Genomic DNA, 72089 nt, shown 5'->3' with positions numbered 1-72089 from the left:
TACATAGGAGACTCAGCTTTCCTGGGCCTCTCCATCCTCATTGGCTGAGACACAGCAGTGGGAGCCATTGTCAATCACAGCTTGTGAGGAGGGAGCGGGGGGTTCGGCTGAGTCCGGCTCTGCTGTGTCTGATGTAGCGCTCTCTAGGTAGCTAGGTTGTTATTTCTGTAAGACAGAGGCTGGGTAGCAGCCTGGGATGAGTCAGCCTGGGAGTGAGGTAGTGAGTTCACCTCAGGACAGGCTGGGAGGTACTACAGGTCAGGGCTTCTGGAGCCCTCCCACCATTCCAGAAACTTATAGAATTTTCTGGAAGAGGGGTGGAGGAGGCCTAGGTCTGCATGTTTAGGGGAACTTGGCTAATCCCCTGGCAGAAGGCCAGGCAAAGTGACCATGGACAACCCTTAAATGTGGCAGAGTTTGTGCAGCAGTAGTGTGTTTGATGGATGGAGAGGAAGGTGGGAGTGTGAATCCTAGGAGGGGGCCCCAGGGAGGGGAGCCTACCTACAGGCTGTTTGCTGGACAAAAGTATCTCCACTCCACCATCTCCAAGGGAGGACAACCTGTCAGCTGGGAAGCAGCCAGCCCAGGGTAAGGCCTGAAAGCAGCTTTAACTCATCAAACTGACAGGACAGTGTGAGTACTTTTACACCCCCTGGGCTAGATAAAGGGAGAGAGTGGTCAGGTGCAAGACCCAACTAGTTAGTCAGTTTATTTATTTATTGCAAGTACTTATATAGCACAATCAATGTACGCAGCGCTTTACATACAGTCATGGCCGAAATTGTTGGCACCCTTGATATTTCTCCAGGAAATCATGTATTTCTCACGAAACGTATTGCATTAACACATGTTTTGCTATACACATGTTTATTCCCTTTGTGTGTATTGGGACAAAACAAAAAAAGGGAGGAAAGAAAGCAAATTCGACATAATGTCACACAAACCTCCAAAAATGGGCTGGACAAAAGTATTGGCACCCTTTCACAACTGCGGATAAATAAGAATGTTACAAGCATGTGATGCTCCTGTAAACTCACCTGGGGCAAGTAACAGGTGTGGGCAATATAGAAATCACACCTGAAAGCAGATAAAAAGGAGAGACGTTCACTTAACCTTTGCATTGTGTGTCTGTCTGTGCCACACTAAGCATGGACAACAGAAAGAGGAGACGAGAACTGTCTGAGGACCTGAGAACCAAAATTGTGGCAAAATATCAACAATCTCAAGGTTACAAGTCCATCTCCAGAGAACTAGATTTGCCTTTGTCCACAGTGCGCAACATTATCAAGAAGTTTGCAACCCATGGCACTGTAGCTAATCTCCCTGGTCGTGGACGGATGAGGAAAATTGATGAAAGATTGCAACGCAGAATAGTCCGGATGGTGGATAAGCAGCCCCAAACATGTTCCAAAGACATTCAAGCTGTCCTGCAGGCTCAGGGAGCATCAGTGTCAGCGCGAACTATCCGTCGACATTTAAATGAAATGAAACGCTATGGCAGGAGACCCAGGAGGACCCCACTGCTGACACAGAGACATAAAAAAGCAAGACTACAGTTTGCCAAAATGTACTTGAGTAAGCCAAAAGCCTTCTGGGAAAACGTCTTGTGGACAGATGAGACCAAGATAGAGCTTTTCGGTAAAGCACATCATTCTACTGTTTACCGAAAACGGAATGAGGCCTACAAAGAACAAAACACAGTACCTACGGTAAAATATGGTGGAGGTTCAATGATGTTTTGGGGTTGTTTTGCTGCCTCTGGCACTGGGTGCCTTGACTGTGTGCAAGGCATCATGAAATCTGAGGATTACCAAAGGATTTTGGGTCGCACTGTAGGGCCCAGTGTCAGAAAGCTGGGTTTGCGTCCAAGATCCTGGGTCTTCCAGCAGGACAATGACCCCAAACATACGTCAAAAAGCACTCAGAAATGGATGGCAAAGAAGCGCTGGAGAGTTCTGAAGTGGCCAGCAATGAGCCCAGATCTAAATCCCATTGAACACCTGTGGAGAGATCTTAAAATTGCTGTTGGGAAAAGGTGTCCTTCCAATAAGAGAGACCTGGAGCTGTTTGCAAAGGAAGAGTGGTCCAAAATTCCGGGTGAGAGGTGTCAGAAGCTTATTGATGGTTATAGGAAGCGACTGATTTCAGTTATGTTTTCCAAAGGGTGTGCAACCAAATATTAAGTTAAGGGTGCCAATACTTTTGTCCAGCCCATTTTTGGGGTTTTGTGTGACATTATGTCATATTTGCTTTTCTGCCTCTGTTTTATATTTGTTCCAATACATACAAAGGGAATAAACATGTGTATAGCAAAACATGTGTTAATGCAATACCTTTTTTGTGTGAAATACTTGATTTTCAGGAAAAATATCAAGGGTGCCAACAATTTCGGCCATGACTGTATATATATATATTGTACACTCACATCAGTCTCTAACCCTCAAGGAGTGTACAATCTAAAATCCCTGAGATTCATACATACACATACTAAGGCCAATTTAGACAGGAGCCAATTACCCTACCAGCATGTCTTTGGAGTGTGGCAGGAAACTGGAGTACCCAGAGGAAACACACGCAGGCACAGGGAGAACATGCAAACTCCAGGCAGGTGGTGCCGTGGTTGGGATTTGAACCAATGACCCTAGTACTGCCAGGCAGAAGTTCTAACCATTTACCCACTGTGCTACTAGATCTTGGAATCTTGCCCAGGGATACCCTCAGTGGAGCTGGGTCAAGAGGGGGACTCATCCTTTGGTCTGAGGAGGTACACCAAGGGGACTTCAGTGCTCCTTAACAGAGACAGTGCTATTTTTGGATGCACAGCTTTTGTACAGTGTACACGTTGTTAAGACATTTGTCCTCAAGTTTGCAGTTCCTTGGGCATCCAATATACCCCTAGACCCCATCCAAGTTGCTAAGTCCTTAATTAAAACAATTAAAAACAAGCTCAAAGACTGAATTACTAACTCTGTGCATGTGAAGATTATTATTTTATTATTATTATACAGTATTTATAAAGCGCCAATAGTTCACTCAGCGCTGTACATTACAAAGGGGGACAGAACATGTGACAGAACAATACCAATACAATGCAAAACATGACGGGATTGAGGGCCCTGCTCTTTCGAGCTTACAATCTAGGAGGGAGGGGATAGGGGCACAGGAGGAGATAGCTGTGGGGGATGGAGTGGTAGGAAGAGTGGAGGAGGTCGGCAAGTTAGCAGGGGGTGGGATAGGCTTCCCTGAAGAGATGGGTTTTCAGGGTGCGCCTAAAGGAGAGGAGAGTAGGTGATAATCTGATGGGTTAGGGCAGGGAGTTCCAGAGGATGGGTGACACCCTGGAGGCGGGCATGGGAGGAGGAGACCAGGGAACTAGAGAGAAGGAGGTCTTTTGAGGAGCGGAGTGTGCGTGCTGGGCGGTACTTTGATATTAGGTCAGTGATGTAGTTTGGGGCAGTATGGTGGACGGCTTTGTACGTCAGTGTTAGGATTTTGAATTTGATCCGTTGCGCAATCGGAAGCCAGTGGAGGGATTGGCAGAGGGGGGTGGCGGAAACGGAGCGGTTGGAAAGATGAATGAGTCTGGCAGCCGTTGTCGGGGATCGCCGCAGCACTGGGCTCGGCGCAGGTGCAGTGCACTGCCCTGTGCAGGGACGCGGGCACTGGGACCTGGCCGAGCGCGGCAATCGAGTTCGCACATGCGCGGTAGAGACCGCGGGCGCGCGCTTGGCACCAATGACAGCGCAGGGCGGGATATTTAAATGGCCCTGAGCTGTCATTCAGTGCCTTCTGGTCTTCTAGTATCCTGTATCCTGTGAACCTGTGTATAAGTGAGTTGCTGACCCGGATTGTGCCCTGACCTTGCTGTTTTCCCCTGTCCTGACCCTTGCTTGCCTGACCTCTCTCCTGGATGCACCCTATTGGACCTGACCTGCTGTTGTTGACCTGGCATGTGACCCGACTACTCTCCGCCCGCTGCCTTGTACCGCACCGTCCCCATAGTTACCGACCCGGCCTGCCTGACCTCACACTCGCTCAGCCATCCATCCATCCCGTCGGAATCTCCCAGCCTTCTCACATTAGGCTCTTCCTCTGCGGGAGCCCCTGGCGGATACCCCTCTCAGTGGTGAGTGTGCCCAGTAACTGCAACCTGGTCTCAGAGCGCTACAAGTCCATCCCCACCATCAGGGGCCCTGGTGAACAAGTGCTCTGGGACTTAGATATGCTGGAAGCACCTCACCGGTGGGTTGCTGGAGGTACAGCTGGGTGGTCCCTTACAGCCGTATTCAGGATCGACTGAAACGGGGATAACCAGCGGAGAGGCAGGCCAGTGAGAAGGGAGTTGCAGTAGTCGAGTCGTGATATGATGAGGGAGTGGATGAGCTGTGTAATGGTTTTTGGGGTTAGGAATGCGGGAAAAATGCATGTTGCCTGACCGTGCAAAGCTTACGGGACCCAAAACTCAGCAGCCCCTGAGGATGTAGTGCTACACTCATGAACGCAGAGAGTAGGACTGGGGAGCGAGCTTGTACCAGAGCCCCTATAGCAAACAGCTTGCTGTGGTGGCACTTCTCAGGTGGGGAAAGCCAGAAGTGCCGACAGGGAACCCAGGAAGAGGAGGATCAGAGCTGCTCTGTGCAAAACCACTGAGTAGAGCATGTAAGTATTTTATTAAATACAGTCAGGTCCATAAATATTGGGACATCGACACAATTCTAACATTTTTGGCTCTATACACCACCACAATGGATTTGAAATGAAACAAACAAGATGTGCTATAACTGCAGACTGTCAGCTTTAATTTGAGGGTATTTACATTCAAATCAGGTGAACGGTGTAGGAATTACAACAGTTTGCATATGTGCCTCCCACTTATTAAGGGACCAAAAGTAATGGGACAATTGGCTTCTCAGCCGTTCCATGGCCAGGTGTGTGTTATTTCCTCATTATCCCAATTACAATGAGCAGATAAAAGGTCCAGAGTTCATTTCAAGTGTGCTATTTGCATTTGGAATCTGTTGCTGTCAACTCTCAAGATGAGATCCAAAGAGCTGTCACTATCAGTGAAGCAAGCCATCATTACGCTGAAAAAACAAAACAAACCCATCAGAGAGATAGCAAAAACATTAGGCGTGGCCAAAACAACTGTTTGGAACATTCTTAAAAAGAAGGAACGCACCGGTGAGCTCAGCGACACCAAAAGACCCGGAAGACCACAGAAAACAACTGTGGTGGAAGACCGAAGAATTCTTTCCCTGGTGAAGAAAACACCCTTCACAACAGTTGGCCAGATCAAGAACACTCTCCAGGAGGTAGGTGTATGTGTGTCAAAGTCAATAATCAAGAGAAGACTTCACCAGAGTGAATACAGAAGGTTCACCACAAGATGTAAACCATTGGTGAGCCTCAAAAACAGGAAGGCCAGATTAGAGTTTGCCAAACGACATCTAAAAAAGCCTTCAAAGTTCTGGAACAACATCCTATGGACAGATGAGACCAAGATCAACTTGTACCAGAGTGATGGGAAGAGAGAGTATGGAGAAGGAAAGGAACTGCTCATGATCCTAAGCATACCACCTCATCAGTGAAGCATGGTGGTGGTAGTGTCATGGCGTGGGCATGTATGGCTGCCAATGGAACTGGTTCTCTTGTATTTATTGATGATGTGACTGCTGACAAAAGCAGCAGGATGAATTCTGAAGTGTTTCGGGCAATATTATCTGCTCATATTCAGCCAAATGCTTCAGAACTCATTGGACGCCGCTTCACAGTGCAGATGGACAATGACCCAAAGCATACTGCAAAAGCAACCAAAGAGTTTTTTAAGGGAAAGAAGTGGAATGTTATGCAATGGCCAAGTCAATCACCTGACCTGAATCCGATTGAGCATGCATTTCACTTGCTGAAGACAAAACTGAAGGGAAAATGCCCCAAGAACAAGCAGGAACTGAAGACAGTTGCAGTAGAGGCCTGGCAGAACATCACCAGGGATGAAACCCAGCGTCTGGTGATGTCTATGCTTTCCACACTTCAGGCTGTAATTGACTGCAAAGGATTTGCAACCAAGTATTAAACAGTGAAAGTTTGATTTATGATTATTATTCTGTCCCATTACTTTTGGTTCCTTAACAAGTGGGAGGCACATATGCAAACTGTTGTAATTCCTACACCGTTCACCTTATTTGGATGTAAATACCCTCAAATTAAAGCTGACAGTCTGCAGTTAAAGCTCATCTTGTTCGTTTCATTTCAAATCCATTGTGGTGGTGTATAGAGCCAAAAATGTTAGAATTGTGTCGATGTCCCAATATTTATGGACCTGACTGTATATACAGTCAGGTCCATAAATATTGCGACATCGACACAATTCTAACATTTTTGGCTCTATACATTACCACAATGGATTTGAAATGAAAATAACAAGATGTGCTTTAACTGCAGACTGTCAGCTTAAATTTGAGGGTATTTACATCCAAATCAGGTGAACGGTGTAGGAATTACAACAGTTTGCATATGTGCCTCCCACTTGTTAAGGGACCAAAAGTAATGGGACAATTGGCTTCTCAGCTGTTCCATGGCCAGGTGTGTGTTATTCCCTCATTATCCCAGTTATAATGAGCAGATACAAGGTCCAGAGTTCATTTCAAGTGTGCTATTTGCATTTGGAATCTGTTGCTGTCAACTCTCAAGATGAGATCCAAAGAGCTGTCACTATCAGTGAAGCAAGCCATCATTAGGCTGAAAAAACAAAACAAACCCATCCGAGAGATAGCAAAAACATTAGGTGTAGCCAAAACAACTGTTTGGAACATTCTTAAAAAGAAGGAACGCACCGGTGAGCTCAGCAACACCAAAAGACCCGGAAGACCACGGAAAACAACTGTGGTGGATTACCGAAGAATTCTTTCCCTGGTGAAGAAAACATCCTTCACAACAGTTGGCCAGATCAAGAACACTCTCCAGGAGGTAGGTGTATGTGTGTCAAAGTCAACAATCAAGAGAAGACTTCACCAGAGTGAATACAGAGGGTTCACCACAAGATGTAAACCATTGGTGAGCCTCAAAAACAGGAAGGCCAGATTAGAGTTTACCAAACGACATCTAAAAAAGCCTTCACAGTTCTGGAACAACATCCTATGGACAGATGAGACCAAGATCAACTTGTACCAGAGTGATGGGAAGAGAAGAGTATGGAGAAGGAAAGGAACTGCTCATGATCCTAAGCATACCAACTCATCAGTGAAGCATGGTGGTGGTAGTGTCATGGCGTGGGCATGTATGGCTGCCAATGGAATTGGTTCTCTTGTATTTATTGATGATGTGACTGCTGACAAAAGCGGCAGGATGAATTCTGAAGTGTTTCGGGCAATATTATCTGCTCATATTCAGCCAAATGCTTCAGAACTCATTGGACGCCGCTTCACAGTGCAGATGGACAATGACCCAAAGCATACTGCAAAAGCAACCAAAGAGTTTTTTAAGGGAAAGAAGTGGAATGTTATGCAATGGCCAAGTCAATCACCTGCCATGAATCCGATTGAGCATGCATTTCACTTGCTGAAGACAAAACTGAAGGGCAAATGCCCCAAGAACAAGCAGGAACTGAAGACGGTTGCAGTAGAGGCCTGGCAGAGCATCACCAGGGATGAAACCCAGCGTCTGGTGATGTCTATGCGTTCCAGACTTTAAGCTGTAATTGACTGCAAAGGATTTGCAACCAAGTATTAAAAAGTGAAAGTTTGATTTATGATTATTATTCTGTCCCATTACTTTGGTCCCTTAACAAGTGGGAGGCACATATGCAAACTGTTGTAATTCCTACACCGTTCACCTGATTTGGATGTAAATACCCTCAAATTAAAGCTGACAGTCTGCAGTTAAAGCACATCTTGTTCGTTTCATTTCAAATCCATTGTGGTGGTGTATAGAGCCAAAAATGTTAGAATTGTGTCGATGTCCCAATATTTATGGACCTGACTGTATGTACAAAAAAAACAAGCCTTTAGTTTCACTTTAAAGTATGTCTATATTGAAGGGAGGTAGTAGGACTAGGGACCAGTTCTGTGGACAGAAGTTGTCAGGTAAGAGTGGTATCAGTACATGTCATCAATTACAAATATTGTAGCTGCTGACTTTAAGTAAGTCCCTGGCTTATTAACCCTGGCTGGTTCTTCACCAGTCTTTGGGCCCCAGGCACCTCCATGCTAACTGTGGGAAGCCGGGTGTGACTCTGCAGCTTTGCAGGCAGCTCCCCACTACACATGCTTGTGCCATGCTATGCCCTAGAGATGGTCCTGCAGCCTTTTGGGACCTGTGACGTATTCCAAAAGGTTGCATGCAGAGAGGGTGGGAAGCTGAAGTGGGAAGTGTTAAAACCAAGTCCCCACAGCCCCTAAAAAAAGGAAAGTGTCTGAAAGGTGAGGAGGGCAGGAGGAGGCATAAAAGTGGAACTTCTTTTTAGGAGTTAAGTTCTGCTTTAACTTTTAACTTTCATTTTTCAGCCAACTATCCTGAATGCAGCAGCTCACTAGTCTTTTTCAGTATCTCAGATCTCAGGGCCTCAGTGTAAATTTTAAGCCCTTGTAACCCTTCCACCACCACAACAAGCAAGTGCTGAAAGAGAAGGCCTACTAGTAAGTAAAAAAAAAAATCTAAAACACAAGATTTGTAGTAGCAACACTAATGACTAGAGATGAGCGAAGAAATGAAAAATTCGATTCGACTGATTCGGCGAATTCGTGGACAATATTCGATTCGAGTCGAATAAATTCGCTGTGAATTTAACTTAAAAAAGGGTGTTTCTAGGCTTCAGAGAGACTTAATATTAGTGCAGAACACTGTACCTTTAATTTAAATGCCCTTGGAGTCTGCTGGGGAAGAGAAATAATACTGTCAGTCAGTATGACATGCAGATGAGTGCCGTCGATCTTAGAATCACCGCACACTTCACTCATTTGGGCAGTCACGGGGCCAAAACCAGAGTGTGGAGCCACAGTGTGGCGGTGGAGGCAGCAGCAATGGGAGGCCATACAGCACCCTATGACAAAAATGGAAACCACCAGCAGTGTGAGGAGACCTGAAAGTGGCACATGGCAGAGTGTGGCGATAGAGACAGCAGCAATGGGAGGCCGTACAGGGACCCATGACACACTCTGGACCTGGCAGCAGCATGAGGAGGCGGTACAGGGGCCCATGACAGATTACGGGCCTGGCAGCAGCATGAGGAGTCGGTACAGGGGCCCATGGCAGATTACGGGCCTGGCAGCAGCAATGGGAGGCCGTACAGGGACCCATGACACACTCTGGACCTGGCAGCAGCATGGGGAGGCGGTACAGGGGCCCATGACAGATTACGGGCCTGGCAGCAGCATGAGGAGTCGGTACGGGGGCCCATGACACACTCTGGACCTGGCAGCAGCATGAGGAGGCGGTACAGGGGCGCATGACAGATTACGAGCCTGGCAGCAGCAACTTGGACAGGAGGACGTTCAGCTTCTGCACCGTCGGGTGCGTGCTCGCAAACTGTTGTCTCTTGGAAACGGATTCCAAGAAAGACTGCTGACGGAATCCGTGAAGAGGAGTAGCAGGAGAAGGAGCATCTGAACGAGCGGAATATGCCAACAAGCGACAACAGTGGCCCATGACAGATTACGGGCCTGGCAGCAGCATGAGGAGTCGGTACGGGGGCCCATGGCAGATTACGGGCCTGGCAGCAGCTATGGGAGGCCCGTAATCTGCCAGCACCCTATGACAAAAAATGGAACCCACCAGCAGTGTGAGGAGACCTGAAAGTGGCACATGGCAGAGTGTGGCGATGGAGACAGCAGCAATGGGAGGCCGTACAGGGACCCATGAGAGACTCTGGACCTGGCAGCAGCATGAGGAGGCGGTATAGGGGCCCATGGCAGATTAGGGGCCTGGCAGCAGCTATGGGAGGCCCGTAATCTGCCAGCACCCTATGACAAAAAATGGAACACACCAGCAGTGTGAGGAGACCTGAAAGTGGCACATGGCAGAGTGTGGCGATGGAGGCAGCAGCAATGGGAGGCCGTACAGGGACCCATGAGAGACTCTGGACTTGGCAGCAGCATGAGGAGGCGGTATAGGGGCCCATGGCAGATTAGGGGCCTGGCAGCAGCTATGGGAGGCCCGTAATCTGCCAGCACCCTATGACAAAAAATGGAACACACCAGCAGTGTGAGGAGACCTGAAAGTGGCACATGTTTGGGGCATGATTCATGGCGGATTTAGTCAGTTGTGTCAGGAACTGGTGGTTTGAAATCCAGACTAATCCACGCCTGATTCATTTTCACAAACGTGAGTCTCTCCACACTTTGGGTGGACAGTCGTGTCCTCCGCGGAGTTGCAATACCTCCTGCCGCACTAAACACGCGCTCCGATGCCACGCTACTGGCCGGGCATGACAGCCTTTCAAGGGCAAATTCAGCTAGTTGGGGCCAAAGGTCAAGTTTCGTTGCCCAGTAGTCAAGGGGATTGTCTACCTCGGTTGGCAGGGTGCTGTCCAAGTAGGCCTAAGCCTGTTGTTTGAGGTCCTGCTCCAGGTCCACCTGATGCTGCTGCTGCTGCTGCGGCTGGTTAGTAGTTTCCTCACTGCGCTGGTGAAGAAAGCTACTCATCATCGACTGCAGACTGAGGCAGCCGCTGCTGGTGGAGCTGCCACTGCTCCTACCACCCCACCCCTCCCCTGCTGCCATGGCAGCGGAACACGAGCGCACAGGGCCCACAGTGTCTGAGGATGGACGTTGGCGCAGACAGGCAGAGACCAGCTGACTACATAGGTGTTTTTTATAGTACGTTATTTTGGCCTCCCTCTCAGCAGGTGTGAAAAAGGCCACCATTTTTGAACGGTAGCGAGGGTCCAACAAGGTGGACAGCCAAAAGTCATCCCTCTGTCTGATGGTTATTATTCGGCTGTCGCTACGCAAGCAACCGAGCATGCTATGGGCCATTTGTGCCAAGGAATGCGAGGGACTCCCTGCCTCCATCTCCACAGCATACTGCCACGGTGCGTCTAGGTCCTCTGTCTCCTCTTCCTCCTCCTCTACCAGATGCTCCTGCTCCTCCACTCCTGTCCGCTGAGTGGAAAAACCACCCATTTCACTCAATAATTCCTGAGCACCAATGTCCTCCTCTACCTCCTCCTCTTCTTCCAGTCCTGCCCCCACAGGGGCCATGTGGCGTTGAGATCTGTGCGCCACGTCTACCGCACCCTGACCAGCCATTGTTAACAGCATTTGTTCCAGGACGTGCAACAGAGGAATGACGTCGTTCATCCCATAGTCCTGCCGACTCACGAATAGCGTGGCCTCCTCAAAGGGCCTGAGCAAGCGCAGGTGTCACGCATGAGCTGCCAATGGCTGACATCTAAGTTACACAGGGAGTACCTTTATCTGCTTTTAACATCAGGAAATCTGTGATGGCCTTTTGCTGTTCGTAAAGGCGGTCTAACATATGTAGGGTTGAATTCCACCTTGTTGCAACGTCACAGCATGAGGAGTCGGTATAGGGGCCCATGGCAGATTAGGGGCCTGGCAGCAGTTATGGGAGGCCCATAATCTGCCAGCACCCTATGACAAAAAATGGAACACACCAGCAGTGTGAGGAGACCTGAAAGTGGCACATGGCAGAGTGTGGCGATGGAGACAGCAGCAATGGGAGGCCGTACAGGGACCCATGAGAGACTCTGGACCTGGCAGCAGCATGAGGAGGCGGTATATAGGGGCCTACGGCAGATTAGGGGCCTGGCAGCAGCTATAGGAGGCCCGTAATCTGCCAGCACCCTATGTCAAAAAATTCAACACACCAGCAGTGTGTGAGGAGACCTGAAAGTGGCACATGGCAGAGTGTGGCGATGGAGACAGCAGCAATGGGAGGCCGTACAGGGACCCATGACAGACTCTGGACTTGGCAGCAGCATGAGGAGGCGGTATATAGGGGCTTATGGCAGATTAGGGGCCTGGCAGCAGCTATAGGAGGCCCGTAATCTGCCAGCACCCTATGTCAAAAAATTCAACACACCAGCAGTGTGAGGAGACCTGAAAGTGGCACATGGCAGAGTGTGGCGATGGAGACAGCAGCAATGGGAGGCCGTACAGGGACCCATGACAGACTCTGAACTTGGCAGCAGCATGAGGAGGCGGTATATAGGGGCCCATGGCAGATTAGGGGCCTGGCAGCAGCTATAGGAGGCCCGTAATCTGCCAGCACCCTATGTCAAAAAATTCAACACACCAGCAGTGTGAGGAGACCTGAAAGTGGCACATGGCAGAGTGTGGCGATGGAGACAGCAGCAATGGGAGGCCGTACAGGGACCCATGAGAGACTCTGGACCTGGCAGCAGCAGGAGGAGGTGGTATATAGGGGCCCATGGCAGATTAGGGGCCTGGCAGCAGCTATGTGAGGCCCGTAATCTGCCTGCACCCTATGTCAAAAAATTTAACACACCAGCAGTGTGAAGAGACCTGAAAGTGGCACATGGCAGCAGAGTGTGGCGATGGAGACAGCAGCAATGGGAGGCCGTACAGGGACCATGACAGACTCTGGACTTGGCAGCAGCATGAGGAGGCGGTATATAGGGGCCTATGGCAGATTAGGGGCCTGGCAGCAGCTATGTGAGGCCCGTAATCTGCCTGCACCCTATGTCAAAAAATTTAACACACCAGCAGTGTGAAGAGACCTGAAAGTGGCACATGGCAGCAGAGTGTGGCGATGGAGACAGCAGCAATGGGAGGCCGTACAGGGACCATGACAGACTCTGGACTTGGCAGCAGCAGGAGGAGGCGGTATATAGGGGCCCATGGCAGATTAGGGGCCTGGCAGCAGCTATGTGAGGCCCGTAATCTGCCTGCACCCTATGTCAAAAAATTTAACACACCAGCAGTGTGAAGAGACCTGAAAGTGGCACATGGCAGCAGAGTGTGGCGATGGAGACAGCAGCAATGGGAGGCCGTACAGGGACCCATGAGAGACTCTGGACCTGGCAGCAGCAGGAGGAGGTGGTATATAGGGGCCCATGGCAGATTAGGGGCCTGGCAGCAGCTATGTGAGGCCCGTAATCTGCCTGCACCCTATGTCAAAAAATTTAACACACCAGCAGTGTGAAGAGACCTGAAAGTGGCACATGGCAGCAGAGTGTGGCGATGGAGACAGCAGCAATGGGAGGCCGTACAGGGACCATGACAGACTCTGGACTTGGCAGCAGCATGAGGAGGCGGTATATAGGGGCCTATGGCAGATTAGGGGCCTGGCAGCAGCTATGTGAGGCCCGTAATCTGCCTGCACCCTATGTCAAAAAATTTAACACACCAGCAGTGTGAAGAGACCTGAAAGTGGCACATGGCAGCAGAGTGTGGCGATGGAGACAGCAGCAATGGGAGGCCGTACAGGGACCATGACAGACTCTGGACTTGGCAGCAGCATGAGGAGGCGGTATATAGGGGCCCATGGCAGATTAGGGGCCTGGCAGCAGCTATGTGAGGCCCGTAATCTGCCTGCACCCTATGTCAAAAAATTTAACACACCAGCAGTGTGAAGAGACCTGAAAGTGGCACATGGCAGCAGAGTGTGGCGATGGAGACAGCAGCAATGGGAGGCCGTACAGGGACCCATGAGAGACTCTGGACCTGGCAGCAGCAGGAGGAGGTGGTATATAGGGGCCCATGGCAGATTAGGGGCCTGGCAGCAGCTATGTGAGGCCCGTAATCTGCCTGCACCCTATGTCAAAAAATTTAACACACCAGCAGTGTGAAGAGACCTGAAAGTGGCACATGGCAGCAGAGTGTGGCGATGGAGACAGCAGCAATGGGAGGCCGTACAGGGACCATGACAGACTCTGGACTTGGCAGCAGCATGAGGAGGCGGTATATAGGGGCCTATGGCAGATTAGGGGCCTGGCAGCAGCTATGTGAGGCCCGTAATCTGCCTGCACCCTATGTCAAAAAATTTAACACACCAGCAGTGTGAAGAGACCTGAAAGTGGCACATGGCAGCAGAGTGTGGCGATGGAGACAGCAGCAATGGGAGGCCGTACAGGGACCATGACAGACTCTGGACTTGGCAGCAGCATGAGGAGGCGGTATATAGGGGCCCATGGCAGATTAGGGGCCTGGCAGCAGCTATGTGAGGCCCGTAATCTGCCTGCACCCTATGTCAAAAAATTTAACACACCAGCAGTGTGAAGAGACCTGAAAGTGGCACATGGCAGCAGAGTGTGGCGATGGAGACAGCAGCAATGGGAGGCCGTACAGGGACCATGACAGACTCTGGACTTGGCAGCAGCATGAGGAGGCGGTATATAGGGGCCCATGGCAGATTAGGGGCCTGGCAGCAGCTATGTGAGGCCCGTAATCTGCCTGCACCCTATGTCAAAAAATTTAACACACCAGCAGTGTGAAGAGACCTGAAAGTGGCACATGGCAGCAGAGTGTGGCGATGGAGACAGCAGCAATGGGAGGCCGTACAGGGACCATGACAGACTCTGGACTTGGCAGCAGCATGAGGAGGCGGTATATAGGGGCCCATGGCAGATTAGGGGCCTGGCAGCAGCTATGTGAGGCCCGTAATCTGCCTGCACCCTATGTCAAAAAATTTAACACACCAGCAGTGTGAAGAGACCTGAAAGTGGCACATGGCAGCAGAGTGTGGCGATGGAGACAGCAGCAATGGGAGGCCGTACAGGGACCCATGAGAGACTCTGGACCTGGCAGCAGCAGGAGGAGGTGGTATATAGGGGCCCATGGCAGATTAGGGGCCTGGCAGCAGCTATGTGAGGCCCGTAATCTGCCTGCACCCTATGTCAAAAAATTTAACACACCAGCAGTGTGAAGAGACCTGAAAGTGGCACATGGCAGCAGAGTGTGGCGATGGAGACAGCAGCAATGGGAGGCCGTACAGGGACCATGACAGACTCTGGACTTGGCAGCAGCATGAGGAGGCGGTATATAGGGGCCTATGGCAGATTAGGGGCCTGGCAGCAGCTATGTGAGGCCCGTAATCTGCCTGCACCCTATGTCAAAAAATTTAACACACCAGCAGTGTGAAGAGACCTGAAAGTGGCACATGGCAGCAGAGTGTGGCGATGGAGACAGCAGCAATGGGAGGCCGTACAGGGACCATGACAGACTCTGGACTTGGCAGCAGCATGAGGAGGCGGTATATAGGGGCCCATGGCAGATTAGGGGCCTGGCAGCAGCTATGTGAGGCCCGTAATCTGCCTGCACCCTATGTCAAAAAATTTAACACACCAGCAGTGTGAAGAGACCTGAAAGTGGCACATGGCAGCAGAGTGTGGCGATGGAGACAGCAGCAATGGGAGGCCGTACAGGGACCATGACAGACTCTGGACTTGGCAGCAGCATGAGGAGGCGGTATATAGGGGCCCATGGCAGATTAGGGGCCTGGCAGCAGCTATGTGAGGCCCGTAATCTGCCTGCACCCTATGTCAAAAAATTTAACACACCAGCAGTGTGAAGAGACCTGAAAGTGGCACATGGCAGCAGAGTGTGGCGATGGAGAAAGCAGCAATGGGAGGCCGTACAGGGACCCATGAGAGACTCTGGACCTGGCAGCAGCATGAGGAGGCGGTATATAGGGGCCTATGGCAGATTAGGGGCCTGGCAGCAGCTATGTGAGGCCCGTAATCTGCCTGCACCCTATGTCAAAAAATTAAACACACCAGCAGTGTGAAGAGACCTGAAAGTGGCACATGGCATGAGAGACTCTGGACCTGGCAGCAGCAGGAGGAGGCGGTATAGGGGCCCATGGCTGATTAGGGGCCTGGCAGCAGCTATGTGAGGCCCGTTATCTTGCAGCACCCTATGTCAAAAAATTTAACACACCAGCAGTGTGAAGAGACCTGAAAGTGGCACATGGCAGCAGAGTGTGGCGATGGAGACAGCAGCAATGGGAGGCCGTACAGGGACCCATGAGAGACTCTGGACCTGGCAGCAGCAGGAGGAGGTGGTATATAGGGGCCCATGGCAGATTAGGGGCCTGGCAGCAGCTATGTGAGGCCCGTAATCTGCCTGCACCCTATGTCAAAAAATTAAACACACCAGCAGTGTGAAGAGACCTGAAAGTGGCACATGGCAGCAGAGTGTGGCGATGGAGACAGCAGCAATGGGAGGCCGTACAGGGACCCATGAGAGACTCTGGACCTGGCAGCAGCAGGAGGAGGTGGTATATAGGGGCCTATGGCAGATTAGGGGCCTGGCAGCAGCTATAGGAGGCCCGTAATCTGCCAGCACCCTATGTCAAAAAATTCAACACACCAGCAGTGTGAGGAGACCTGAAAGTGGCACATGTTTGAGGCATGATTCATGGCGGATTTAGTCAGTTGTGTCAGGAACTGGTGGTTTGAAATCCAGACTAATCCACGCCTGATTCATTTTCACAAACGTGAGTCTCTCCACACTTTGGGTGGACAGTCGTGTCCTCCGCGGAGTTACAATACCTCCTGCCGCACTAAACACGCGCTCCGATGCCACGCTACTGGCCGGGCATGACAGCCTTTCAAGGGCAAATTCAGCTAGTTGGGGCCAAAGGTCAAGTTTCGTTGCCCAGTAGTCAAGGGGATTGTCTACCTCGGTTGGCAGGGTGCTGTCCAAGTAGGCCCAAGCCTGTTGTTTGAGCTCCTGCTCCAGGTCCACCTGATGCTGCTGCTGCTGCTGCGGCTGGTTAGTAGTTTCCTCACTGCGCTGGTGAAGAAAGCTACTCATCATCGACTGCAGACTGAGGCAGCCGCTGCTGGTGGAGCTGCCACTGCTCCTACCACCCCACCCCTCCCCTGCTGCCATGCCAGCGGAACGCGAGCGCACAGGGCCCACAGTGTCTGAGGATGGACGATGGCGCACAAAGGCAGAGACCAACTGACTACATAGGTGGTTTTTATAGTACGTAATTTTGGCCTCCCTCTCAGCAGGTGTGAAAAAGGCCACCATTTTGGACCGGTAGCGAGGGTCCAACAAGGTGGACAGCCAAAAGTCATCCCTCTGTCTGATGGTTATTATTCGGCTGTCGCTACGCAAGCAACCGAGCATGCTATGGGCCATTTGTGCCAAGGAATGCGAGGGACTCCCTGCCTCCATCTCCACAGCATACTGCCACGGTGCGTCTGGGTCCTCTGTCTCCTCCTCCTCCTCCTCTACCAGATGCTCCTGCTCCTCCACTCCTGTCCGCTGAGTGGAAAAACCACCCATTTCACTCAATAATTCCTGAGCACAAATGTCCTCCTCTACCTCCTCCTCTTCTTCCTGTCCTGCCCCCACAGGGGTCATGTGGCGTTGAGATCTGTGCGCCACGTCTACCGCACCCTGACCAGCCATTGTTAACAGCATTTGTTCCAGGACGTGCAACAGAGGAATGACGTCGTTCATCCCATAGTCCTGCCGACTCACGAATAGCGTGGCCTCCTCAAAGGGCCTGAGCAAGCGGCAGGTGTCATGCATGAGCTGCCAATGGCTGACATCTAAGTTACACAGGGGAGTACCTTTATCCGCTTGTAACATCAGGAAATCGGTGATGGCCTTTCGCTGCTCGTAAAGGCGGTCTAACATGTGTAGGGTTGAATTCCACCTTGTTGCAACGTCGCAGATCAGGCGATGCTGTGGAATTCCGTTCTGCCGCTGCAGCTCAATGAGGGTGTTCTTTGCGGTGTAGGAATGGCTGAAATGCATGCACAGTTTACGTGACATTTTAAGGATGTCTTGCAGTGGGATGGTGGATTTTAGGAACCGCTTGACAACCAGATTGAACACGTGAGCCATGCATGGCGCATGGCACAACCTTCCTTGACGCAGAGCAGACACCATGTTCTTTCCGTTGTCAGTCAACATGGTTCCGATTTTTAGTTTGCGCGGAGACAGCCATCTGTCGATTTCTCTGTTCATTACACTCAGCAGTTCCTCCCCTGTGTGACTACGTTCGCCAAGGCATACCAGGTGCAGCACAGCGTGACACCGTTGCGCCCTGCACATGTGATATGCCGGTCGGGTAATGGGACTTGGCACGGGGGTGGCGGCTGAGGACACGGCGGAAAAAGAGGTGGTAGAGGCGGACATGCTTGCTGGACCAAGGACGTGCAAACGTGGAGGCAAAAGCGTCGTGACCTGTCCAAGTTGCTGGTGCGGCTGTGCCGGCACCACGTTCACCCAGTGGGCCGTAAATGACATGTACTGTCCCTGACCGTAGTTACAGCTCCACACGTCGGCGCTGCCGTGCACTTTGGCAGAGACCGACATGCTCAAAGACTGGCCCACCATCTCTTCTACATGTGAATGCAGGGCTGGCACTGCCTTTTGGGCAAAGAAATGACGGCTTGGCACTCTCCACCGCGGCGCGGCACAAGCCATCATTTCTCGGAAAGGTGCTGAGTCCACCAGTTGGAAAGGGAGGGACTGCAGCACCAGCAACTTGGACAGGAGGACGTTCAGCTTTTGCACCGTCGGGTGCGTGCTCGCAAACTGTTGTCTCTTGGATACGGATTCCAAGAAAGACTGTTGACGGAATCCGAGAAGAGGAGTAGCAGGAGAAGGAGCATCTGAACGAGCGGAAGATGCCAATGAGCGACAACTCCCCTCAGCAGAGGTGTTGGAGCCTTGACTGGCTGATAGAGGGCGATTGACGACGTCGGGTGACGGAGCAAGTAACGGAGCGGGTGATGGAGCGGGGGCTGGGGCAGGCAGAACCGCCGTATGTTTATCACGGTTTTCCCAGGCCACCGAATGGTGACGCTGCATATGCTGACGCAACGCTGTAGTCCCAACATGGGCCCCCTGGCCACGCTTGCATTTCTGGCCACATAGTCGACATACGGCTACATTTACTTCCTCGGGCGGCTTGAGGAAAAATTGCCACACCACCGAGTAGGAAACTTTGCCCCCGCTACTCTTCACTGGCTGACTGCTACTTCCTCCGTGCGCACCGGCACCACTACTGGCCGTGGTGGTAGGCTGCAGTGGAGCTGGTGCTCTACTCCGTGGACGTTTGGCTCCACTGACACTGATGCGACCCTGCTGCTGTCTCCTGGGCAACCCACCGACTGTTTTGCTCGCTGCCAAGCTGCCACCCTCTTCTCCTGATGATGCGGAAGAAATTGCCTGATGACGACGAGGCTGCCAAGTGCGATCAACCTCCTCATCATCAAGTAGGGTCTCCGCCTCACTACTAGCCCCCTCGGCTGCGTCTGGGTCAGGAGACAGACCTGTCTCTAGACCGGCTACCGAGCCACTCTCCTCGCCAGTACTTGTTCGCTTGGCTGCTGAAAAGGCCGATGTCTCCCCCCGTTCCTGACCGCCCTCTGTTAGCTCTTCCTCACTGTACAGTGGGGCTGAGCCCACAGCATGCGATACTTCGCTTGGTGAGGGAACAGCAAAGGACAGGGGCAGGTAGAGGACACGTGATTTCAGTGGGCTTGGTCCCGGGCCATGCCAACTAACGGTTGTGTCTGACGTACCCACCGACCGTTGGCTGTAGGTGTCAGAGGTGACCTGGGAAGAGGAAGACGACCGAGCCAACCAATCAATGACGGCAGGGTTGTCGGTGGAGACACGACCGCTGGATGACACCGGGAGCACTGGCCTCTGGCTGCGAATACTGCTGCCTCGACCCCTTCCTCTGCTGCCACGTCTGCTCGCTCCTAAAACATTGCCTCCTCTGCCACTCCTCTGCATGTTGTCTGACATACTATTTAATTCAACGATTAGGTGTCCCTGAGTAACAATTCTCTGGCACTCAGTAACAATTCTGTCTGTCCCTGAGTATGAATTCTGTGGCCCTGAGTAACAATTCTGTGTCTGTGCGAGTAACAATTCTGTGTCTGTGCGAGTAACAATTCTGTGTCTGTGCAAGTAACAATTTTGTGTCTGTGCGAGTAACAATTCTCTGGCACTCAGTAACAATTCTGTCTGTCCCTGAGTAACAATTCTCTGGCACTCAGTAACAATTCTGTCTGTCCCTGAGTAACAATTCTCTGGCACTCAGTAACAATTCTGTCTGTCCCTGAGTAACAATTCTCTGGCACTCAGTAACAATTCTGTCTGTCCCTGAGTATGAATTCTGTGGCCCTGAGTAACAATTCTGTGTCTGCGCGAGTAACAATTCTGTGTCTGTGCAAGTAACAATTTTGTGTCTGTGCAAGTAACAATTTTGTGTCTGTGCGAGTAACAATTCTCTGGCACTCAGTAACAATTCTGTCTGTCCCTGAGTAACAATTCTCTGGCACTCAGTAACAATTCTGTCTGTCCCTGAGTAACAATTCTCTGGCACTCAGTAACAATTCTGTCTGTCCCTGAGTAACAATTCTCTGGCACTCAGTAACAATTGTGTGTCTGTGCAAGTAACAATTCTGTGTCTGTGCAAGTAACAATTTTGTGTCTGTGAGAGTAACAATTCTCTGGCACTCAGTAACAATTCTGTCTGTCCCTGAGTAACAATTCTCTGGCACTCAGTAACAATTCTGTCTGTCCCTGAGTATGAATTCTGTGGCCCTGAGTAACAATTCTGTCTCTGTGCGAGTAACAATTCTGTGTCTGTGCAAGTAACAATTTTGTGTCTGTGAGAGTAACAATTCTCTGGCACTCAGTAACAATTCTGTCTGTCCCTGAGTAACAATTCTCTGGCACTCAGTAACAATTCTGTCTTCCCTGAGTAACAATTCTCTGGCACTCAGTAACAATTCTGTCTGTCCCTGAGTATGAATTCTGTGGCCCTGAGTAACAATTCTGTCTCTGTGCGAGTAACAATTCTGTGTCTGTGCAAGTAACAATTTTGTGTCTGTGAGAGTAACAATTCTCTGGCACTCAGTAACAATTCTGTCTGTCCCTGAGTAACAATTCTCTGGCACTCAGTAACAATTCTGTCTGTCCCTGAGTATGAATTCTGTGGCCCTGAGTAACAATTGTGTGTCTGTGCAAGTAACAATTCTGTGTCTGTGCAAGTAACAATTTTGTGTCTGTGAGAGTAACAATTCTCTGGCACTCAGTAACAATTCTGTCTGTCCCTGAGTAACAATTCTCTGGCACTCAGTAACAATTCTGTCTGTCCCTGAGTAACAATTCTGTCTGTCCCTGAGTATGAATTCTGTGGCCCTGAGTAAGAATTCTCTGGCACTCAGTAACAATTCTGTCTGTCCCTGAGTATGAATTCTGTGGCCCTGAGTAACAATTGTGTGTCTGTGCAAGTAACAATTCTGTGTCTGTGCAAGTAACAATTTTGTGTCTGTGAGAGTAACAATTCTCTGGCACTCAGTAACAATTCTGTCTGTCCCTGAGTAACAATTCTCTGGCACTCAGTAACAATTCTGTCTGTCCCTGAGTATGAATTCTGTGGCCCTGAGTAACAATTCTGTCTCTGTGCGAGTAACAATTCTGTGTCTGTGCAAGTAACAATTTTGTGTCTGTGAGAGTAACAATTCTCTGGCACTCAGTAACAATTCTGTCTGTCCCTGAGTAAGAATTCTCTGGCACTCAGTAACAATTCTGTCTGTCCCTGAGTAACAATTCTCTGGCACTCAGTAACAATTCTGTCTGTCCCTGAGTAACAATTCTGTCTGTCCCTGAGTATGAATTCTGTGGCCCTGAGTAAGAATTCTCTGGCACTCAGTAACAATTCTGTCTGTCCCTGAGTATGAATTCTGTGGCCCTGAGTAACAATTGTGTGTCTGTGCAAGTAACAATTCTGTGTCTGTGCAAGTAACAATTTTGTGTCTGTGAGAGTAACAATTCTCTGGCACTCAGTAACAATTCTGTCTGTCCCTGAGTAACAATTCTCTGGCACTCAGTAACAATTCTGTCTTCCCTGAGTAACAATTCTCTGGCACTCAGTAACAATTCTGTCTGTCCCTGAGTATGAATTCTGTGGCCCTGAGTAACAATTCTGTCTCTGTGCGAGTAACAATTCTGTGTCTGTGCAAGTAACAATTTTGTGTCTGTGAGAGTAACAATTCTCTGGCACTCAGTAACAATTCTGTCTGTCCCTGAGTAACAATTCTCTGGCACTCAGTAACAATTCTGTCTGTCCCTGAGTATGAATTCTGTGGCCCTGAGTAACAATTGTGTGTCTGTGCAAGTAACAATTCTGTGTCTGTGCAAGTAACAATTTTGTGTCTGTGAGAGTAACAATTCTCTGGCACTCAGTAACAATTCTGTCTGTCCCTGAGTAACAATTCTCTGGCACTCAGTAACAATTCTGTCTGTCCCTGAGTAACAATTCTGTCTGTCCCTGAGTATGAATTCTGTGGCCCTGAGTAAGAATTCTCTGGCACTCAGTAACAATTCTGTCTGTCCCTGAGTATGAATTCTGTGGCCCTGAGTAACAATTGTGTGTCTGTGCAAGTAACAATTCTGTGTCTGTGCAAGTAACAATTTTGTGTCTGTGAGAGTAACAATTCTCTGGCACTCAGTAACAATTCTGTCTGTCCCTGAGTAACAATTCTCTGGCACTCAGTAACAATTCTGTCTGTCCCTGAGTATGAATTCTGTGGCCCTGAGTAACAATTCTGTCTCTGTGCGAGTAACAATTCTGTGTCTGTGCAAGTAACAATTTTGTGTCTGTGAGAGTAACAATTCTCTGGCACTCAGTAACAATTCTGTCTGTCCCTGAGTAAGAATTCTCTGGCACTCAGTAACAATTCTGTCTGTCCCTGAGTAACAATTCTCTGGCACTCAGTAACAATTCTGTCTGTCCCTGAGTAACAATTCTGTCTGTCCCTGAGTATGAATTCTGTGGCCCTGAGTAAGAATTCTCTGGCACTCAGTAACAATTCTGTCTGTCCCTGAGTATGAATTCAGTGGCCCTGAGTAACAATTGTGTGTCTGTGCAAGTAACAATTCTGTGTCTGTGCAAGTAACAATTTTGTGTCTGTGAGAGTAACAATTCTCTGGCACTCAGTAACAATTCTGTCTGTCCCTGAGTAACAATTCTCTGGCACTCAGTAACAATTCTGTCTGTCCCTGAGTAACAATTCTCTGGCACTCAGTAACAATTCTGTCTGTCCCTGAGTAACAATTCTCTGGCACTCAGTAACAATTCTGTCTGTCCCTGAGTAACAATTCTGTCTGTCCCTGAGAATGAATTCTGTGGCCCTGAGTAAGAATTCTCTGGCACTCAGTAACAATTCTGTCTGTCCCTGAGTAACAATTCTCTGGCACTCAGTAACAATTCTGTCTGTCCCTGAGTAAAAATTCTGTGGCCCTAATAACGTTTCTGTGGCCCTAAGTAACAATTCTCTGGCACTGAGTAACAATTCTGTCTGTCCCTGAGTATGAATTCTGTGGCCCTAACTAGCGTTTCTTTGTCCCTAAATAACGATTCTGTGGCCCTCATTAACAAGTCTGTGTCCCTGAGTAATGGTTCTCTGTCCCTAAGTAACTTCTCTCTGTCCCCAATTCTCGTTTCTGTGGCCCTAACTCTGTCCCTGTCCCTAGTACAGAGCGGTCTGCCTCTGTTCAATGACTGCAGGCAAATGAAGATTTCCAAAATGGCCGCTATATATACCTCGACCATTACACAGTGCTGGCTGGCTGGCTGCTGATTGGCTGATGCGATCACATGTCGTTGAGGAATGCATTATGGGGCAGCGCGCCTTGTCTGCGCGCCTTCCCCGACATCCCCGCTCCGTCGCCGCACATGTCAGCCGCCATTTTCGGAAAAATTTCGATTCGCGCGTCCGAATTAGGCTGTTTTTCGGATTCGGCACGAATCGAAATTTTTCCGATATTCGACTCGAATTCCACTTCGGATACTTCGATTCGCTCATCTCTACTAATGACCATTATAATATTCTATATTATGGAATAATTGTTGGTATTAAATCACACTACACACATTTGCAAATACTGTATATGTGAAAGCCACAGTGCCTTGCAAGGCTCCTCTGTATACTGTGGTCTTAACTCATCATTTTGAGGTTCTGAGTTGGAACAAATATAGCAATGAAAGAATGAAGGGTAGGTTTGCCTGGAGGGAGCCAACTCCTTAAAGGTACAGGAACACATCAGACACCCAGCAAGCGCACAATGGCAGCTGAAAGCATTCAATGTGTCCCGGCATTAAATTCAATTGTGCAGATAAATGGCAACCACCTCAGAAGAGGTTTGGCACTGCGGCTTTCACATACATTTGCAAGTGTGTGCAAAAAAAGCTTCTCTTTCCGTGCAAACTGTTAGACAGGGCTAAATTGGTTTTGTTGCAGGCTAGCTGGTAAGTGTGCTGGAAATTTTCTGTTTGTAATGTGCAAAGCACCTTCCATGTGCTCCTTACTGTAAAGGCTAGTTATAGATTGGGATGGTTGTCATTCATCTGCACATCTTGCCAGTTTTTTCCTGAGGAGACACTCTGGAATGCTTGCTTTAGACATAAAGAGTTAATTACAGTGCTGACCCGCAGTGGTGTCCCGAGGCAGGTGCGGGGGGTGCGCGCCACACCAGGTGACACCTACCGCATGGGGTGACACCGGACCCGCTCCACGAAAAGGTAAGTTGTAAGCAAGTTGACAATCCCCACAGGATGGATCGGATCTGCAGATTGGGGAGCATAATGGATAGGACTCCGATCCATTATGCTCAATCCGCAGAACCAAACCATCCTGCGGGGATCGTCGGCATGCAACCTATACGGGGTGACACCAGACCCGCTCCACGAAAAGGTAAATTGTAAAGAAAGCCGACGATCCCCACAGGATGGATCGGATCTGCGGTTTGGGGAGCATAATGGATTGGAGTCCGAACCATTATGCTCAATCCGCAGATCCGATCCTTTCTGTGGAGATTGTCGGAGGGGGTCTCACCAAGTGTTATCGCACCGGGTGACACCAACCCTAGGACGCCCCTGCTGACCCGGTTTCTCCTTACTGCACAGCCTGCAAAGGGGGATTTGTTACTAGCAACAATAATACTTAAATCTCCTCCTGTGTGTCTGATGTCAGCTCTTTTACCTGGAGACATCACAGGGGATACAGAGTCGGTGTCAACAGAAACCTCTGCAATCCTTAATAATAAAGTACTGGGTTTGTGGTATCTTCACATATACACCAATTTTTAATGTTGAATTTGACTTAAGGACCCCCCTAATAGGTCCCCTTTTACTCCCAGGCCCCATATCAGCAGCATGGGCTAACATGGCTATTGTTATACCATTGGTGCCCACAACTTTATAATCCATGGCATTATTTGAAATTCATAACCCACAAAAACAGTAAAAATGTTTGGCTGATAATTATTGCGATCTTTCCTTTTTTCATCAATGCCAGCACTGATTTTCTGAACTACTTTATACAGTGCAATATGTTTCACCAAGGCTTTTCACCCATTTTGTATGTGTATTAGGCTGCTGAAAATCATCTTCTCATTCAGTGAGTATTGTGACAAACGCGGTGCCCGACCCCTGCCCTTCTCACCAACTTGTGACAAAGGACCAGCCGATCTCACACCGCGCTGTCACTTGCGTAACAATGCCACTCTCAGCTGCACCCTGCACAAAGATTTTCCAGCTCGCAGGACCACAATCAGGGGCGGACTGACAACTCATGGGGCCTCCGGGCAATAGGGGATCATGGGGCCCCTGTGTCCTTGCCCAAACTCAAAGAAGCCTATGAAAAAGGTACCAGGGGCATCTCATGGGGCCCCCTACTGACCCCGGGCCCTCGGGCAGTGCCCGAGTTTCCAAATGGTCAGTCCGCCCCTGACCACAACCTAGGTGCCAGCAGCCTCAGAGCGATGGCCACTGGGTTAAGTTAATTATGCAATTAACCCTTCAAACTCCAAACTGCCACCAGATAGCTTTGGGACTATCAACCCTTCACAATGTTAGCAAGAACAAATATGAACAATAAATGTCTGTAACACACACTGTCACCAGAGACAGGTATATTAAGAGGATTATTATATACAGTAGCACTTTTCAAGAGACAGGGATTCTTTAGTTTGCATTAAAAGTCTTAGATATAATTTTAACACTTTTCAAAATAGAGTTTATTAATGAAAAAGTCAAATGGTGCAATTAAATTATTTACAGAAAAAGATGTTACAAAGAAATAAAGAGTACAATAAAGTAACAGAGAAAAAGGAAAGGAGGTAAGAAAGCAGAATACTTGCAAAGTCCTTGGTTTTAGCAGAGTCCAATTGTCCAAGCAAATAACGTTGCCTTGGCTCTCTTGGGTGTTTCTTGGTTGATGGTAAATGAGAGCTCCCCTACTAGATCTGGTCAGTCCCTTTTCTATGATATCATAGAGGTGTTGCCTGAGAACAACTGACCAATCATCCGGTTTAGGGGATGGGTGCTAGGAGGTCACCAAATTTATTACCAAGTTCCAACTACAGTTTCATACTAATATTAACAACTTCCAATACGTGCAGGTGGTATTCTAGCAACTGGCAGATTATTATTCAGAATTATATTTAGATCCCAGGGATACCAAACACAAACACAGCGTACCTTTGTCACCCAGGAGGGAGGAGACTGCTTTCTCCTTTTTCCTATGTGCTACCATAGTCATGTATGACCTTGATTTGTTCAGTATGATATTCCCCATTCAAATATATACCTAAAATTAATGTGCCCTGTTCCTGTTGAATTCTATTAATTGTATGTGGAATCGTTACGTTGTGGGATAGACGTTTTATGGCATGCTCTGTATTCCTAGAGCCTTAAAGGTCACATGTGACGGCTTGACTGAGTTATTATTGTTTTTCGATAGGGCAGTGGAAAGTGTTTTTCATGGTCTGTGGAAATAGACATCCTGCCAAGACTAATTAGCTGTTTACAGCTCTGGCCAGGTCTGGACACTGCATCTTTTTGTGTTTTAATTAAGATAAGAGGTTCTTTTGAAGTTTGTTAAAAGTTTAAGCTACAAATTCCATAGTTTGCAAAGGGGGGGGGGGAGGCAGTAGGAACACTGCTCATGAGACCTTCACACGATGGCTGTTGAGTACAACTTCCATGTCTTTATTGCGCACAATTGTTACAGGTATCACTGTGCAAATTCATAGAGCAACCTCTTTGTCAACACTCAGAGCCCATTCACATTAGTGCGTTGGGTTAACGCTCAGTAATGCACAATTATCTGTGTTGGTGCAATGTGGTGCCATTCATTCTGAATAAAGCAGTGAATCTTCCTAGTGCATGTGTTTTAAAATATATGGACTAATTAAAGTATAACTAAAGGCAAAATGTTTTCTTTAGTTTTAGATTAGAACACTTATCAGTTTCTATTGCTGCCTGTGCCCCCCATTAAAGAGATTCACCCTCTTTATTTTTGCTGTTTATCATTATCATTGAAAGTGAAAATAAAAGAAAATCCCAAATTTTGGGTTGTCCCCAGAAAAGTAGAAGAGGGGAAATCTTCCAATAGGGACACTAGTTCTGGTTACCTGGGGGTCCCAAAGGAATTCCCTTAAATTGCATGGATTTCCTTTTACTTCCTGTTTAGCTATGGGACAGGAAGTGAAAGTAAATCTTTGCAATGGGACACAGATGTCGAAAAAAAAAATCTGACAGAGGTTATTCCTCCCTTGCTTTATCCAGTATGAAAAAAAAGTTGTGCCTATAGTTCTACATTAACCTTTTATAAGTGCATGGTGCATGTCACATTATGCAAAAGAAAGTTATTTAGTCTGAATAGCATCCCATTTTACATGGAATAATTAACCACCTGTAAATTCTCACTGAATGTCACATTGCGTGTTAGGTAGTCATTCATTCTGAATGGCACCCGATGCACCTTGTCAAAGGGCAGTGCCTGTCTGTCAAGCACCTTTTTTGGTTTGGTTTGGTGTGTTAGGCCACCCATTTCAATGAATGGACTGCCTTAACCTCCCTGGCGGTATTCCCGAGTGTAGCTCGGGGTAAAATATCTGTACCAAAAGCGGTAACCCCGAGCTACACTCGGGCTTACCATGCGGCGCTGCATAGGGAGTCCCTGCAGCACTTACCTTGTCCTTCGCTCCCACGATGTGTCCCCTGCAGCGTCCCCGGCCATCTCCTCCGGCTGATGCCGGCATCCGGCTCCTGTGTTCTGGTCCCTGTGACATCGGGACGTACGGGCGCCGCCAGCCCTGTCTGCATTTTGACTGTTCTTTCTGCCTGGAAACTTAGAAAAGTCCATGGCGTCCAAAAAGTGTCCCTTTAGGTCAAAAGCGGGTTTAGATCAGCTAGAGAACAGCGATAGTGAATCAGAACCACTTGCAGAATTGAGTGATAATGATTCGTGGAGAAATTTGTCATCAGACACTGAAAACAATTTTGCAACTTTAGCGATGTGCGAACCTGGCGCTATATTTCAAATTTCAGTGTTTTTGGTTTGATTATATTATTGAATTAAATGTATTATTATATTATTATTTTTTATGATTATTTATTAAATTATAATTTATGATTTTGTGTTTCAAATTTTTATCCTACCCGGGATGTTTAATAGACTCTTGTTCGGACAGATTTCAGTGAGTTATTCCTAAATATTACAGCCTACAATAAAAAAACTACATATTTCCATGCAAAATAATGGTACCGCTTTCAGCACCAAAAATCTGAAAAAATCATACCGCTAGGGAGGTTAATGCACCACACATTAAGACATGTGCACTGTGACACCTCAATGGTGTGAATGAGCTCTTGGGGACATATTGGCAAAGCACTGAATGTGACACTCCAAGCATTTAATGATGGTTAATCATTCCCTGTACTTTTAGGCGCTTGGACTAGGGAGAATGACTGCTTATTGTATAAGTCACTAGATCTTAGTTTCGAGCTAAGTAAAGCCCTGTATACACATAGAAAATATCGGACGAATGATCGTCCGTTTTTTTTTTGCATGCTAGTATCATATCGAAAGTGAAGAGGTTACTAAAGTTACGAAAATTCTTGAATAAAAATTCAGAAGTGATGTAATAGAATGTAGCACTACCCTCTTAGGAGTTGCTATAGATTTGGGTCCCCCTATAGTCCTGCACAGTCAGGCAACACGCATTTTCTTCAGACCTTGCACACTGGAGTTAATAAACAGTCTTTGAGCTTGGTTTTTAGGTTTTATTAAGGGGTTTGAACTTCGATGGAGTTGAGAGGTGTATGGGATGCCCAAGGAACTACAACTTGAGGACAAACTCCTTAGCAACTATGTACAAGTCTCTATACAGCAAAAATCTCTTCTTGGAGAGTTCTCCTGGTGTATCACCCCAGACCCAAGATTAAATCTTTTCTTCACCCAGCTGCCTGAGGGAATCCCTGGGCAAGAATACAAGAAGCTGCCACTTTAGATGAAAGCAGTCCCAGATGAGGAGCTAGTCAGGTTTCCCACCAGAATGCTCTCTCCCCTTATCAGGCCCAGGGGGTGTAGGATTACTCACTCAGTCCTCTCCAGTAATACATGAACATAAAATATGCAGCACTAAAAATTGGATATTAAAATAGATAATAAAATGTACATGATATACGTGTGCAAATGAGCAACATAACTTAGTGCTGAAACCAATGATCTAAAGCAATATCAAATATCCTGAAGGAAAAAGGTGCATATAGTGACAATAGTGCCAAAGTCAGTCTATTCGGTGGTATTGCAAAATGATAAAAACAATCCGTGACATCTGTGGCTTAGAAAGTGAATGTTGATTGCGCTAACCAGATAGTGCGATTTATTGCGCATTGGAGTTAATAGGACCTACTCCTGGTCATCTGGATCTGGAGCACTGCAACGTGGATCATCACCAGGTCACCAGCATTCAGGTACTATGCATCTGAAGGTAGAAAGCTCATCACCAGGTATTCCGTCATCAGCCACCAGAGAAATGTTACCCACTCTCATATGTCATGAATCACCTTAGGGGGGGCTCGCAGGACAAACAAGCCCAGAAGAGAGGTATCCGATAGTGTAGCATTTTTATTAAAGGATGTAATATAAAAACAGGTAAACAACTTACATAAAATATCAAGATGGCCACCGGTCGTTCATAAGGACCGTGCGGGCTAAGGTCACTGTGTGGGGGCACCTCCCTGATGCGTTTCGTGTAAGTACACTTTTTCAGGTGCCCATCTGACCACAACACTTTCTCCCACTCCTTCTCTGAATCATTTAGATGTTTACTGACAAACGTCAGACTTTCACATTTACATGTGCCTTCTTGAGGAGGGGGACCTTGCGGGCGCTGCAGGATTTCAATCCATGGAGGCATATTGTGTTACCAATGGTTTATTTGGTGACTGTGGTCCCAACTGCCTTGAGCTCATTCACAAACTACTCCCAAGTAATTCTGGGTTGATCCCTCATTTGTCTCACCATCCTTACCCCATGAGGCGAAATCTTGCTTGGATCTCTAGACCGAGGGCAATTGATGGTTATTTTGTATTTCTTCCATTTGCGAATAATCACTCCAACAGTTGTCTCCTTCTCACCAAGCTTCTTGCTGATGGTCTTATAGCCAATTTCAGCCATGTGCAGGTCTACAATCTTGTCCCTGATGTCCTTTGACAGCTCTTTGGTCATTTGCCCATAATGATGGTGAGGTTTGAATGGAAGAAAGATTCTGTGCACAGGTGTCTTTAGGAGCACCTTCTTAAATTGACAGGACTAATCTGTGGCCCACATGAGCACAAAGCCAGTCTGTAGGAGCCAGAATTATTGTTGGTTGGTAGGGAATCAAACACTTATTTTACTCACTGAACTGCAACTCAATTTATAACATATATTTTTTTTCTGGAGTTTTGGTTGATATTCTGTCTCTATCATTTAAAATATACCTATGATAAAAAATTATAGACCCTTCATTTCTTTGTAAGTGGGAAAACTTACAAAATCTGCAGGGGATCAAATAATTGTATTCCCCACTGTATACCCAGGTCCAGCCAACAATTAAAGTGATCACTTAAAAGTGACTGGAAACCTATATTTTGTTTAATAAAAACATGCCACCAACTTACCTGCTCTGTGCAATCATTTTGCACAGAGTAGCCCCAATCCTACTTTTCTGTGGTCCCCTCTCCCCTCTGCCAAGTGCCCCCCATAGCAAGTCGAATGCTATGGGGGCAATCATGCAGGCTCACTCCTAAGACACATCTGTGCGTCCATTGACACACAGAGTAGAGTGTTGCTTGGCTCTGCCCCCTGCTCTCTCCGCACTGGCTGCGATTGACAGTTGCCAATGGCTCCTGCTACTGTCTCTGAGGGAGAGAGCCTCAGTGCTGGATCGAGATTGGACTTAGGTAAGCATGTTGGGGGGGGCTGCACTCGGAAGGTTTTTTTTACCTTTATGCAGTAAAGGCATTAGGTTAAAAAAAAGACCTTCAGCCTCTAGAATCATTTTAAGGAGAAAGAAAAGATGATTATTAATTTTTAATTTTATAGCCACCGTTTAAGTTCCAGTTTCCAGAAACTGTTAGTAAAAAGCCTGCATAGAGTGTCTTAGTGCCCATGATTGGACTTTATTACTATTGCAACCATTACTAGCACCTGAGGGGCTTCTTTTGAAAACCCAGGGACTATTGATTCTAATGGGAAACAAAGAGGTGCTGATTTGGTGCAGACTGAAGAGTGCTGTAAATGCTGACTATTATTATTAAGGTAGGCATACATGGACGGGCTGAATCAGTCTAAATTTAGGCTGTGAGTGGCCCTGACAACACCACCCAGGTTGATCAAATCAACTGAGCTAGGTGGAAAATATTCCCTCAAAGAGTGACTGCATCCTATCAGATGCATGCCCTATTCAGGTATTCAGACAGCCGCGGTTGCTGTGGCTGTCTGAATACTATGCTTGGCATGTAGTGTGGAAGTAGAAATCTATTGCTTTTCTCTCATTCAATCTATGGAATGAATGAGAAAAATCTAAATGTGTATTGCTAGCTTTAGTGGAGGGGGATTTTGCATATACCAGCTACTGTACCTAAATAAAGCAGAGAGTGATTTAAGATCTTTTGAGGTTTTAAAGACCTGTATATTAGAACACTCAGAGCAGCTAGCTGTACTGTGTCATTATACAGGTGTGTAAGTCTGATAACCAGTGACTAAGTAGTAAGTGTTTCTGCTTCAGAATGCAAAAACAGATCCTCTCTGAATGTAGCAACCAGCCCAGAAAACCACATCTGGAATATTACTACCCTCTGTATTTTATTGTATGAGTAAAGCAAGCCTTAAGATTTCTTTAAAAACTTTTATGATAAAGGCCAACAGTCTAAAAAAAGAAATAAAGATTTCAAGAAATAAACTACAAAACACAGCAACCTATAACAACTCAAATCATTAAAATGACTAACGTAGGGCCAACATAAGCTAGATTCTGATCGGTTATCAGTTGGCAATTGCATTTATTTCTTTGCTTCTTGCGTTGGTTTATTGGATAAAAAGGTTAGTCTAGCAGGATGTTAGGACAGAAACCTCAAAAGCTGGTGTTGTTTTACTGCAGATAACCAGGGGCGTATCTGCCGCAAGGCAAACAAGGCGTTTGCCTAGGGCAGCAGTTTTCAGGGGGGCGGCCCTGCACCCAGGCAGAAGGGACAAGGGACCAGGGCTTGGCAGGTTAGGAGAGCTTGGCAGGGCTCGGGCAGGAGGCAGGCTCTCTGTGCCTTCCCAGAGCTCTGATTCCCAGTTGTACCCACTGCCATCATTAAGATCCGGCAAGAAGCCCAGGGCCGGACTGACCATTGCAGCTATGCTCCGCTTACCCGGCCTCTCTGCAGCCAGCCGGCTGTCTATTCCATTCACTGCATAGGGCTGGAGAGCGGAGCCTAGAGGTCAGCTGACCGTGCAGAGGGGGTGCAGAAGAGGAGACCATCGCTGCATGGCAGGTATCAGTGCAGCCGCAGACACCACGGACCCCAGATAAGGCCACCTTTACTTGTCAAATAGAGGCTCCCCCTCTCTTCTCTCCCCCCTCCCTACCCCCCTCTCTCCCTACCGCTCCCTCCCTCTCTCTCTCGCTTTCCCTCTCTCTCTCACTCTCTCTACCCCCCTCTCTCTCCACTCTCACTCCCCCCTCTCACTCTCCCCTCCCCCCTCCCTACCCCCTCTCTCCCTGTCGCTCCCTCCCTCTCTCTCTCTCTCGCTCCCCCCTCTCTCTACCCCCCTTGCTCTCCACTCTCACTCTCTCCTCTCTCTCTCACTCTCTCCCCTCCCCCCCCCCTCTCTTTCTCTCACTCACTCACTCTCTCTCTCACTCATTTTGCACAAGATAAAAGTAGTCTGGGGGCTAACAAGCCTCTGGATTACTTTTACAGGCAGCGGAAGGGTGTCCCTCCCCCTCCTGCTACCGACACCTTTACCAGGCTCTACCATGCAGTCCCAATGCAAATGATCAGACTGATCTGTGTCTGATCGCATGCATTGGGAGGCCAGAGGAGAGATTTGGGGTCTAATAGACCCTAGATTTCTCCATAAACAGGAACTGTCATGGCGTATGCTATCACAAGGGATGTTGTTCATCCCCTGTAATAGAAATAAAGCTGATCAAAAAAAAGTTAAAAAGGTACAGTGTACAAAAAAATGTATATAAAGAAATAATAAAATTAAAAATTAAAGCACCCCCGTTCCCCCATGCTCACAGGCACATAGGTCCCTCACGCATATGTAAATGGAGTTCGCACCACACATGTGAGGTACTGCCATGAAAGTCAGAGTGAGAGTTCTAGCACCAGACCTCCTGTGTAACTCTAAACAGGTAACTTGTAAAGGCTTTTAAATTTTGCCTATGCAGATTTTTAGGTACCATAATTTGGCACCAAATGGTATACCATGGCTGGAGTGGGACAAATTCAGATGGTGGGGGTTGCCCGATTTTAGTCTTTCTGGGGAAGGAGGAGACGCCCAATTTTAGTCTTGCCTAGGGCAACACAAATCCAAAATACATCACTGCATATAACAGTTCATCTTATAGAATGAAATATTGAAATAACAAAACATTTTTTTCTCTGTACTTTCCATTAAAGTACTGAAGTATTAAGTAAAGTATTAATAAATAATCCAGTTTTACCTTGAACCAGTGAATAAGGTATTGTCTTCATAAATATGACAAAATACATACATTTATTAACAAATACAAACTAAAAAAATCGAGTAAGGAATTACATTTGCATTGCAGTACAGATACAATCCCAGCATGCATTCAAATGACAATACCTTTTTTATACCACAGTGCAAAAAAATGAATGTATCTACCTTGCAGCAAATTGATTCATACATGTTAACTGCCAACACGTGTATATCTTGCTTACTAAATTGTGATTGGCTTTCTCAACTGCCTTGTAATTTTTACTAGGATTATAAAACAGCCCATCACAATAGATTGACAATGAAACTATTCAGGCAAGGGGAATTAAACAATAAATGCAAGGGGAATTCTGACAACTGCCATACAGAGGCTATTGTCAAGAGATACTTTGAACTTGTTTTGAGTTGTAATTAAGCTGGGTAAAATCAATGGTGGAGTTAAATAGAGAGAATAACAAAAATCATAATTGGTTGTAACAATATCAACTTCCTGTGTGCTGATTCTCCAGTTGATTTTTCATGTCTTAAAACAGACAAAATGGTCGTTTCAATAAAAATAAAGATGTTTCAGTACACAAAATGGTAAAATGATGTAAAACAACTTCCTAAAAGTGTCATATGAAGTGATCTACATTAGCGATTAAAGAATGCTGAACTAACTTAGCTATAATGGCGAGGGGAATGTGCAAAGTGCTGGTGATAAATTAATTATTACGCTTTGGCCACTCCCAATTACATTGGAAACATTACTAACTGCTAGAGGCACAGAGGGCAGGACAGCATACCATGAGCTAGGACGGCAATGCTTACAAAGTATTGGCATCCTCTTACCATCACTACAGCAGTCTGCTTGTTGGGATATTACCCTAATAAGTGACATGCTCAGGAAGGCATAGCACTATTCATATCTTGCTGCAACTAAATACATTTCACAATTAAATTAACATATTAATTTGCTAATTATGATGAGCAAAATACTCAGGAAAAATTACATTAAACCAGGAGAAAAAGTAAAAAAAAAAAATGAAAGTACAAGGGTTTGAAATATGGAAAAAAAAAATATTTTCATATTTCAGTGCCGCTGGAAGAAACATATGTCAAATTGCTCTGGGTGACACAATTTTATACACGAAGACCATTATAAGTGGTTTCAGAGCTAAACTATTTTACAGTACATGATACTGTAAAAATAATACACATTCATAAATCACAACTCTAACTACACGTACATACAATTAATTTTGCACTCATTTAAATCACACAAATAAATTACTAGAATTAAAGTTAAATATTTATTAATTGAACGCCACATAGTTCAACTAGAGACATCGCTTTTGTCATTGAGGTTCTCCTTCGTTTTGTTCATACTAATTAGCATGGGAATACCCAGTGTTTCTGTCATGGTCATCATTTTCTTTATTTTGTTGTGCTTCTTTTCTTTACCTTTAAAAAAAACCAAAAAAAAACAAAGGTTAAAATATAAATATGACATAATGCATCTTGGGAGACTTGTTTGTAAAGGCCATGTTTGAATCATATTTATAATTGCAGTGCGTTTGACACAGTCTAAATAAGCCCCAACTTCTATTCCACATGTGCCGAATCCATCCCTCCAGGTCATTTCATGTGGCCGTCAGCTGCAGCACCCCCCTAGTCTTTGCCCCCACCTTGCCTGAGCAGTCAGCAACTGGAAGGGAGGCAGAACTCCTCAGCCAGATCCTCCGTCACTCTGTACAGCCACGGACAGGCTCATCTCCATCCCCTCCTCTCCTGTCTCAGCAGTCAGTAGTAAAGAAGAGGATTGAACTCTTCCTACAGATCCTGTGTCTCTCTTTGCAGCTTAAGACAGGCCATCTCCACCCCCCACCCCCTTTCCTGTCCCAGCATTCAGCAGCAGAGAGGAGTACAGACCTTCTTTGCCAGATCCTGCATTTCTCCATGCAGCCATGGACAGGATCGTCTCTGTACCCCCTTTCCCATCTCAGCAGTCCACAGTAGAGAGGATGACAGAACTCCTACGTATGCTGTGCCTCTCTGTGCAGTTGCAGCATTCCCTCGTTTCTGCCTCCCCTGGTCTCAGCATTCAGCAGACTCCAGTCCTTCTCCAGACCCTACCCTTTCTGCTTCCAAGCTCTGCCCCAAGTTTATTCCCTGCAGCAGCAGTAAGGGGGGTGCACTGTAATGCAATGGAGAGTGGGGGCTCTTGACTTCTGATGGTGGGGGGCTCTTGATATCTGATGTAAGGGAGGGTGGGGAGCTCTGCACATCTAGTCTTACAGGTACAACTGGCCCTTTGAGGGCAACCATAATGCTGGTGCAGCTAGACATGCTGATGCGGTTAGACACCCCTGTTCTATTCTATTTTCTCTCACTACAGAAGCCTTGGCATTGGTGTAAGACATGAATTAGGGCAACACTTTGGCTAGCATACATATTGAACCACTTGATTTTCATCTAGGCTACAGGTACTCAGTGTGTAACAAATCTGGCCATTCATGGCAATGGCCAAGTTAGGTAAATGTAGACAAGCCAGGAGGCTACCAAGAGTCTACATTTGTTCAGATGTTTCTGGATGCCCTCTAACCATAAATAATTTATTCAGACAGTTCTGTATCTGCTTGGCAAGCTCTTGCCCTGGAAAAGCAGTCATTAGCCTACAAATAGACCAGTTAAAGACAGAGGGCCTAAAATGAGCTTGCCCTGTGATCATCTGCACGTACAAGAGGCTTTTTAAATACTTAAAACGAAACTTGACTCTCTCAATCAGCATGGACTATTTCTAATCCTTATGCTGCTAGCATTAGTAAAGTATATCATATTTACTTGTTTTAACCTTTTCTTTTTTTGTATTCCTTCATTAACTTCCTGGTTTCCGTGCCTAAGGAAATGATGTCATGCATCCCAGGAGTCTTCAGGAGGGGAGGGTTCTCATCTCAGCCAATGCCTGAGCTAAGGGCAGATGGATTCCAGGAAGTTACTGCTATATGAAACACCTGTCCTTACTCAAGATGACCACTGCCAGAAATGCCAGGAGGTGTTTTTCAAAATGTTTTCTTAGCAAAATAAAGCATGGAGACATGAATGGATGGAGGAGTTTGTTTTGAATATTAATAATGAATTGTATAGCATTTTTGGTTTGTGGTGCTCAGATGCAGTGCAGTTCCACTTTAAGTTGGAATCTAAGCATTTGAATCTGAGGTTTAAATAGTCTTAACTTACCCAATCTCCTTCACCTTCTGAATAACCCAGGGCAAGTTAGGTCTGGAGTAAAGAATCTTGCCTTCTTTTGTGATGAACCTGGAAGAAATACATAGTATTTGAGAACACTTCATAAGTTTTTATTAGCATTAAGATATAAACAGCAGATATGCATATAATCAGAAACTGGCTAGTTTTTGCTCATATCAATGTAAACATTTATTTCTACTGTGCAGAGAGATACAAAGCAGCATGTCCATATTGACAGGAGAGAGATCTGTGTTTACACACAGATCTCTCCCCTCTCAGCCCTGCCGACAATCACCAATTCCCGGCTAGGAATCGCCGGCTGGGAACCGGAGCTTGACATATCCAGCAGCCAATGACCTCCTTTATTGTATACTCTTTGTAAAATCAATGACAGTGCAGCAGGATGAAAGACTACCCCTAACATGTTTTATGCCAACCAGTGCTCTATGAGTAAGCGTTGGTTGGCGTGAAGCAAGCTAGAGTAGTCTTGTTCATCCTGCTGCATTGTAATTCATTTATGAAGAGTCTACAATCAAAGTTAATGTTGTTTACCGGTCATGCAGTCATCTGATTTTCTCCATGCCTCAAATTTACAGTGGAGAACTGGATTAGCAGCTGGGATTTTGGGCAGAGAGAGGTGGACGGACCCGGAGCAGGATTGTATAGTAAATATGGGAGCGCTGTGCAGAATATGAGCCCTGTTTACATTAGGTGAACAGAAGCTTGCTGGTGGGTGAAAGTGACCAGGACCGTTCATGAAGCGCAGTGCTACTCGCACTTGTGCAGCGGGTACCCGGATGTGAAGCCGCAAGCTGTCACAGCCGGGTGCCCAATCTGAAGATGCCGGCGCCTGGAACACAGGACGGCCGGTGAAACGGGCTACAGGGGACACACAATGGGACCAAGGGACAGGTAAATGGCTGTTTTTTAAAAGTCAGCAGCTATAGTTTTTGTAGCTGCTGACTTATTTTTGGACCGGGTGAGTGGAACTCCGCTTTAATGCATAAAATCCATTAAGTTAAAAACCCTTGAGGATTTAGAACTACTTTAATGCCTGAACTCAGCTGCTGCAACTAGAAAATGAGGCAGAACACTGCACATGCACGTAGATTGAACCTTGTAGCACCCATGCTACAACTGTGCGCCCACTATGGGGTGCGCACATGTAGCATGCAGCCAGTTCTGCAAACAGCAGGATGGAGGGGGATCAAGGGGCCACAGGTTTCTGTAGAAAAGACCCCTAATGTATATGTAAAGGAAACCAAGAGCAGCATTTTAAAATGAGGACCACTGGTAGGTTCCATTCAAGGAATCTGGAATTGCATACAGGAGAATTGTTCAAAGTTACTAAAGGCGAACATTCACTTTATTAGACTTTCAGTTTGATGACAGGTTTACACCATGCCCAGAGCTGAATTGCACAAGAAAGCGCTCTGCATTCCTGTGCGGTGTGAATTCAAGGCCATGAATTTTGAATGGGCTAAAGTCGCACTGCACTGTGCCACACTGGGGTATATTTACTAAAGCTTGGGAGTGCAAAATCAGGCTCACTTCTGCATAGAAACCAATCAGCTTCTAACCTCAGCTTGTTCAATTAAGGTTTGGCAATAAAACCTGGAAGCAGACTGGTTTCTATGCAGAAGTCAGCCTGATTTTGCACTCCCCAGATTTAATAAATAAGCCCCACTGTAACCAGATCACATGGTACAAAAGTACCATGCAATCTGGTGCGGGCAAACACAATGCATTTGTGACCGGCACTTGGGGTGTCATTAAATTTCTATTGACACCCGCTGCAGATTGCAAAAGCTGTATGTTTTGCATCTAGGTTTAATTGCAAAGGAAAGCACAGCACGTTCCTGCGTGATTCAGATGTGGGCATGTGTGGTGTAAAATACGTATAAATTCTAGGTCAGCCGGACAGTAATGGTTATTACCTGTACAGAAAGGTCAGTGCGGTAACGCACGTTTGATGTTACAGTTAGAGATGAGGGCTTCTCAAAAAAGGCAAAAGCAAAATTCACAAATATGGTGACATACAGGATCCTTAAAAAGTTAGCAATAATAGATAATAAAATAAATACAACTTTACAGCGGAGATGTGTTATTCATTGGAGGGATTAGATAAAAGTCAAATGTCCCCAGACATCCCAGGATGTAGAAAACACCTCCAGAGGCTTTGCTTCTGGTATTTCAAATTAAAATCCAAGGACAGGCAGAAGAGGCAGTTCTACCTTCAACCATGGACTGCACTACAGGGTTTTCAACTCCAGTTACTGGAAATATCCCACTTTTTATCGACTAAAATAAGAGTTAAAAGGCAAACGTTACCTGTGTCTTTTGACAGATATACCCAGTAAATATTTTACCATTGCAGTACCTCTAGCATCTCCCCTGCAACCTTCATACAGTCTATAGCCCCTTTAGAGTCTCCCTGCCTGCCACCCACAGATTATAGCCCCTCTAGTTTCTCCCTTCGTGCCACCTACACCCTCTATATACTCTCTAGCATCTCCCTCCATGCCCCATACACCCTCTATATTCTCTCTAGTATCTCCCTGCCAACCCACCACCTTCAGGGAAGTTTGCCTGTCATTCTAGAACCGTGGCCACTCTGCACCTCCTTCCCACCACCACCTACAGGAGGTCACACAGAGGATGGCTCTCTGATCCAGTTTGCCGTTGTGTTTTGCACTGCAGACCCTATGCAAATCCAGGTCTGCCAGGATTGCCTCCATGTAACAGGATTTGAGAATGGTGACTCGCTCATGATAGCAAATAATGCATTGTGGGAAGGCAGGGGGTATAGCCATGTGTTTTTATACCTGGAAGTACTGGGATTTTCACTGGTGTGGATATGGGAGGTGGACAGGAACTAGGAAGGTAATTAATCACTTCCCGTGCGGCCCATGTATATAAACGGCCAGACGGGAGCAGTGCAGGGGTGGGTGGCCGACTATAATCGTCCTCCCCGCTCCCTACTTGTGTGCACCCAGCACCGCGATTGTTGTACAGGACGTCTGTGTGACGATCACGTGATCACTGATTGGCCAATCAGTGATCACATGAAGAGTAGTAAGCAAGATGTCGTTTCTGACATCATTGCTTAATACGTGTGAAATCTGTGAATGATCACAGAGGTGACATGGTACAAGGCTATTCACAACAGCCTTGTACCATGTGACAAGCTGTGACCAATCACAGCTCACACAGTATTTCTCAATGGCTGCAAGAATGCAGCCAAAGAAGAGTAGAAATTATTGCTTTTACAGCCTTTATGGGTGTAAAAGCAATCAGTGTAAAAAAAAAAATCTTCACCACTCCCCACAAGTAGTGACACTGTACTACTTGTGGGGGGTGATGAAGATTTTTTTTTTTTTTTACTGCTAGAGTGACAGTATGTTGACAAAAAAAACATAAATAATAATATAAAGAAATAAAATAAAAATGTAAAAAGAGTTTTTGAAAAGTTATAATAATTTTTGGTTATAAACTAATTTGGGTTATTTTTTTTTTACTAAAAAGATAACTGAATAAATTTTGGCCAAGATTTATGAAGAAAGATTATTTATTTTTTCAAAATATTTGGGACTTTTTCATTTATATAGCAAAAAAAATAAAAATCCCAGTGGTGAATAAATACCACCAAAATAAAGTTTTATCCATCTCAAAAAATGCTAAAAAAATTCATATGGGTACAGTGTTGCATGACCGTGTAATTGTCATTCAAAGTGTGATAGTGCTGAAAGATGAAAATTGGCCTGGACAGGAAGGGGGTAAAAGTGTCCAGACTTGAAGTGGTTAAAAGACATTTACCTGGGCGTGTTTTATTGCCTCTCTTTTATACTGTTTAAAAATAATAAAAACCATTGAAATAGAAAAGGCATTTACCAGAATTTTTTTACTATTTAACTATCTTAAACTAGGAAAAAGTGTTATTCCTGCCAAAACCTTTTTTCCAAAGAAGGTGGGATGCAGTTAGGCTCTCTGTCTGTGCTCACTGCAGGGGAGATTCCTCCTCCCTACATGTTCAAAGGAACAGGAAGTGAACGGAATCTCTCTAGGTACGCATCAGCAAATAAAACCACTTTATTCATAGAAGGGGAAGTGTTAGAACCTCTGTGATTTTTTTTTCTTGCCTTTCATATAGTGTAAACGTTAGCTGGGTATACACAGTCTTTCTTCAAGCAACCAGTTGATTGAATGGGAAGAAAAAAAACAAAAGAAAAACCAAAAAACAACTTCCCAAATCCCAGCATGCACACAAGTGAGGGATACACACGTACTGAGATATGGGCAGTTCCTGCTGGACAGGAGGAATTTCAATACGCATATACCCTGCTTTACTCTCCTCATTTCCTATGTGGGTTAAGTGAAATTTCCTTGATAAATGTCAATAGAAACTCAACAGATGTCCTAACACTTCCACTTGCAAAAACAATAGAAAAAATGATTTTGTTTGAAGATTCACCTAAAATCCATCTCATTTATTACTGTGCCGGAACCCACAGCCCACAGAGGATGCCAGTGAATAATGGAGATGTGGACATGGAAGGATTGTGTACCATGTATTGCCTATAGCCAACACACAGCAAGTATTTATACAGCAATAAATAAAAAATAAAAGCTTACTTACTACTGGCACAGATCAGAATAATCCCAGCAATAGAGCTGCAGAGAATACAGATCAACACGATGGTCTATGGAGCGATTCTGCGAACAGAAAGAACACAGCCAGGTCATAAAATAAAGACTAACAAAGCATTCCCATTCCACCAATACAAAAGCAGTTACTCATACGCATTCTTATAACCACTCAATGCCGTCATCTTTCTCATCATCTTAAAATATGTAGGGATGGTTACCTGCAAAAGACACCTGGCAATTAGACCCCTGATGTCTCCCCTGCCCTTCACTGAAGCCAATGAAGCGCAGATCGCGCAGTGCGAGTCTGAGGTTCAAAGGTGGAAAACTGGAACCTGGGAAACATAGTGGGAGGTGGTAGGGGAATTGGATGGTGCATTAACGGGGGCCCATGAAAGTGATCCATCAGCTGTACATCCACCAGATCGCTTCTACCTGACAGCTGAAAATCGGCTTGTTAAAGATGCATGCTACAGCACCTGGGAAACTGTGTAAAACCCTCTGCTGCTGCAGACATATGCCATACATCAGGGGAAGCAATAGGATTCAATAAAGTCCTAAAAGGCTACGTTCACCTTTCTGACCAGATTTCATATTAAATCTATATTTAAGGTGTAACATAACATATGGTCACCTTCTCCAACCCCCCCATCCTGAAACTGCACCCCACATCACCGGAACCACAGAGTGCTTCTACATGCACAAAAAAAAACAAAAGATACAAATATCCAGGGATTGTGTTTCCAAGTGCAATTAACACAATACTATGCACCTCACATTTTGGGGGCCTGACCCCCTTTTCCAAGTCTTGAAAAAAGACATGAAACAAGGGGGCCAACACTGTCCCAGAAACAGGCCTCAGCGATTCAACCGTGGCCTCCACCCTCTCTTCCGCTAGCAGTGCCAGCTTTGTTCATAGCTGTGGCACATGCAGGGTCCCCGGCACCTTGAGCAAGCAGGCGCTGAGGACTGAACTGGTGTTCTGGTCCTCCCTCTGCCCCACTGGTGTCACACTTTGGATAGGACACTTCATGTGCCAGCATGGGTACCCCCAGACAAGTGTGGATGCATAAGGAGGCACAAGGCACGAGAGTTCCTCACAGAGATCTGCGATTTTGATATTGTATTATGTAATATGGTTCATTATTAAAGGATTCATTGCACTAGGGCACATGTGTGCTTTGTCTATTTTTTGTTTATGCTTCTACCTGAGGCTGTTTGAGTTTGATTTAGGTGCAGCTGTGTATGGCTCTGCTCACACAGCCATGTGACCAATTCACAGGGATCAGTGATTGGAAAGACTACAAGTCCCATCTGCCACAAGAGCAGAGGAACTCACAGATCTAATTAGAGCGCTGTGTGGTGGTGTCACTATACTTGTAATCCATTGATATTTTCCTCCACTTCCAAAACAGTTTGTGCATACCTCCAGAGAGACTGGGGGCTGGGCTGGGGACGATGCAGGAGCCTATGCACTGCACCAGCAATAAACTGATTGTAACTGCCATGCTCTGCAGGCTTCAATGCACTTTATTCTGACTCAGATTGTTGTGATAGCAATTTATCCCTTGCGAGACCTCTCTGCCTAGCCTGTATAAACGGATATCATCACTGTGGACAATCCTTATCAGATAGCTGAACTAACTTATCAAAGAGGGGGATAAGATAGCCAGTTCAACATGACAGTCAGCCAACAACCATCCATGTTCACTGCTGTAAAAGCCAGTTACTTGATTGGATTGCGATCTAGAGAACTGGAGGCCAAGTCAACACCTCAAACTCCCTGTACCCCTCCAACCATTTTTGCAGTGTGGCGGGGAGCAGTCTCCTGCTGAAAGAGGCCACTGCCATCCAGGAACAGCGTTTCCATGAAGGGTTGGACTCCATCAGCAGCAATGCTTACGTAGGTGGTCTGTAGAAAGTAACTTCCACATGAATGGCAGGAGCCAAGGCTTCCCAGCAGAACATTGCCCAAAGCACCACCCTGCCCCCACCGACTTACCTTCTTCTTATACTGCATCCCACAGCCATCTCCTCCCCAGGTAAGTGAGACACACCCAACCATCCACATGATGTAAGAAAACTAACGTGATTCTTCAGACCCGCCACCTTTTTCCATTACTCCGTGCTCCAATTCTGATGCTCATGTGATCATTGTAGGGGCTTTTGTCTGTGGAGCTGGGTCAGCATGAGCACCGACTAGTCTGCAGATATACAACCCCCATAGACAACAAACTGTGATGCCTATTTTTTCTGCTTTCAAAACTTCAACTTCAGAGACAACATGTTCACTTGCCGCCTAATATATCTCAGCCACTTTCAGATGTCATTGTAAGCAGATAATCAATGTTGTTCCCTTCACCTGTCAATGGTCATAATGTTCTGGCTGATCAGTGTCCTGTATACAGATCCCAGTATACAGGATTATATTATATACAGATCCCAATATTATTGTATAGAATATAAAACCCTGTCTGATATTCTGCAAATAGAGACGTCATGCCGGGTGTAGCTGATCTCTCCGGGATAATGGCCTCCAATCGCATCCCCCCTCCGATCGCACAACCCCCTCCTATCGCATCCCCCCACGCGATTGCATTCTGCCCTCCAATTGCACATCCCTTCCTACAATCTCATCCTGCCCTCCGATCGCATCCTGCCCTCCAATCATGCATCCCCTTCCGATCGCATCCCCCCCTGCGATTGCATCCTGTCCTCCAATTGCGCATTCCGCCCTCCGATCCCATCCCTTCCTACAATCACATCCCGCCCTCTGATCGCACCCTGCCCTCAGATCGCACACCCGCCTTCTGATCGCATCCCGCCCTCTGATCACACACCTCCCTCCGATCGCACACCTCCCTCTGATCGCATCCCCCCCTCCGATCGCACACCCCCCTCCAATCGCATCTCCCTCCGATCGCCTCCCGCCGTCCGATCGCACACCCCCCTCCGATCGCATCCCGCCCTCCGATCGCACCCTGCCCTCAGATCGCACACCTGCCTTCCAATCACATCTCACCCTCCAATCGCACACCCCACCTCCGATCACATCCACCCCCCTCCGATCGCATCCCTGTCACCCATCACACCCCCACCTTCCAATTGCATCCCCACCCTCCGATCGCATCCTCCCCGATCGCATCCAGCCCTCTGACTGCACACCCCCCCCACACCTCCGATCGCATCCCGCCCTCCGATTGCACCCCCCCTCCGATCGCATCCCCCACCCTCCAATTACACCCCCCTCCGATTGTATCCTCCTCCCCCATTGCACCCCTGCCTTCTGATCGCATCCCCCCCCTCCGATCGCATCCCCCGTCCAACCACAGGGCCGCTCTCACCATTACTGTCCAGGGCCCTCCATGCACCAAGACCCCCCCTCCAGAGGAAGAGGGTCCGGTGTAGCGGCAAGATCTGTCTCCCATGAAGATCTGTCCCCCTTGAAGCAACTGCGCATGTCCCTATTTCAGGCACGATCATTCCATTACAGAACTACTGCATCTGACCATGTACCTTTGTTGAAGTAACCCCTTCATGCCAATCTGTTGGAACATCACAGAGGTACTCAGAAAAGATCGGCGTGTCTGCTGGGCAAAGCAGGACACAGACAGGATTGGAAGGATGAGTCATTGAACCCTTAGATGCTGAGTGATCTGCACAGTATACAGGCTGATTCATTTATTGTGTACATGATAAATCCTCTGCAGCACACGGACACAATATTTAACCCTTTACACGCTACGCCATTCGCATGGGTACACGCCAATGTAGGATGTCAGTGCGGTTGCAGTTCTGTCACTGGAGGGTGTTACTTTGGTAGGGGTGCTGTTTACGGCAGAAGGGGCTGTAGTGCGAGGGGTCACGATGTATCTGTGGCTGTTGAGGTGGTACTTGTGGGGTGGAAGTCTGTCAATATTTGTTCGGGGTAGTTTTGGTGTGGAGGTCTGTGGGTGGTAGGCGGTGTGACAGCAATTTCTGTATCCCTTGAACATCTGTAGTGGTAGGGAGTGGGTGCTCATCACTAGGGGGACCAGGCGTAGTTAGTTGAGGGGTGACAGCTGGCCCAGTGATATTTCAGTGGATACAATTTCACATTCTGCATTATGAATCAAAGTGATACATCATTTCATGGCCTCCATGATTATCAGAGGATAAATCGAATGGATACCTAATTCCATTAACCACTTGCCTACCGGACACTTATACCCCCTTCCTTACCAGGCCAATTTTCAGCTTTCAGCGCTGTCGCACTTTGAATGACAATTGCGTGGTCATGCAGCATTGTACCCATGTGAAATTTTTATCATTTTTTTTCTCACAAATAGAGCTTTTTTTTGGTGGTATGTACTCCCCGCTGGGTGTTTTACTTTTTGCGCTATAAACAAAAAAAGAACAAAAAATGTGAAAAAAAAAAGTTTCTTTGTTTCTATTATAAAATTTGGCAAACAGGTAATTTTTCTCCTTCACTGATGTGCGTTGATGAGGCAGCACTGATGGGTACAGATAGGCGGCACTGATGGGCACTGATAGGCAGCACTAATAGGCAGCACTGAAGGGCACTGATAGGCAGCACTGAAGGGCACTAATAGGTGGCACTGATAGGCAGCACTAATGAGGTGGCACGGATAGGTGGCACTGATGATGGGTACTGATAGTCAGCACTGACTGCTGGGCTCCACTGATGGGCACTGGTGGGTGGCACTGATGGGCACAGGTGGGTGGCACTGATGGGCACAGGTGAGTGACACAGGTGGGTAGACAGTACTCCATTTTATAATCTGAAGATCTGCCAATCAGACCGCTGGGCGGGACAACCACTGCCATACTAGCGTAGTCAGAACGGTAACTAGGCAACCCTAGCGTCGGACTCGCAGTGAACACAAGCCTGTTTTCCACAGACCCTATAGATCACAGAGCAGTACTTCTTAATGTCACTATATAGTATATATCCCTTAATGGCTCCCTACATCATTATTGGACAGTATAAATTGGACAGCCTCAAAAAACCTTTAATAATCTAAATAATTATAAATTTGATCGGGGAAGCTCTGAAACTGTGGCAGGACAGGAATGTTGATGGCGCATAGCTCTGAGGAAGTCTCGGCCTTCCTGTTGGGTTCACGAAGTTCAGAATTGATTGCACCTCCTCCCAGTTGGGTGTGGTCTGGTGGGATAACTGGGGTGTTGTGCATGGCCTGATAGGTGGAATGTGGGTGGGGTGTCCTCCTTCAGGGGGTGACCACAGTACCCTGAGGGTTGTCATTCCCCCTGTTGCTGCCATGGGCTCTATTCAGATGTTTTGGAATTGTAATTCTAAAAAAAACCTAATTTTTTATTTAACATCCAATTGTTTATTGTAACACACTATTGTGAGCATTTTTCTATGTCAGTAAAACTGAGGACTGGTAGGATGAGGAGGGCGACAAAGACAGTTCTCTGTGAACAAACTTCACTACAATTAAATCGCTTTAGACCTTTCAGACTGAAGGCATCTATGTGGAAGAGAGCTCTGCATTGATTAAAGAAGGGAAATGTGTCGGGACATTACAGGTGATCATTGCTGACCACTGCATCACCCACCATAAGATAACAACAACAACCATTTCAAGTCTGTTCTCTGTTTTGTGAATGAAAAGGGTTGTTCTTATGTAGATCTTAGTAAACAAGTCTGGAGAGGAAGATGGAAGGTTCTAGGATGAGGCTTATTACAATCAGGCATCTAACAGTAAAAATACGATGACTAGCATGGAGTAGGTTAGCGTAGTGTAGTTTAGTGTAGGTCCTGCCCTGAAAGAGTCTACCTTGTCGTGGTGGGCAGGCTTGTCATCTTTTGGTTAAAAATGTCAAAACTGGAGAAAGAATGTATTGTCTCCGGGCAGTTTCATTTTTGACCATGGGATTCAGCTAAAAGACTCCTAAGATTTCATATAGGCAGACCAGAAAAAAGTGTGACCAGGGGTCTGACGAAGGGCGGCAAAAACAGCAAATCCCCAAAATTAAGCAAGTGCAGCACCACCCATAAATGAACATAATTAACAATGTGTCTCATTTATAAAATCATACAATAAAGTTCTGTGACTATTTGTAAAACTGTAATGTAACAATGTGAATAAATGCAATAAAGAAAAAAATATAGAAAAAAATAATTAAAAATGAAAATAATAATTAAAAAATATATTATTAATATATATTTTAAAGTTTTTTTTATCATTTTAATCTTAATTTATTTTTTTCCTTTATTGCATGTATTTATATTGTCATGTTACATTGTTACGAATAGTCATAGAACCTAAGGCCTTGTTCATGCCATTTTTTTCTGTATACCTTTCTGAGTTTTTCTGCATACGTTCTGCAAGGGTACAAAGAAAACAATAGTTCTCAATGTGCCCTATTCCCTGTAAAAAACTCACTGATATGCGTATGAAAACAGATGTAAACTTGTGCTCTGCGAGTGAAATCTTTTCCATCAGTTTTTCTGCACGTATAGTGTGAACGAGGCCTAACTTGTATGATTTTATTAATGAGACACATTGTTAATTATGCTGATTTATGGGTAGCACTGATTTTAGCTTTAATAACTGTTGATCCTTCAGTTGAGAGGAGATACACGTTTTTTGGTGTAAGCAGCTTCCTTAATTAGGATACCTATACCACATAATAGGCACGGGATACCTATTGCTCGCCTGCCCGGCAGTGTCATTCAGTCACAGAATTCTGTGAATGGGAAACTACACTCTCGGCTTGTAGTCCTCAGTGAACTACCACAGCACTGTTGAGCACTGTGATAGTTCATTGTCTCTTCCCGTCAGTGTGTATCTGCTTGCCCGTACGGAGTAAAAGCACACATACACTGACAAGTCTGCAGAAGTCCTGCATAGCACCCGCGATCTGCTGATTGCAGGAGCAATGCTTTCTAATAAATGCACATTTTCTTACCTGCAAAAAGATGTGCATGTATTATTTATTTTTTTATTTTTTTAAAGGTGAACTTATTCTTTAAAACCAGCTATAAAATGGGATAGTTGCCATTTTTGTAAACGTAAGAAACAGGCACAACAATGTGTCACATAGAGGCATGGTGAGGGGTGCAGCAATGAGGCCACAGTGTACAAACTGTGGACACCCTGTCCTCAGTCCATACTGAGCTCCTGAGCCGCACAGTGCCATTGGTTGGTAAGATGCTGTTAGGTGTGCAGTAGGCAGTGCCTTAGCAAATAATTACGCATCCCTCGCCCCATTCAGCTGATGATTGGAATGTTCCCCAGCCTACAATTGAATGTAAACAAAGGGTTGGGGTGCTGGGGATGCTGACTGATGTCATTGTTCAAAAAGTGCCATAGCCATGTTTGGTTTATTACATCAGCCAGCATTCTTAGTCCCTTCATTTACAATCAGCTGTCACCTGGAGAATCTCCTGGTTGTCAGCTGAATGGAGCCAGAGATGCATCCTTGGTTGCTAGGATAGCAGCAGCCTCCAGCATTCTAGCAACCAGCAAGCCCTAAGGAGGAAGCGTAACATCCACAACAGCTTTGCAGCACAACCATGGTCTGGCCTGTCTCTGTACACCAAATTGGAGGTGGTTTTAATTACCTCCTGTTACGTTATCTACAAACTGTCAGTAATTCTTACATTTGAAAATTCCCAAAATAGGAACTACCCAAGTCTGTTGCATGTTTTGGAACTTTACGAGCAAAGCTTTCCTTAATTATGTGCAGATGATTTAAAGGCAATCTGGATCTCCCCAATGTGCCTAACATTGATGTCAGTGGGAAAATAATTCCTCATACATTGATGTCAGTTAAAATATAATGCCTGCTTGTACATGTGACTTACATCGATGTCACTGGGAATATAATGCTCTCAAGTTGCTGTAGATGGGAAAATAATTCCTGTTTCACTGGTGTCAGTGTGTTGCTACATAAGTGTACAGACGGTGGGAAGGGGTTTATTTGGTGTGGATGGGAAACCTCACATTGGAAGGAAGACCACATGAAATCACCACACACTGACAGCACAGCAATGAAGAACTCCCTTTAACACGTGTGTGCGTGTGCGTGCGTGCGTGTATATAACAAGTTTACTGCTACTTTAAATTAGTAAAGATTGTAAAATAATGCCCTTTATACTGGTGTCAATGGGAAAACTATTCCCCACCAACATACCAGTGACAGTGTGCAAAAAAAAAAAAAAATAATTACATTGGTGTCAGTGGGAAAATAATTCCCCTTATGTGAGCATCCCTTTGGTAATATTTTTCACATACGTGGATGTCAGTGGAAAAATTACCAGTAAGGCTACGTTCACACTAGCGTTGTGTGCAGGCGGAAGAGAGGCGTTTGGGAAGCGTTTTTACCGCTTCCCAAACGCCTCGGACAATTCTGCACATTGCAGCACATGGTGCTGTTCTAACAGGATCGTTAGCATCGAGGCAAAACGGACGCCTCTGGTCGAGTCAGGAGGCGTTGAAGCCTCCTATTCTAGTCTATGTTGCCGCTCCGCAAACGCCTGATTGGCGTTTGCGGTGCGGTTGCGGGGCGTTTGCGGAGCGGTCACACTATTCAAACTTCATTATAGGCGTTTGTGGGGCATTTTTAATGCTCGGCAAACGCCTAGCAACCGCCGCTAAACCGCGCATGAGGCATTTGCCGAGCGTTAAAAAACGCTCCGCAAACGCCGGACCAACGCTTGCCAAACGCTATATGGGCGTTTGGCAAGCGTTAGTAAAACAGTCAAGTGTGAATGAGCCCTAAAATTGGAGTCAAAAATAATTTCCATTACACTGGTGTCATTAGGAAAATGATTTCTCTTTTCTTTTGTTAGTTCATCCTGGGACAAATCGGTTCAATCTCGGGACAAACTGATGCACCTGTCACCAAACACCAGGTTTTCTCTGGCCTGGTGGATCATCATTCAAGCTTTGGAGTTGGGAAAATCCTTCCTATTGATCTCTTAAAAGATCCTCACAATGGAAGCAAGTCATGGGTTAGATTCCCTATGAAATTGTTATTGCGATCTGTGTTTCCCCTGGGGAGATTCACCTTCTATGTCCTGGTAACAGTAAGTGACATATAATGAGGGATTTTGGTTGCAGGGATGGGACTGTGTTAGTGTTGGGGGGTAGTGAGGAGGCAGGGGTGTATTTGCCATGAGGCAAACAAGGCGTTTGTCTAGGGTGGCAGTTTACAGGGGGGCGGCACGCCCCCCAGGCAGAAGGGACACTGTGTGTCAGCAACAGTGCTGCCATGGGTGAGTGTACAGCCAAGCCGACACACAAGGAGGGTCACCCGGGCTAAGGGACCGGCTGCAGAGGAGAGCAGAGTGGTGGGCGGATCCCTGGTGTGCGCTCGGAGTGCGTGAGGGCGGGGCCCACTGTCAGTGTGCGCTGGGACGTGCAGGATGGCCAGAAGGTGCCAGCGGAGGAGGAAAAAGAAAAGAACGAGGTCAGGGTGTAGGAGCCCCCCGCTCTTTTGCAGCCGCCGCCGGAGATCCTGAGGGAGATGGGACACAAGCGTCCCTCCTGGAGTGATCCTGACACTGTCTGGAGGAGCCCCTGCTGGACAGGTAAGAGCTTGGAGGACTGATGCTTCCCCACTCCTGTCCCCCCGACACACAGCCCCCCACCTGTCCCACTTCCCTCCCCCGTACCATTGCCCCCTCTCCGTCACACTGCCCCCTATCGCGCTGCCCCCTCCTGTCACCCTTTCCCACACCTGTTCCACTTCCCCCCTCCTGTCCCCCCACATTGTCCCACTACCCCCCATCTGTACCCACTGCCCCTCACCTGTCCCTCTGTGCTCCTCCTGTCCCACTGCCCCTCACCTCTCCCTCTGTGCTCCTCCTGTCCCATGCCCCCTGTCACGCTGCCCCCCACCTGTCCCTCTGCGCTCCTCCTGTCCCACTGCCCCTCACCTGTCCCTCTGTGCTCCTCCTGTCCCATGCCCCCTGTCACGCTGTCCCCCACCTGTCCCTCTGGCTCCTCCTGTCCCACTGCCCCTCACCTGTCCCTCTGCGCTCCTCCTGTCCCATGCCCCTGTCATGCTGCCCCTCACCTGGCCCTCTGCGCTCCTCCTGTCCCACTGCCACTCACCTGTCCCTCTGTGTTCCTCCTGTCCCACTGCCACTCACCTGTCCCTCTGCGCTCTTCCTGTCCCGCTGCCCCGATCCTGTCCCATGCCCTCTGTCACGCTGCCCCCCACCTGTCCCTCTGCGCTCCTCCTTTCCCACTGCCCCTTACCTGTCCCTCTGCGCTCCTCCTGTCCCGCTGCCCCGATCCTGTCCCATGCCCCCGTCATGCTGCCCCCCACCTGTCCCTCTGTGCTCCTCCTCCTGTCCCACTGCACTCCTCCTGTCCCTCTGCCCCCACTTGTCTCCCCACCCATCACGCTGCCCCCCATCATGCTGCCCTCCCCCTGTCATGATGCCTCCCTCTTGCCCTGCTACCCTCCTACCTGTCTCGATGGCCTACTCCTGTCCTGATCTCCCCCTTCCTGCTGCCCCCCTCCTCTCCTGCTGCCTCCTTCCTGTCCTGCTGCCCCCCATCACGCTGACCCCCTCCTGTCCCACGACCTCCCCCTGCCATGTCACACTGCCCTGCATCATGCTCCTGTATTGAAGAGGTGGATCTTAAACAGCAAGGGGAGAGATAAATGTAGATGGGGGGTGGTCGATTTTAGTCTTGCCTAGGGCATCAAAAAAGTAAAATACACTACTGTGCGGAGGGTCGATGCTGGGACTGCAGGGATGGGTCAGTATGTGGGGACTGCAGGGATGGGTCAGTGTGTGGGGACTGCAGGGATGGGTCAGTGTGTGGGGACTGCAGGGATGGGTCAGTGTGTGGGGATCGCAGGGATGGGTCAGTGTGTGGGGACTGCAGGGATGGGTCAGTGTGTGGGGATTGCAGGGATGGGTCAGTTTGTGGGGATCGCAGGGATGGGTCAGTATGTGGGGATCGCAGTGATGGGTCAGTATGTGGGGATCGCAGTGATGGGTCAGTATGTGGGGATTGCAGGGATGGGTCAGTATGTGGGGATTGCAGGGATGGGTCAGTATGTGGGGACTGCAGTGATGGGTCGGTATGTGGGGATTGCAGGGATGGGTCAGTATGTGGGGATTGCAGGGATGGGTCAGTATGTGGGGACTGCAGTGATGGGTCAGTATGTGGGGATTGCAGGGATGGGTCGGTATGTGGGGATTGCAGGGATGGGTCGGTATGTGGGGATTGCAGGGATGGGTCGGTATGTGGGGACTGCAGGGATGGGTCAGTATGTGGGGATTGCAGGGATGGGTCAGTATGTGGGGACTGCAGGGATGGGTCAGTATGTGGGGATTGCAGGGATGGGTCAGTATGTGGGGAGTGCAGGGATGGGTCAGTATGTGGGGATTGCAGGGATGGGTCAGTATGTGGGGACTGCAGGGATGGGTCAGTATAAAGGGACTGCAGGGATGGGTCAGTATGTGGGGACTGCAGGGATGGGTCAGTATGTGGGGATTGCAGGGATGGGTCAGTATGTGGTGAATGGGAGGATAGGTCAGTATGTGGGGATTGCAGGGATGGGTCGGTATGTGGGGATTGCAGGGATGGGTCAGTATGTGGTGAATGGGAGGATAGGTCAGTATGTGGGGATTGCAGGGATGGGTGGGTATGTGGGGATTGCAGGGATGGGTCGGTATGTGGTGGATGGGAGGATGGGTCAGTGTTGTCTGTGATGGATACTACCAGCACTGATCTCCTGCCACTTCCAGCTCATACATGGGTATGGGGAGCCCTCTCTGTATATGGGCGACACACCATTCCTTCCCCCAGTGAGGACCCCTTTGCTCCCATCCTCACCCACCTACCTGTCTTCTGGATGAAGTACTGACAGCGCCTACTGCTCACTGCACCCATCATCTGATACTTCATGTCCGTCCCCTCGCCCTTCACTTGCCGACATCGTTCCACCACCTTTACGCATTTGGCGTCCATGTTGGCGGCTCACGGCTCTTCCACTATGAGGCTGACGGTACTTCACGTCCAATCAGATTGCCAGCATGGGGGAGGGGCTCTGAAAGACATAAACAGTGAGTTGTATGACGATTTGCCATGGTTAGCGCCCACCCAAGCAATCATGTGACCATCATGGTGTGGGGGGAAAGTCAGATATGATTGAACAGCGATCTCCACCAATCTGATCTGACAATGTGTGCTGTGCTCATACAATCCTCCACAATTTGACCTTTCTATTACATCCGGGAACACCTAGTAATGGCGGCTGTATTGTAGGCAGGTTCCTTTAATGGGACCTGGGGGGTCAGAGGTCACTGGCAATCTGCACAGGCCGGCTCCCTGCTTTGAATCTGCAGCATAGAGGTGACCCTTCTGATAAAAAACACAGACTGCCCGGACCCTCAGCCATTTGTTATCTGATTGACCGACATGAAGCCGCCCCTACCCCTTACATGGACTGTTCCGATTGGAGAGCCTTTTTACATGGACTCATCCCATCGGAGTGCCCCCTTACATGCACTGATCCTATCGGAGTGTCCCTTTACATGTACTGTTCCAATTGGAGTGCCCCTTTACATGCACTGATCCCATCGGAGTGTCCCCTTACATGGACTGATCCTATCGGAGTGCCCCTTTACATGGACTGTTCCCATCGGAGTGCCCCCTTACATGGACTGTTCCCATCGGAGTGCCCCCTTACATGGACTGTTCTCATCGGATTGCCCCCTTACATGGACTGATCCCATCGGAGTGCCCCCTTACATGCACTGATCCCATCGGAGTGCCCCCTTACATTGACTGTTCCCATCGGAGTGCCCCCTTTACATTGACTGTTCCCATCGGAGTGCCCCCTTACATGCACTGATCCCATCGGAGTGCCCCCTTACATGCACTGATCCCATCGGAGTGCCCCCTTACATGGACTGTTCCCATCGGAGTGCCCGCTTACATGGACTGTTCCCATCGGTTTGCTCCTCTGCATGGATGTTCCCATTGGAGTGCCCCCTTACATGCACTGATCCCATCGGAGTGCCCCCTTACATGGACTGTTCCCATCGGAGTGCCCCCTTACATGGACTGTTCCCATCGGTTTGTTCCTCTGCATGGACTGTTCTCATCAGAGTGCCCCCTTACATGAACTGTTCCCATCGGAGTGCCCCCTTAAATGGACTGTTCCCATCGGAGTGCCCCCTTAAATGCACTGATCCCATCGGAGTGTCCCCTTAATTGGACTGATCCCATCGGAGTGCCCCTTTACATGGACTGTTCCAATCGGAGTGCCCCCTTACATGCACTGATCCCATCGGAGTGCCCCCTTACATGCACTGATCCCATTGGAGTGCCCCCTTACATGGACTGTTCCCATCGGAGTGCCCCCTTACATGGACTGTTCCCATCGGAGTGCCCCCTTACATGGACTGTTCCCATCGGAGTGCCCCCTTACATGGACTGTTCCCATCGGAGTGCCCCCTTACATGGACTGTTCCCATCGGAGTGCCCCCTTAAATGCACTGATACCATCGGAGTGCCCTTTTACATGGACTGATCCCGTCGGAATGCCCCTTACATGCACTGATCCCATCAGAGTGCCCCCTTACATGCAGTGTTCCCATCGGAGTGCCCCCTTACATGCATTGTTCCCATCGGTTTTCTCCTCTGCATGGACTGATCTAATCGGAGTGCCCCCTTACATGGACTTTTCCCATCGGAGTGCCCCCTTTACATAGACTGTTCTCATCGGAGTGCCCCCTTAAATGCACTGTTCACATCGGAGTGCCCATTTACATGCACTGATCCCATCGGAGTGCCCATTTACATGGACTGTTCCCATCGGAGTGCCCCTTTACATGGACTGATCCCATCGGAGTGCCCCTTTACAGGCACTGATCCCATCAGAGTGCCCCCTTACATGCACTGATCCCATCGGAGTGCCCCCGTACATGGACTGTTCCCATCGGAGTGCCCCCTTACATGCACTGATCCCATCTGAGTGCCCCCTTACATGCACTGATCCCATCGGAGTGCCCCCTTACATGCACTGATCCCATCGGAGTGACCCTTTACATGCACTGATCCCATCGGAGTGTCCCCTTACATGGACTGATCCTATCGGAGTGCCCCTTTACATGGACTGTTCCCATCGGAGTGCCCCCTTACATGCATTGATCCCATCGGAGTGCCCCCTTACATGGACTGATCCCATCGGAGTGCCCCTTTACATGTAGTGTTCCCATCGGAGTGCCCCCTTACATGCACTGATCCCATCGGAGTGCCCCCTTTACATGGACTGTACCAATCGGAGTGCCCCTTTACATGGACTGTTCCCATCGGAGTGCCCCCTTACATGCACTGTTCCCATCGGAGTGCCCCCTTACATGGACTGTTCCCATCGGAGTGCCCCCTTACATGGACTGTTCCCATCGGAGTGCCCCCTTACATGCACTGATCCCATCGGAGTGCCCCCTTACATGGACTGTTCCCATCGGAGTTCCCCCTTACATGCATTGTTCCCATCGGTTTGCTCCTCTGCATGGACTGATCTCATCGGAGTGCCCCCTTACATGGACTTTTCCCATCGGAGTGCCCCCTTTACATGGACTGTTCCCATCGGAGTGCCCCCTTAAATGCACTGATACCATCGGAGTGCCCCCTTACATGCACTGATACCATCGGAGTGCCCCCTTACATGCACTGATCCCATCGGAGTGCCCCCTTACATGCACTGATCCCATCAGAGTGCCCCCTTACATGCACTGATCCCATCAGAGTGCCCCCTTACATGCACTGATCCCATCGGAGTGCCCCCTTACATGCACTGATCCCATTGGAGTGCCCCCGTACATGGACTTTTCCCATCGGAGTGCCCCCTTACATGCACTGATCCCATTGGAGTTCCCCTTTACATGGACTGTTCTCATCGGATTGCACCCTTACATGGACTGTTCCCATCGGAGTACCCATTTACATGGACTGTTCCCATCGGAGTGCCCCCTTACATGGACTGTTCTCATCGGATTGCCCCCTTACATGCACTGATCCCATCGGAGTGTCCCCTTACATGGACTGATCCTATCGGAGTGCCCCTTTACATGGACTGTTCCCATCGGAGTGCCCCTTTACATGCACTGATCCCATCGGAGTGCCCCCTTACATGGACTGATCCCATCGGAGTGCCCCTTTACATGCAGTGTTCCCATCGGAGTGCCCCTTTACATGAACTGTTCCCATCGGAGTGCCCCCTTACATGGACTGTTCCCATCGGAGTGCCCCCTTACATGCATTGTTCCCATCGGTTTGCTCCTCTGCATGGACTGATCTCATCGGAGTGCCCCCTTACATGGACTTTTCCCATCGGAGTGCCCCCTTTACATGGACTGTTGCCATCGGAGTGCCCCCTTACATGGACTGTTCTCATCGGATTACCCCCTTACAAGGACTGATCCCATCGGAGTGCCCCCTTACATGGACTGATCCCATCGGAGTGCCCCCTTACATGGACTGATCCCATCGCAGTGACCCTTTACATGCACTGATCCCATCGGAGTGTCCCCTTACATGGACTGATCCTATCGGAGTGCCCCTTTACATGGACTGTTCCCATCGGAGTGCCCCCTTACATGCACTGATCCCATCGGAGTGCCCATTTACATGGACTGTTCCCATCGGAGTGCCCCCTTACATGGACTGTTCTCATCGGATTACCCCCTTACATGGACTGATCCCATCGGAGTGCCCCCTTACATGGACTGATCCCATCGGAGTGCCCCCTTACATGCACTGATCCCATCGGAGTGACCCTTTACATGCACTGATCCCATCGGAGTGTCCCCTTACATGGACTGATCCTATCGGAGTGCCCCTTTACATGGACTGTTCCCATCGGAGTGCCCCCTTACATGCACTGATCCCATCGGAGTGCCCCCTTACATGGACTGATCCCATCGGAGTGCCCCTTTACATGCAGTGTTCCCATCGGAGTGCCCCCTTACATGCACTGATCCCATCGGAGTGCCCCCCTTACATGGATTGTTCCAATCGGAGTGCCCCCTTTACATGGACTGTTGCCATCGGAGTGCCCCCTTAAATGCACTGATACCATCGGAGTGCCCCCTTACATGCACTGATCCCATCGGAGTGCCCCCTTACATGCACTGATCCCATCAGAGTGCCCCCTTACATGCACTGATCCCATCAGAGTGCCCCCTTACATGCACTGATCCCATCACAGTGCCCCCTTACATGCACTGATCCCATCAGAGTGCCCCCTTACATGCACTGATCCCATCAGAGTGCCCCCTTACATGCACTGATCCCATCAGAGTGCCCCCTTACATGCACTGATCCCATCAGAGTGCCCCCTTACATGCACTGATCCCATCGGAGTGCCCCCTTACATGCACTGATCCCATCGGAGTGCCCCCTTACATGCACTGATCCCATTGGAGTGCCCCCTTACATGCACTGATCCCATTGGAGTGCCCCCTTACATGCACTGATCCCATTGGAGTGCCCCCTTTACATGGACTGTTCCCATCGGAGTGCCCCATTACATGGACTGATCCCATCGGAGTGCCCATTTACATGGACTGTTCCCATCGGAGTGACCCCCTTACATGCACTGATCCCATCGGAGTGCCCCTTTACATGGACTGATCCCATCGGAGTGCCCCTTTACATGCACTGATCCCATCGGAGTGCCCCTTTACATGCACTGATCCCATCGGAGTGCCCCCTTACATGGACTGATCCCATCAGAGTGCCCGCTTACATGGACTGATCCCATCGGAGTGCCCCCTTACATGGACTGTTCCCATCGGAGTGCCCCCTTACATAGATTGTTCCCATCGGTTTGCTCCTCTGCATGGACTGATCTCATCGGAGTGCCCCCTTACATGGACTTTTCCCATCGGAGTGCCCCCTTTACATGGACTGTTGCCATCGGAGTGCCCCCTTACATGCACTGATCCCATCGGAGTGCCCCCTTACATGCACTGATCCCATCGGAGTGCCCCCTTACATGCACTGATCCCATCGGAGTGCCCCCTTACATGCACTGATCCCATCAGAGTGCCCCCTTACATGCACTGATCCCATCAGAGTGCCCCCTTACATGCACTGATCCCATCAGAGTGCCCCCTTACATGCACTGATCCCATCAGAGTGCCCCCTTACATGCACTGATCCCATCAGAGTGCCCCCTTACATGCACTGATCCCATCAGAGTGCCCCCTTACATGCACTGATCCCATCAGAGTGCCCCCTTACATGCACTGATCCCATTGGAGTGCCCCCGTACATGGACTGTTCCCATCGGAGTGCCCCCTTACATGCACTGATCCCATTGGAGTTCCCCTTTACATGGACAGTTCCCATCGGAGTGCCCCCATACATGCACTGATCCCATCGGAGTGCCCCCTTACATGCACTGATCCCATCGGAGTGCCCCCTTACATGCACTGATCCCATCGGAGTGCCCCCTTACATGCACTGATCCCATCGGAGTGCCCCTTTACATGCACTGATCCCATCGGAGTGTCCCCTTACATGGACTGATCCTATCGGAGTGCCCCTTTACATGGACTGTTCCCATCGGAGTGCCCCCTTACATGCACTGATCCCATCGGAGTGCCCCCTTACATGGACTGATCCCATCGGAGTGCCCCTTTATATGCAGTGTTCCCATCGGAGTGCCCCCTTACATGCACTGATCCCATCGGAGTGCCCCCCTTACATGGACTGTTCCAATCGGAGTGCCCCTTTACATGGACTGTTCCCATCGGAGTGCCCCCTTACATGCACTGATCCCATCGGAGTGCCCCCTTACATGCACTGATCCCATCGGAGTGCCCCCTTACATGCACTGATCCCATCGGAGTGCCCCCTTACATGCACTGATCCCATCGGAGTGCCCCCTTACATGGACTGATCCCATCGGAGTGCCCCCTTACATGCACTGATCCCATCGGAGTGCCCCCTTACATGCACTGATCCCATCGGAGTGCCCCCTTACATGCACTGATCCCATCGGAGTGCCCCCTTACATGGACTGATCCCATCGGAGTGCCCCCTTACATGCACTGTTCTCATCGGAGTGCCCCCTTACATGCATTGTTCCCATCGGTTTGCTCCTCTGCATGGACTGATCTCATCGGAGTGCCCCTTACATGGACTTTTCCCATCGGAGTGCCCCCTTAAATGCACTGATCCCATCGGAGTGCCCCCTTAAATGCACTGATCCCATCGGAGTGCCCCCTTACATGTACTGATCCCATCGGAGTGCCCCCGTACATGGACAGTTCCCATCGGAGTGCCCCCCTTACATGCAGTGATCCCATCGGAGTGCCCCCGTACATGGACAATTCCCATCGGAGTGCCCCCTTACATGCACTGATCCCATCGGAGTGCCCCCTTTACATGGACTGTTCCCATCGGAGTGCCCCCTGACATGCACTGATCCCATCGGAGTGCCCCCTTACATGGACTGTTCCCATCGGAGTGCCCCCTTATATGGACTGTTCCCATCGGTTTGCTCCTCTGCATGGACTGTTCTCATCGGAGTGCCCCCTTACATGAACTGTTCCCATCGGAGTGCCCCCTTTACATGGACTGATCCCATCGGAGTGCCCCCTTACATGCACTGATCCCATCGGAGTGTCCCCTTACATGAACTGTTCCCATCGGAGTGCCCCCTTACATGCAATGTTCCCATCGGAGTGCCCCCTTACATGGACTGATCCCATCAGAGTTCCCCCTTACATGGACTGTTCCCATCGGAGTGCCCCCTTACATGCACTGATCCCATCGGAATGCCCCCTTACATGGACTGTTCCCATCGGAGTGCCCATTTACATGGACTGTTCCCATCGGAGTGCCCCCTTACATGCACTGATCCCATCGGAGTGCCCCTTTACATGGACTGTTCCCATCGGAGTGCCCATTTACATGGACTGTTCCCATCGGAGTGCCCCCTTACATGCACTGATCCCATCCGAGTGCCCATTTACATGGACTGTTCCCATCGGAGTGCCCCCCTTACATGCACTGATCCCATCGGAGTGCCCCTTTACATGGACTGATCCCATCGGAGTGCCCCTTTACATGCACTGATCCCATCGGAGTGCCCCCTTACATGGACTGATCCCATCGGAGTGCCCCCTTACATGGACTGTTCCCATCGGAGTGCCCCCTTACATGCACTGATCCCATCGGAGTGCCCCCTTACTTGGACTGTTCCCATCGGAGTGCCCATTTACATGGACTGTTCCCATCGGAGTGCCCCCTTACATGGACTGTTCTCATCGGAGTGCCCCCTTACATGGACTGATCCCATCGGAGTGCCCCTTTACATGGACTGATCCCATCGGAGTGCCCCTTTACATGCACTGATCCCATCGGAGTGCCCCTTTACATGGACTGATCCCATCGGAGTGCCCCTTTACATGGACTGTTCCCATCGGAGTGCCCCCTTACATGCACTGATCCCATCGGAGTGCCCCCGTACATGGACAGTTCCCATCGGAGTGCCCCCTTACATGCACTGATACCATCGGAGTGCCCCCTTTACATGGACTGTTCCCATCGGAGTGCCCCCTTACATGCACTGATCCCATCGGAGTGCCCCTTTACATGGACTGATCCCATCGGAGTGCCCCTTTACATGCACTGATCCCATCGGAGTGCCCCTTTACATGGACTGATCCCATCGGAGTGCCCCTTTACATGGACTGTTCCCATCGGAGTGCCCCCTTACATGCACTGATCCCATCGGAGTGCCCCCGTACATGGACAGTTCCCATCGGAGTGCCCCCTTACATGCACTGATACCATCGGAGTGCCCCCTTTACATGGACTGTTCCCATCGGAGTGCCCCCTGACATGCACTGATCCCATCGGAGTGCCACCTTACATGGACTGTTCCCATCGGAGTGCCCCCTTATATGGACTGTTCCCATCGGTTTGCTCCTCTGCATAGACTGTTCTCATCGGAGTGCCCCTTACATGAACTGTTCCCATCGGAGTGCCCCCTTTACATGGACTGTTCCCATCGGAGTTCCCCCTTACATGGACTGTTCCCATCGGAGTGCCCCCTTACATGCACTGATCCCATCGGAATGCCCCCTTACATGGACTGTTCCCATCGGAGTGCCCATTTACATGGACTGTTCCCATCGGAGTGCCCCCTTACATGCACTGATCCCATCGGAGTGCCCCTTTACATGGACTGTTCCCATCGGAGTGCCCATTTACATGGACTGTTCCCATCGGAGTGCCCCCTTACATGCACTGATCCCATCCGAGTGCCCATTTACATGGACTGTTCCCATCGGAGTGCCCCCCTTACATGCACTGATCCCATCGGAGTGCCCCTTTACATGGACTGATCCCATCGGAGTGCCCCTTTACATGCACTGATCCCATCGGAGTGCCCCCTTACATGGACTGATCCCATCGGAGTGCCCCCTTACATGGACTGTTCTCATCGGATTGCCCCCTTACATGGACTGATCCCATCGGAGTGCCCCCTTACATGGACTGTTCCCATCGGAGTGCCCCCTTACATGCACTGATCCCATCGGAGTGCCCCCTTACTTGGACTGTTCCCATCGGAGTGCCCATTTACATGGACTGTTCCCATCGGAGTGCCCCCTTACATGGACTGTTCTCATCGGAGTGCCCCCTTACATGGACTGATCCCATCGGAGTGCCCCTTTACATGGACTGATCCCATCGGAGTGCCCCTTTACATGCACTGATCCCATCGGAGTGCCCCTTTACATGGACTGATCCCATCGGAGTGCCCCTTTACATGGACTGTTCCCATCGGAGTGCCCCCTTACATGCACTGATCCCATCGGAGTGCCCCCGTACATGGACAGTTCCCATCGGAGTGCCCCCTTACATGCACTGATCCCATCGGAGTGCCCCCTTACATGCACTGATCCCATCGGAGTGCCCCTTTACATGGACTGATCCCATCGGAGTGCCCCTTTACATGCACTGATCCCATCGGAGTGCCCCTTTACATGGACTGATCCCATCCGAGTGCCCCTTTACATGGACTGTTCCCATCGGAGTGCCCCCTTACATGCACTGATCCCATCGGAGTGCCCCCGTACATGGACAGTTCCCATCGGAGTGCCCCCTTACATGCACTGATACCATCGGAGTGCCCCCTTTACATGGACTGTTCCCATCGGAGTGCCCCCTGACATGCACTGATCCCATCGGAGTGCCACCTTACATGGACTGTTCCCATCGGAGTGCCCCCTTATATGGACTGTTCCCATCGGTTTGCTCCTCTGCATGGACTGTTCTCATCGGAGTGCCCCCTTAAATGCACTGATCCCATCGGAGTGCCCCCTTACATGCACTGATCCCATCGGAGTGCCCCCTTACATGCACTGATCCCATCGGAGTGCCCCCGTACATGGACTGTTCCCATCGGAGTGCCCCCTTACATGCACTGATCCCATCGGAGTGCCCCCGTACATGCACTAATCCCATCGGAGTGCCCCCTTTACATGGACTGTTCCCATCGGAGTGCCCCCTTACATGCACTGATCCCATCGGAGTGCCCCCTTACATGGACTGTTCCCATCGGAGTGCCCATTTACATGGACTGTTCCCATCGGAGTGCCCCCTTACATGCACTGATCCCATTGGAGTGCCCCCTTACATGAACTGTTCCCATCGGAGTGCCCCCTTACATGCAGTGTTCCCATCGGAGTGCCCCCTTACATGGACTGATCCCATCAGAGTGCCCCCTTACATGCACTGTTCCCATCGGAGTGCCCATTTACATGGACTGTTCCCATCGGAGTGACCCCTTTACATGGACTGATCCCATCGGAGTGCCCCTTTACATGGACTGATCCCATCGGAGTGCCCCTTTACATGGACTGATCCCATCGGAGTGCCCCTTTACATGCACTGATCCCATCGGAGTGCCCCTTTACATGCACTGATCCCATCGGAGTGCCCCTTTACATGCACTGATCCCATCGGAGTGCCCCCTTACATGGACTGATCCCATCGGAGTGCCCCTTTACATGGACTGTTCCCATCGGAGTGCCCCCTTACATGCACTGATCCCATCGGAGTGCCCCCTTACATGGACTGATCCCATCGGAGTGCCCCTTTACATGCAGTGTTCCCATCGGAGTGCCCTCTTACATGCACTGATCCCATCGGAGTGCCCCCCTTACATGGACTGTTCCAATCGGAGTGCCCCTTTACATGGACTGTTCCCATCGGAGTGCCCCCTTACATGCACTGATCCCATCGGAGTGCCCCCTTACATGGACTGTTCCCATCGGAGTGCCCATTTACATGGACTGTTCCCATCGGAGTGCCCCCTTACATGCACTGATCCCATCGGAGTGCCCATTTACATGGACTGTTCCCATCGGAGTGCCCCCTTACATACACTGATCCCATCGGAGTGCCCCTTTATATGGACTGTTCCCAACGGAGTGCCCCATTACATGGACTGATCCCATCGGAGTGCCCCCTTACATGCACTGATCCCATCGGAGTGCCCCCTTACATGCAGTGTTCCCATCGGAGTGCCCCCTTACATGCAGTGTTCCCATCGGAGTGCCCCCTTACATGGACTGTTCCCATCGGAGTGCCCCCTTACATGGACTGTTCCCATCGGAGTGCCCCCTTACATGGACTGATCCCATCAGAGTGCCCCCTTACATGGACTGTTCCCATCAGAGTGTCCCCTTACATGGACTGTTCCCATCAGAGTGCCCCCTTAAATGCACTGATACCATCGGAGTGTCCCCTTACATAGACTGATCCCATCGGAGTGCCCCCTTACATGCACTGATACCATCGGAGTGCCCCCTTACATGGACTGTTCCCATCGGAGTGTCCCCTTACATGAACTGTTCCCATCGGAGTGCCCCCTTACATGCACTGATCCCATCGGAGTGCCCCCTTACATGCACTGATCCCATCAGAGTGCCAATTTACATGGACTGTTCCCATCGGAGTGCCCCCTTACATGCACTGATCCCATCGGAGTGCCCATTTACATGAACTGTTCCCATCGGAGTGCCCCCCTTACATGCACTGATCCCATCGGAGTGCCCCTTTACATGGACTGATCCCATCGGAGTGCCCCTTTACATGGACTGATCCCATCGGAGTGCCCCTTTACATGCACTGATCCCATCGGAGTGCCCCCTTACATGGACTGATCCCATCAGAGTGCCCCCTTACATGGACTGTTCTCATCGGATTGCCCCCTTACATGGACTGATCCCATCAGAGTGCCCCCTTACATGCAGTGTTCCCATCGGAGTGCCCCCTTACATGGACTGTTCCCATCGGAGTGCCCCCTTACATGGACTGTTCCCATCGGAGTGCCCCCTTACATGGACTGTTCCCATCGGAGTGCCCCCTTACATGGACTGATCCCATCGGAGTGCCCCCTTACATGGACTGTTCCCATCAGAGTGCCCCCTTACATGGACTGTTCCCATCAGAGTGTCCCCTTACATGGACTGTTCCCATCAGAGTGTCCCCTTACATGGACTGTTCCCATCGGAGTGCCCCCTTAAATGCACTGATACCATCGGAGTGTCCCCTTACATAGACTGATCCCATCGGAGTGCCCCCTTACATGCACTGATACCATCGGAGTGCCCCCTTACATGGACTGTTCCCATCAGAGTGTCCCCTTACATGAACTGTTCCCATCGGAGTGCCCCTTTACATGCACTGATCCCATCGGAGTGCCCCTTTACATGCACTGATCCCATCAGACTGCCCCCTTACATGCACTGATCCCATCAGAGTGCCAATTTACATGGACTGTTCCCATCGGAGTGCCCCCTTACATGCACTGATCCCATCGGAGTGCCCATTTACATGAACTGTTCCCATCGGAGTGCCCCCCTTACATGCACTGATCCCATCGGAGTGCCCCTTTACATGGACTGATCCCATCGGAGTGCCCCTTTACATGGACTGATCCCATCGGAGTGCCCCTTTACATGGACTGATCCCATCGGAGTGCCCCCTTACATGGACTGATCCCATCAGAGTGCCCCCTTACATGGACTGTTCTCATCGGATTGCCCCCTTACATGGACTGATCCCATCGGAGTGCCCCCTTACATGCACTGATCCCATCGGAGTGCCCCCTTACATGCACTGATCCCATCGGAGTGCCCCCTTACATGGACTGTTCCCATCGGAGTGCCCATTTACATGGACTGTTCCCATCGGAGTGCCCCCTTACATGGACTGATCCCATCGGAGTGCCCCCTTACATGGACTGTTCCCATCGGAGTGCCCATTTACATGGACTGTTCCCATCTGAGTGCCCCCTTACATGCAATGATCCCATCGGAGTGCCCATTTACATGGACTGTTCCCATCGGAGTGCCCCCTTACAAACACTGATCCCATCGGAGTGCCCCCTTACATGGACTGATCCCATCGGAGTGCCCCCTTACATGGACTGTTCCCATCGGAGTGCCCATTTACATGGACTGTTCCCATCTGAGTGCCCCCTTACATGGACTGATCCCATCGGAGTGCCCCCTTACATGCACTGATCCCATCGGAGTGCCCATTTACATGGACTGTTCCCATCGGAGTGCCACCTTTACATGCACTGATCCCATCGGAGTGCCCCTTTACATGGACTGATCCTATCGGAGTGCCCCTTTACATGGACTGTTCCCATCGGAGTGCCCCCTTTACATGCACTGATCCCATCGGAGTGCCCATTTACATGCACTGATCCCATCGGAGTGCCCATTTACATGGACTGTTCCCATCGGAGTGCCCCCTTACATACACTGATCCTATCGGAGTGCCCCTTTACATGGACTGATCCCATCGGAGTGCCCCTTTACATGGACTGATCCCATCGGAGTGCCCCTTTACATGGACTGATCCCTTCGGAGTGCCCCTTTACATGGACTGATCCCTTCGGAGTGCCCCTTTACATGGACTGTTCCCATCGGTTTGCTCCTCTGCATGGACTGTTCCCATCGGAGTGCCCCCTTACATGCACTGATACCATCGGAGTGCCCCCTTACATGCAGTGTTCCCATCGGAGTGCCCCCTTACATGGACTGTTCCCATCGGAGTGCCCCCTTACATGGACTGTTCCCATCGGAGTGCCCCCTTACATGGACTGTTCCCATCGGAGTGCCCCCTTACATGGACTGTTCCCATCGGAGTGCCCCCTTACATGGACTGATCCCATCGGAGTGCCCATTTACATGGACTGTTCCCATCGGAGTGCCCCCTTACATGCACTGATCCCATCGGAGTGCCCATTTACATGGACTGTTCCCATCGGAGTTCCCCCTTACAAACACTGATCCCATCGGAGTGCCCCTTTACATGGACTGTTCCCATCGGAGTGCCCCCTTTACATGCACTGATCCCATCGGAGTGCCCCTTTACATGGACTGATCCTATCGGAGTGCCCCTTTACATGGACTGTTCCCATCGGAGTGCCACCTTTACATGCACTGATCCCATCGGAGTGCCCATTTACATGGACTGTTCCCATCGGAGTGCCCCCTTACATACACTGATCCTATCGGAGTGCCCCTTTACATGGACTGATCCCATCGGAGTGCCCCTTTACATGGACTGATCCCATCGGAGTGCCCCTTTACATGCACTGATCCCATCGGAGTGCCCCTTTACATGGACTGATCCTATCGGAGTGCCCCTTTACATGGACTGTTCCCATCGGTTTGCTCCTCTGCATGGACTGTTCCCATCGGAGTGCCCCCTTACATGCACTGATACCATCGGAGTGCCCCCTTACATGCAGTGTTCCCATCGGAGTGCCCCCTTACATGCAGTGTTCCCATCGGAGTGCCCCCTTACATGGACTGTTCCCATCGGAGTGCCCCCTTACATGGACTGTTCCCATCGGAGTGCCCCCTTACATGGACTGTTCCCATCGGAGTGCCCCCTTACATGGACTGTTCCCATCGGAGTGCCCCCTTACATGGACTGTTCCCATCGGAGTGCCCCCTTACATGGACTGTTCCCATCGGAGTGCCCCCTTACATGGACTGTTCCCATCGGAGTGCCCCCTTACATGGACTGTTCCCATCGGAGTGCCCCCTTACATGCACTGATACCATCGGAGTGCCCCCTTACATGGACTGTTCCCATCGGAGTGCCCCCTGACATGCACTGATCCCATCGGAGTGCCACCTTACATGGACTGTTCCCATCGGAGTGCCCCCTTATATGGACTGTTCCCATCGGTTTGCTCCTCTGCATGGACTGTTCTCATCGGAGTGCCCCCTTAAATGCACTGATCCCATCGGAGTGCCCCCTTACATGCACTGATCCCATCGGAGTGCCCCCTTACATGCACTGATCCCATCGGAGTGCCCCCGTACATGGACTGTTCCCATCGGAGTGCCCCCTTACATGCACTGATCCCATCGGAGTGCCCCCGTACATGCACTAATCCCATCGGAGTGCCCCCTTTACATGGACTGTTCCCATCGGAGTGCCCCCTTACATGCACTGATCCCATCGGAGTGCCCCCTTACATGGACTGTTCCCATCGGAGTGCCCATTTACATGGACTGTTCCCATCGGAGTGCCCCCTTACATGCACTGATCCCATTGGAGTGCCCCCTTACATGAACTGTTCCCATCGGAGTGCCCCCTTACATGCAGTGTTCCCATCGGAGTGCCCCCTTACATGGACTGATCCCATCAGAGTGCCCCCTTACATGGACTGTTCCCATCGGAGTGCTCCCTTACATGCACTGTTCCCATCGGAGTGCCCATTTACATGGACTGTTCCCATCGGAGTGACCCCTTTACATGGACTGATCCCATCGGAGTGCCCCTTTACATGGACTGATCCCATCGGAGTGCCCCTTTACATGGACTGATCCCATCGGAGTGCCCCTTTACATGCACTGATCCCATCGGAGTGCCCCTTTACATGCACTGATCCCATCGGAGTGCCCCTTTACATGCACTGATCCCATCGGAGTGCCCCCTTACATGGACTGATCCCATCGGAGTGCCCCTTTACATGGACTGTTCCCATCGGAGTGCCCCCTTACATGCACTGATCCCATCGGAGTGCCCCCTTACATGGACTGATCCCATCGGAGTGCCCCTTTACATGCAGTGTTCCCATCGGAGTGCCCTCTTACATGCACTGATCCCATCGGAGTGCCCCCCTTACATGGACTGTTCCAATCGGAGTGCCCCTTTACATGGACTGTTCCCATCGGAGTGCCCCCTTACATGCACTGATCCCATCGGAGTGCCCCCTTACATGGACTGATCCCATCGGAGTGCCCCCTTACATGCACTGTTCCCATCGGAGTGCCCCCTTACATGCATTGTTCCCATCGGTTTGCTCCTCTGCATGGACTGATCTCATCGGAGTGCCCCCTTACATGGACTTTTCCCATCGGAGTGCCCCCTTTACATGGACTGTTCCCATCGGAGTGCCCCCTTAAATGCACTGATCCCATCGGAGTGCCCCCTTACATGCACTGATCCCATCGGAGTGCCCCCTTACATGCACTGATCCCATCGGAGTGCCCCCGTACATGGACTGTTCCCATCGGAGTGCCCCCGTACATGCACTAATCCCATCGGAGTGCCCCCTTTACATGGACTGTTCCCATCGGAGTGCCCCCGTACATGCACTAATCCCATCGGAGTGCCCCCTTTACATGGACTGTTCCCATCGGAGTGCCCCCTTACATGCACTGATCCCATTGGAGTGCCCCCTTACATGGACTGTTCCCATCGGAGTGCCCATTTACATGGACTGTTCCCATCGGAGTGCCCCCTTACATGCACTGATCCCATCGGAGTGCCCATTTACATGGACTGTTCCCATCGGAGTGCCCCCTTACATACACTGATCCCATCGGAGTGCCCCTTTATATGGACTGTTCCCAACGGAGTGCCCCATTACATGGACTGATCCCATCGGAGTGCCCCTTTACATGGACTGATCCCTTCGGAGTGCCCCTTTACATGGACTGATCCCTTCGGAGTGCCCCTTTACATGGACTGTTCCCATCGGTTTGCTCCTCTGCATGGACTGTTCCCATCGGAGTGCCCCCTTACATGCACTGATACCATCGGAGTGCCCCCTTACATGCAGTGTTCCCATCGGAGTGCCCCCTTACATGGACTGTTCCCATCGGAGTGCCCCCTTACATGGACTGTTCCCATCGGAGTGCCCCCTTACATGGACTGTTCCCATCGGAGTGCCCCCTTACATGGACTGATCCCATCGGAGTGCCCCCTTACATGGACTGATCCCATCGGAGTGCCCATTTACATGGACTGTTCCCATCGGAGTGCCCCCTTACATGCACTGATCCCATCGGAGTGCCCATTTACATGGACTGTTCCCATCGGAGTTCCCCCTTACAAACACTGATCCCATCGGAGTGCCCCTTTACATGGACTGTTCCCATCGGAGTGCCCCCTTTACATGCACTGATCCCATCGGAGTGCCCCTTTACATGGACTGATCCTATCGGAGTGCCCCTTTACATGGACTGTTCCCATCGGAGTGCCACCTTTACATGCACTGATCCCATCGGAGTGCCCATTTACATGGACTGTTCCCATCGGAGTGCCCCCTTACATACACTGATCCTATCGGAGTGCCCCTTTACATGGACTGATCCCATCGGAGTGCCCCTTTACATGGACTGATCCCATCGGAGTGCCCCTTTACATGGACTGATCCCTTCGGAGTGCCCCTTTACATGGACTGATCCCTTCGGAGTGCCCCTTTACATGGACTGTTCCCATCGGTTTGCTCCTCTGCATGGACTGTTCCCATCGGAGTGCCCCCTTACATGCACTGATACCATCGGAGTGCCCCCTTACATGCAGTGTTCCCATCGGAGTGCCCCCTTACATGGACTGTTCCCATCGGAGTGCCCCCTTACATGGACTGTTCCCATCGGAGTGCCCCCTTACATGGACTGTTCCCATCGGAGTGCCCCCTTACATGGACTGATCCCATCGGAGTGCCCCCTTACATGGACTGATCCCATCGGAGTGCCCATTTACATGGACTGTTCCCATCGGAGTGCCCCCTTACATGCACTGATCCCATCGGAGTGCCCATTTACATGGACTGTTCCCATCGGAGTTCCCCCTTACAAACACTGATCCCATCGGAGTGCCCCTTTACATGGACTGTTCCCATCGGAGTGCCCCCTTTACATGCACTGATCCCATCGGAGTGCCCCTTTACATGGACTGATCCTATCGGAGTGCCCCTTTACATGGACTGTTCCCATCGGAGTGCCACCTTTACATGCACTGATCCCATCGGAGTGCCCATTTACATGGACTGTTCCCATCGGAGTGCCCCCTTACATACACTGATCCTATCGGAGTGCCCCTTTACATGGACTGATCCCATCGGAGTGCCCCTTTACATGCACTGATCCCATCGGAGTGCCCCTTTACATGGACTGATCCTATCGGAGTGCCCCTTTACATGGACTGTTCCCATCGGTTTGCTCCTCTGCATGGACTGTTCCCATCGGAGTGCCCCCTTACATGCACTGATACCATCGGAGTGCCCCCTTACATGCAGTGTTCCCATCGGAGTGCCCCCTTACATGCAGTGTTCCCATCGGAGTGCCCCCTTACATGGACTGTTCCCATCGGAGTGCCCCCTTACATGGACTGTTCCCATCGGAGTGCCCCCTTACATGGACTGTTCCCATCGGAGTGCCCCCTTACATGGACTGTTCCCATCGGAGTGCCCCCTTACATGGACTGTTCCCATCGGAGTGCCCCCTTACATGGACTGTTCCCATCGGAGTGCCCCCTTACATGGACTGTTCCCATCGGAGTGCCCCCTTACATGGACTGTTCCCATCGGAGTGCCCCCTTACATGGACTGATCCCATCAGAGTGCACCCTTTACATGGACTGTTCCCATCGGAGTGCCCCCTTACATGGACTGTTCCCATCGGAGTGCCCCCTTATATGCAGTGTTCCCATCAGAGTGCCCCCTTACATGGACTGTTCCCATCGGAGTGCCCCCTTAAATGCACTGATACCATCGGAGTGTCCACTTACATAGACTGATCCCATCGGAGTGCCCCCTTACATGCACTGATACTATCGGAGTGCCCCCTTACATGGACTGTTCCCATCAGAGTGTCCCCTTACATGAACTGTTCCCATCGGAGTGCCCCCTTACATGCACTGATCCCATTGGAGTGCCC

General features: G+C 49.3%; 1 long non-coding RNA gene across 1 annotated transcript; it reads right to left on the bottom strand.

The window, feature by feature from the left end:
* Positions 1-34001: 34001 nt before the first annotated feature.
* Positions 34002-45307, bottom strand: LOC149452827 (uncharacterized). Its single transcript, XR_016314830.1, has 4 exons — positions 45199-45307; positions 41847-41923; positions 37202-37279; positions 34002-35425 (listed from the first exon to the last, which is right to left on the bottom strand). It is a non-coding gene; the product is annotated as an uncharacterized LOC149452827 (long non-coding RNA).
* Positions 45308-72089: the final 26782 nt, after the last annotated feature.

Source organism: Staurois parvus, unplaced genomic scaffold (assembly GCF_062004578.1).
Source record: "Staurois parvus isolate SC_StPar_1 unplaced genomic scaffold, SC_StPar_1.0 ptg000462l, whole genome shotgun sequence".
In the NCBI taxonomy this organism is placed as follows: domain Eukaryota; kingdom Metazoa; phylum Chordata; class Amphibia; order Anura; family Ranidae; genus Staurois; species Staurois parvus.
Note: the sequence above shows the minus strand (reverse complement) of the source record. Positions and strands in the feature narration are given on the sequence as shown.